This window comes from Lepidochelys olivacea (assembly GCF_965140295.1).
Source record: "Lepidochelys olivacea isolate rLepOli2 genome assembly, chromosome: 8".
NCBI lineage: Eukaryota > Metazoa > Chordata > Testudines > Cheloniidae > Lepidochelys > Lepidochelys olivacea.
Window position 1 is genome coordinate 103,546,677 of NC_140418.1, and position 70,149 is coordinate 103,616,825.

At 53.1% G+C, this 70,149-nt stretch overlaps 1 protein-coding gene across 4 annotated transcripts; it reads left to right on the forward strand.

The window, feature by feature from the left end:
- Positions 1 to 8,589: 8,589 nt before the first annotated feature.
- Positions 8,590 to 38,964, forward strand: POMGNT1 (protein O-linked mannose N-acetylglucosaminyltransferase 1 (beta 1,2-)). 4 transcript variants are annotated; one of them, XM_084635963.1, is made up of 22 exons: positions 8,590 to 8,828; positions 9,802 to 10,094; positions 14,910 to 15,018; positions 17,393 to 17,508; positions 18,024 to 18,089; positions 19,561 to 19,674; positions 20,928 to 21,045; positions 21,436 to 21,534; positions 22,860 to 22,987; positions 24,121 to 24,191; positions 25,050 to 25,125; positions 29,043 to 29,126; positions 29,752 to 29,793; positions 30,334 to 30,392; positions 31,447 to 31,519; positions 32,366 to 32,494; positions 33,054 to 33,179; positions 33,443 to 33,507; positions 33,985 to 34,029; positions 34,262 to 34,397; positions 34,977 to 35,086; positions 35,467 to 38,964. In XM_084635963.1, the coding sequence occupies exons 2-22, from the start codon at positions 9,975 to 9,977 to the stop codon at positions 35,558 to 35,560; spliced, it is 1,980 nt and encodes a 659-aa protein (XP_084492089.1). In that variant the 5' UTR covers positions 8,590 to 8,828; positions 9,802 to 9,974; the 3' UTR covers positions 35,561 to 38,964. The 4 variants fall into 4 exon arrangements, with proteins under 4 accessions (XP_084492089.1, XP_084492088.1, XP_084492091.1 ...); XM_084635962.1 differs by having other exon boundaries at positions 9,854 to 10,094; XM_084635965.1 differs by having other exon boundaries at positions 9,883 to 10,094.
- Positions 38,965 to 70,149: the final 31,185 nt, after the last annotated feature.

Below are 70,149 nucleotides of genomic sequence, written 5' to 3' on the forward strand. Positions count from 1 at the left end.
AATGCAGTACTTCTGATTATTCAGCTATCTTTCCCCTCTTGCTTAACACAGTTTAACTCCAGCCAAGGAGGAAGTTCTGGACAGCTACACAGCTTGCTTCCCATTAGCACTACCCCCCTTTTCTGGATCTGTCCAACAAAAGCAAGCTCTGCTTTCCCCAGCCGACCTACATAACCGCAACAGCTGATCAGTGTCAGGCAGGCCGGCCTGCTGTCACTTATGCCCCTGTAAAGAGATTCTGATCATCATATGTCGCACTTCTGTGGCTTCTGACATGCGCAGCTCTCCGAGTGCTGTACAACCTCACATGAATTTAGCCTTCCAACAGGGAGGGGAAATTCTGCCAGTCTTGCAGATGGGGAAACCGAGACATGGAGATTTGGGAGTGTTGAGCCTGATCCTCCAAGGCACAGAGCCGCTTCGATGCTCTTTGCTTCAGTGGAAGTTGAGGGGTCCACAGAATCAGCCTGTTTGGGAGCTGCCTGAGGTTGCGCTGAAAGTCACTGGCAGAGCTGTGAAGCAGGGTTTTCTGCAGGCCCTGAGCTTTAACCATTATCCCCTCCTTCCTCACTCCGTGTATGAAAGGCGGGTGGGAGGAAACGCAGAGATCTGACAGTAACACCGGCAAATGGGCTGCCCACCGATGACTGGTCTTTGCCCTGGTCTTTGCTCCTGCATGAGCTGTTGTATGACGACGCAATGTTCCTCTCTGCGTTCCCCAATACGAGGGGCCGGGCAGCCCACCACGGGGCACGGAGTAGACACCTTTGGGCGAGATCCACCGCTGGAGTGGCGCAGCACAGCTCCACTGACTTCAACGGGGAGCTTCAGACCAGCTCAGGATCTGGAAGGAGGGAAGTTGTCCTTAGAGGTGCCTCCATTTCTGAAACGACTCTGCACTAACAAGCTCCCGCCAGGCAGGCAGAGATGTGTGTGGCCCAGGGATCTCTGGAGATGTTAACAGCCACAGCAGTACCCATAATGCTAGTGCGGGTACCCCAGGGATTAGCCGGTCCGCCCCCTGCCAGGGTGTCGACCGCAGCTGGCAGCTCCAGGTCAAAAGAGAACCCTTCCTTCCTTTTCCCTTCCCCCAGAGCGCTGGAGATTTCACAGCCTGCCTGGCCACGAGCATCGTCTTTGGAGGTCAGGGACATACTTGTCCAACCTCGGGTCACTTTCTCAGCTGTTGATCTCCGAGGCACTGAGCACCCATGAAGCCAATGGGAGCTGGTGGTTGCTCTGCACTTTTGAAAACAGGGCCACTGATTTAGGAGCCTTGCTCCAACTCTGCATAGAATAAGCTAAACACTCTAGTAGGGGGTCCCGTCAGACTGCTGAGTCTGGGAAGAATCCGGAGATGCAGTTCTCAGGAGCTGTCTCTGTTTCAGTTACTCCAGAGTCCTGGTAAGGAATGTGGAGGGGACCGCTCCAAGGCATGACAGATATAACAAAGCCATCATAGTAGTTAATTAGGCCTAGCACTCATATAGCATGCTTTATATATCATTCTCGTTCCACGTCACTTTTTGGGAAACTGAGGCATGGGTACAACAGGAGTCAGATTTCTTGTTCAGTGACCGAAGTGCAGAGCTCTTCTGAATATCTGGTCACTTATTGTAGTGCCAGCGTGGGAGCTGGGCTGTTTTGAAAATCTGGGCCTAAGTGACTCACCCAGGGCCACACAGTGAGTCAGTGGCAGAGGAAAGAATACTTTGCTGTTATGTGTATTATGGTAGCACATGAAGGCCCAGCCAAGGTTATTTATCCAAAGAGTTTACAAGTATCAGGGGGGTAGCCGTATTAGTCTGTATCCACAAAACAACGAGGAGTCCGGTGGCACCTTAAAGACTAACAGATTTATTTGGGCATAAGCTTTTGTGGGTAAAAAACCCACTTCTTCAGATGCACGGAGTGAAAATTCAGTCAGGGTGGATGTGGTCCACTCCCAATAATTTATGAAGAGGTGTCAATACCAAGAGAGGGAAAATCCTCTGACATTATAATCAAAGGGGCTGACCAAGGAGGTGCTGAGGCTGCCAGGCAGCTCTCCAACACCGCATTCTACAGGCCACTATCCTCCGATCCCACTGAGGAGTACCAAAAGAAACTACACCATCTGCTCAACAAAATCCCTGCTATAGCATGGGAACAAATCTACACGGACACATCCCTAGAGCCCCGAGCAGGGGTATTCTATCTGCTACCCAAGATCCATAAACCTGGAAATCCTGGATGCCCCATCATCTCAGGCATTGGCACCCTGACAGCAGGATTGTCTGGCTATTTGGACTCTCTCCTCAGACCCTACGCTACCAGCACTCCCAGCTATCTTTGAGACACCACCAACTTCCTGAGGAAACTACAATACACTGGTGATCTTCCAGAAAACACCATTCTGGCCACCATGGACGTAGAAACTCTTCACCCCAGTAGTCCACACGAGGATGGGCTACAAGCCGTCAGGAACAGTATCCCTGATGAGGCCACGGCACACCTGGTAGCTGAGCTTTGTGACTTTGTCCTCACCCACAACCGTTTCAGATTTGGGGACAACTTGCACCTTCAAGTCACGGGCCCTGCCTCTGGCTCCTAGACTGTATTTCATTCAGAGCACTTCACTCCAGCACAGGCTGGAGCCGCCGTTTGATCCCAGGTGCCTGCGAGAGCTCACAGCTGGACTTGCAGGGCTGAGTGGATAACGGCTGGGAACCCACAGCCGGCTTCCCCCTCGGTGTGACATTTACATCAATAGCCACGACACTTAATTAGCACAGCAGCCTAGACGCAGCAAGGTTCCCCCTGCGGCTGTTCGGTGGAGTCAGCCTGCTGCTAATCTAGCTAGAGTCCTCAACCGGCGCTGGTTCAGCTAGGCTGCTGAAGGGGGCCCAGCTTGACTTTGGGCCAGCTCTGAGCAGAGACGGGAATCGAAGGGGGACCCTGCCCAGCTCTGCCCTGCCACTCCTCTACTGCCTGACGCCGTGAAAAGGTGGGCTCAGCCGGACGGCTGCTGCCAAGGATCCTGTGTGTGGCCTCTGTCTTGATATGGGTGAAGGCTGGGCTGCCCTGAGGAGAGGAGGATGAGAGATGGGGATGGGCAAAAAGAGAGGATGGGTCTCCCATTGACACCCACTCTCCAGCTCCTGGGGTGGCACACAAAGTGCTGTAGGTGTAACACTGGCTGAGCGTGCGCCCACTAGAGGATAACAGCCTACTACCACCAGCCGGGCTAATGGAGCTCTTCCTTTAGCTCAAGTGGGAGAAGCCCGTCCTGGGTGGAGGCCCTGCTGGTGGCTCTCTTAGAGAGGTTGTTATCAAGGCAGCTGTAAAAACCAAGGCAGGTGGTGTCCCAGGTGCTCCTGTCTCGCTATTTAATTGTGCAGAATCCTAGAAGTTATCAATGGGAGAAGGCCCCTTAGGGCCGATCTAATTCAGGCCCAGCTGGTGCAGGATCCTCCCTCGCAGCACGTTAGCTCCTGTAGCTTGCAGTGGCCCAACCGATGGGGTTGCCAGTGCAGTGGGCAGGGTGCTAGCATGGGACTGGGAGACTTTGATCCTGTTCCCTGCTCTGCCACAGACTTTCCTGGGTGACCCTGGGCAAGACCCTAAGTCTCTCTGTGCCTCAGTTTCCCCTCTCTAACATGGGGAGAACAGCTCCACCGTGCCTCGCTGGGGTGCTGTGTGAGAATAAATCTCTTATGAGCTGCTCAGATATGCAAGTTGGGTCGGGGGGGGGGGGTGTGACAGCTGAGTCCCTCAGGCAGACGGCTGTACCTGTACTGTTCACACAGGGCATAGAAGAGAAACAGGAGCCCACTGGGAACCCAAAGGTCACTCTGGGCCCATCCTGAAATCTTAGCATTGCTTTCGAACTCGCAGACCAGCCTATGTTGTCCCGAACTGAGCTCCCGCAAAGCCAAAATGCATTAGCCCCCTGCAGCGCGAAGGGCCCAGTGTCTCTCACTGAAATGGGAAAGCCTGTCCCCTCACCCCCACCCCAGCTCTGGGACAGGCAGAGCAAGCACCAGCCTCTCCAGGGGACAGCCCGTGAACGAGGGAGTAGTGGCTCCAGGACAAATGGGTTAGAGCAGAGACTGTCAGGATGGACGCGATGAAAGTCTAACGATGTCCTGTATTTAACTCCCCCATGTCCCAGGGCTGTGCCACTGTGATCCAAACCCCAGGCAAGCATGGGACCCAGGGCTGTGGGAAAGTCCTGGCAAACTTTAGAAGCCTGTAAACTGTGAGAAAGCCTGCACTGGCCCCTAGTGGTGCGGCGATACAATCAGTCTTTCCGGCCAAGCAGCCATCACTGCTGCTAGTGACAGGTCCCTGCTCTTCTTTCCCTGCAGTTCAGAGGTCTTGACCATCTTGATTCACCATGCAGCCTGGTGGAAGGGATCTGGGCCAGAGGAGAAAGACATCCCCCCTCCAGCAGCAGCCTTAGGCTCTCCAAGGTCCCAAGTAAGGGAAGCTGCTGGAAATGAGTGGCACTTCCCGTCTGGCCCCACTGGGGCAGGAGGAGATCAGGCAGAGCTTGGATGGCCCACGGGCAATGTTCCCTCTAATTTCTGACAGGCCGTGTGCACAAAAAATTTCTTCTGTGCAACTTTTTGACAGGCCATGTGCACAAAAAGTTTCTTCTGTGCAAATTGTCATCCCTCTGAGCACCGCAGGAGCTGAATGATTTAGAAACATCTGTGGGCCATAACTCTCCTGCTGCCAGATCTTCCAGCTGCTGCCACGTTGCGGATGCAAGGATCTGGCACACACAGCTGTGCTCTGCCTGGTCCATTCAGCAGCCCAGCGGGTCAGCTCTATGGGGGAGGTGCAAGCATACTCAGCAACCCTGCCTGTGCCAGGTTGTTCAGTAGCACTGGAGACATTTGATGGGCAATGGGGGATCATAAAAGTCTGTGGTCTAGATATTCGAGCCAATGGGCCGGTCGTGGGTTCAAGTCTCAACCCAGGCACTGAATGATTTGTGCCGATAAAGGGTTTAACATGCAGATTGTTGTCTAGATATACCATTCAGTGGCACCTCAGAGAGAATATCTAGCACTCTTCATCCACAGATCCCCAAGCACTTTGCAAACAAGGCCAGTATCATTATCCCCATTTTAAAGGTGGGGAAACTGAGGCACTGAAACGGGAAGTAGTCTGTGGTAGAATTCCACAGTCCCAGGGATAATCTACTAGGCTGCACTGCCTCCCTGGAACTATGCCATCCACCGTGACGTGGCTGCAGGGGATTGGAAACCAGTGATCTCCTGCCTTTTAGGCCAGGGTGATATCTCTGGTCAATGCCATTTCTATAGAGCCCTTCCATGGGAAGGATTTTCCTTGCTCCCTCCATAGCACACCCTCTCCTTTCAAGAAAAAAGAAAAGGAGGACTTGTGGCACCTTAGAGACTAACCAATTTATTTGAGCATAAGCTTTCGTGAGCTACAGCTCACTTCATCGGATGCATTTCAAGTATCTGCTACCTGGTGCTGATGAATAGCTGCAGCAATGTTGCAGTCATGATCAGGGCCCCAATCCTGCAAACTGCTCTCTGGGGGTCCACCGGGATCCCCCGTTCAGGAGCAGGGCTTGGGATGGCTGTGGCTTGGGAATAACAGCCCCTCACAAAGGCAGCGGGGTGGGGGGGATGTCAGCCCACAGAACGCTTTTGATGCCAGCAGAGCGAGTTTTCACGCACGTCTAATTTCATTTTCCTTCCTCCGCTCCTGTGCAAAGTTTGACACTTCAGAGTTCAGAGGAGAGCGAATTACCGGCAAGAAAAAAAAAGTGAGCCCGCAAGTTGTCCTGGGCGAGCGTGCCCACAGTAGGAGGATCTGGGCCTGAGTCAGTCCCTTGAATGGAAAAGAACATGGATCCCCTAATCCTCCCCGGCCCCAGTGCTGGTTTCATACATGCCAGTGCTACCCTCCCATTAAAGGGCTGAGGGCTGGGGGGAGGGGAGGCAGTCTTTATGTTGTGACCTTCACCTTCCCAACGTCTGGCTTCCCCCATGAGACTGGATACCCCGTCCTGCAGTCGCCCAAAATAAAGGTAGCAATCACCCTCCTAAACATAGCAGCTGAGCGCACCACCCGATCTGGCATGGCTCACTGGTACAGACAGAGCACAGATCTCGGTGAGCTCCCAAAGCCTCCGAGCATCTGTTATTTAAAGTGCCTGCGTCCAGTTGGCAGCTCTCTCTTACCACCAGGTATCTGATGACAACATCGCTATGATCTATATCAAGGAGACATGGCCTCAGGGTATCTCTTAACCCCAGAGTAATCATCCACTCCTCAGGCAAGAACAGAGAAAGATCAGGCGTGTACCACTGCTAGTGAAGTACTCCTCCATAATCCAGCCTCTCTCTTAAACAGCCATTTTACCATAGCCACTTTGCTACGACAATTTTGTTTGACCTCTGGTTGCAGACTCTGCACTGTTCGGGGGGTAGTTCTTTTCCTGGTCTGTCAAGACTGGTTTAGCAAGGAAGGAAGGTTTGTGGTTAAGGATCCGATTTGGGATTCAGGGGATCTAGGTACAGTTCCTGGCTCTGCAACAGACTCCCTGTGTGACCGTCAGCAAATCACTGCATCGCTCTGTGCCTCAGTTTCCCCAGCTGTGCAATGGGGATAATAATTCTGTCTTATCCATTTAGACTGCAAGCTCTTTGGGGAAGAGACTGTCTCATAAGAACGGCCATACTGGGTCAGGCCAATGGTCCATCTAGCCCAGTGTCCTGTCTTCCGACAGCGGCCAGTGCCAGACACTTCAGAGGGAATGAACAGAACAGGGCAATTTTGGGTGAGCCATCCCATCATCCAGTCTCAGATTTTGGCAGTTGGAGGTTTAGGGACACCCAAAGTGTGGGGGTGGGGCCCTGACCATCTTGCTAATAGCTGTTGATGGACCTATCCTCCATGAACTTATCTAGTTCTTTTTTGAACCCAGTTAGACTTTTGGCCTTCACAACATCCCCTGGCGAGGAGTTCCACAGGTTGACTGTGCGTTGCGTGAAGAAGTACTGCCTTTTCTTTGCCTTTTAAACATGCTGCCTCATCATTTCATTGGATAACCCCTGGTTCTTGTGTTATGTGAAGGGGGTAAATAACGCTTCCCTATTTACTTTCGCCACACCACTCATCGTTTTACAGACCTCTGTCCTATCCCCCCCCAGTCATCTCTTTTCTAAAGGGAACAATCCCACTCTTTTTAATCTCTCCTCATATGGAAGCTGTTCCATACCCCTCATCTTTTTCATTGCTCTTCTCTGTACCTTTTCCAATATCTTTTTTGAGACGGGGTGACCAGAACAGCACACAGTATTCAAGGAGCGGGCGTGGGCATGCCGTGGATTTGTATAGTGGTGTTATGATATTTTCTGTTTTATTCTCTATCCCTTTCCTCTTAGTTCCTAACCTATGTGAATATACAGCACCTAATGCAATGGGGCTCTGATCTCAGTTGGGGGCCTCTAGTGATACAAATAATTACTTGCAGTCAATCTCACTGTGCTTTGTTACCACATACGTGGGCACTGCAGAAAAATCTAAAATAGATTTGACTTTCCTGCTTGAGAGAGAAGACGGAAGAGGACGTGGGAACACTGCAAGCCGCAATCATTCAAAAATCGTGAGTCAAACCCTCCCCCCCCCAAAAAAATCCTAATATTTGCTTTAAAATCATGTTTATTTAAAAGGTTGGGTACTTTTTGCCTTGTGGTTTCCGAGCCCTTAGCATGCCCTCAGTTCACTTTTTCCAGCTTTATTCTGCAACCACAAGAGACAGAAACTTTATTTTCTTAAATGAAAACTGAGCTGGCTCACTAACTCACATGACTCCAGAGCTGGGGCTTCAAGAACCCCTCCTCCCAATATCTCCAGATTCATGGGGAAAAAAACCAACAACAACATCCCAAGACTTAGCAACACTGCTGAAGGCCTCCTCTGACTTGCTGGGTGAGCTTCGGGGGATCACTCGCTACCTCTGCCCTTCAGTTTGCCTCATCTGCTAATAAAACAATAAAGAGGGTTATCATGCGACTTCCGTACCGGCGGGGCCTTGGACGATGGCTGTGGCCGGAACGCAAAGCATTCCCGACCTTCAGGGAAATCTCCGCGGGCAGTACAGGGCTCAGGACGCACCGCTCGATGAGGCCGACTGCCTCCCGGGGAGCAGCCCCAGCTGGCACCGTCCTTTTCCTCCTGGCTCGGGGGGGGTCCCGCTGGCCTCCGGGCTCAGCCACTGCGCAAGGAGAGGGGCAGAGCCGCCAGCCTCCTGGCCCCGCTCTGCGCCTCCTGGCCCCGCTCTGCGCCTCCTGGCCCGCCTGCCCTGCCCAGGGGCCCGAGCGGCGGCCTCCCAGCAGAGCACAGACCCCCCGTCCCCCCGGGGCGCTGCAAAGCCCTCCCCAGAGAGTGGGTGTGTGTGGACGGGGGGCACCTGACGCCACGTGGGAAGCTGCCGCCGGCTCCGGAGTGGACCCTCCCCCCGGCCCGGCTCCCCTCCCTTGTCCGCCAGCTTTTCCCCTTTAAGAGCAGGCTGCTGGCTGCGCGGCCCGCGCCGGAAGCAGGCGGGCGCGCCGAGTCCAGCCTCCCCCGAGCCGCCGCCGCTGCTGCTCTGCGACCGGGGGCGGCGGCTGCTGCTGCTCCGCGGAGCCCAGCGCCCGCCCCCGCCAGGAGGGGGCCCCGGCTGCAAGGGGCCGCCGGCGGGGCGCTTCCCCCGGGCGCTGCAGAGCCGGGAGAGCCCGTAACCCGCCGGCCCGGCCCCGGGGCCGCCCGGCCCGCCGGCAACACTGTTGCAAAGCCGGGTGCCGCTTCCGTCGGGACAGGTGCGCCGGCGGCTGAACCAAGGGGGCGGGGGAGGAGCGATGGGGGCGGGGGAAGGCCCTCTCCAATTGCCCCCCCCCGCCCCAGCCCTCCAGCATAGGGGGGCTCTGCTAGTGGATCCCCCCCCCAGAGCTGGTCTCCTACCCCCCCCACCCCCGGCCTAACTCGCTTAGCGTTTAAAACTCCCCTTCCCTCCACCTTCTCTGGCCCCAGGCCCCACAGAGATGCTTCAGCCTGCCTGCCAGGCGCCCTGCCCCGGGCCCCCCCCTCCCCAATATTACAGCGCACGGCCGTGACCTTGCGGCTGGAGCACTCCCGTTGGGCGTGCGGGGCAAGTCGTGGGAAGGGGAGCTGGGATTTGGGGGTTTCTGTGCCCCCCTCCCCCCGATCCTGTCTAGTGTGCATGGCACCCCGGTGGGTTTACAGACTCCCCTGGCTTAGTGTGGCTGCTTCCCTGGCGTTCTCAGGGAGCCCCTGGAACAGCGCGGGGCGGGACGGCAGGAGAGTGCCCTCACCCTCTAGCTAATGAGCGGGGACCAGGGTCTGGGGCAGTGTGGGGTGAGAGCAGAGCTGGGTTTCCCGCTGCGCAGCATGCCAATGCTGCTGTCCCTGCTGCAGACACCTGTTCCATTAGGAACTGGACTGAAGCCACCAGCTCACTCCACGCAGGTCAGTAAATGGCTCTTGGTGGCTACCAGCCTCTGCCAGGTTGTAACCGGTGGCCCAGGGACAGAGCTCCTGGCAACCCCTTGAGCCAAGCGTCGCGGATCACGACACCTGCCCCTCAGCCCAGAAATAGTGGGTGGGGATGCTCACACTGCTAGCAAATTATCACTCCTGATTGTGCTAGGGGCTGATTTTTGCACTGACGTTGGCTCGGGGTGACATCTGTCTGCCCTGCAGCTAACTCCCTGCCCTAAGGGTCACTCTGATCCAGAGCACCTGCACGTCCTCTTCTTTTCCTTCCCTGCCCAGTGTCAGGCCGGGAGTGGGTGGAAGAGGTTATCCCTTCCTGGTTCAACCACAGGTCTTCTGCACCTGCTGATCCTGTCGCAGCAGGGACCCTCGAAGGAATGGGACTGGAGCCTACCAGATCCTGACAGCTGCCCCAGGCTGCTCCCCTCACCCATCCTCCTCGCCCCGTGATAATGGATGAGTGGAAACCCAACGCTCCAGCCAAACAGTTTGTCCCGCGGAAAAACCGGAGCTGGTACCTCGCCTGGAAGTACAAGCTGATGAATCAGAGAGCTATCAGGCGGCTATGCCAGGTGAGTTCTCTGGAGTAATGCGAATCCTGCCTATGGGATTAAAGAAGATAAACTTGCAAAGCCCATGGATTATGGAGTCTCTGTGTTGGTGGAAGCGGCTGCAGCCCCTGTGACCTAACATGGTGGAAGAGAATAACTTGTCCAGTCAGAAGCCACCTGAATTACATTGTACTCTTAAAATGCAGAATGGAATGAGTCTGACCCTTCTTTAGCTACAGCAAGTGCCTGCAGCCAGTTAAAGATTTTTCTTCCGCAGACAAAGGGTTTTTTTATGGACTTCACCAGTGGTTAGATGTTGTTTATTACTGGAACAAGCACAGCTCAACAACTGTTAAAGAGCATTTCCAGGAGAGGAGGGTGGGCTTGCTTGGGGCCTAGTTTTGAACTCTAGCTCTGGGTTTGGCATCCAGGGGGAAAGGGAAATCCTTGCGAGGCTTCGACTAATGGCTTCTCCGCTGTGATCTTGGCCAGGGAAACTAGAGCCAGTCCATTTTTTGTTGTGTGATCCCTGTGCGCTACCAAGAGAGATGCTCTCGTTCTCCGTGCTGCAGGGGGAGTGGGTAGCTCTTTCTTCGCTCCTAGCGGAACATGGTTTTGATTTATTTGTCAGTCTATCTCAGGAGCTGCCCCATCGCCACAGTTTCTGAGCATCTTGCAATTACTGTATATGTCCTCACGACATCCTGGTAATGCACATTGCAGGGGGGAGGGGAATCCCAAGTGTACACACAAAATGATGGGATCTAAATTAGCTGCTACTGCTCAGGAAAGAGAGCTTGGAGTCACTGTGGATAGTGTCGGAAAACATCCACTCAATGTGCAGCGGCAGTCGAAAACGGTAACCATGTTAGGAACCATTAGGAAAGGGATCGGTAATAAAACAGTAAATATCATAATGCCGCTGTATAAATCCATGGTATGCCCACATCTTTAATACTGTGTGCAGTTCCAGATGGTCCCATGTCAAAAAAGATAAGTTAGAATTAGAAAAGGTACAGAGAGAGGCAACAAAAATGATTAAGGGATGGAACAACTTCCAGATGAGGAGAGATTAAAATGACTGGGACGTCTCAGCTTGGAAAAGAGACGACTATGCGGGAGGGGATATGATAGAGGTCTATAAAATCATGACTGGTGTGGGGAACGTGAATAGGGAAGTGTTACGTGAGGGAGTGAATAATACAAGAACCAGAGGTCAGCCAATGAAATTAATAGGCAGCAGGTTTACAACACACCAAAGGAAGTATTACTTCACATAACACATAAGCAACCTGTGGAACTCCTTGCCAGGGGATGTTGTGAAGGCCAAACCTCTAAATAAAAGAATTAGATACATTCATGGAGCATAGATCCATCAATGGCTATTAGTCAAGATGGTCAGAGATGCAACCCCATGATGTGGGTGCCCCCAGTCTATGACTGGCAGATGCTGGGAGTGGACCACAGAGGATGGATGACTTGATGACTGCCTGTTCTGTTCATTCCCTCTGAAGCACCTGGCATTGGCCACTGTCGGAAGACTGGATCCTGGGCTAGGTGGACCATTGCTCTGACCCAGTCTGGCCGTTCTCGCTTTCTAAGAAAGTGCTGTGACGCCGTCTGTACAATGGGGATGTTGAAAGGCTAAGCCCAGGGTCACACAGAGAATCTGTGGCAGAGCAGGGACTCCCAAGTCCTAGGCCAGGGCTGTAACCACTAGACCATCCTGCCTCTGCGTGTGCAGAAGCAAATAGTTTAGAGGCCCTGTAATAAAGCGCTGGCAAGTGCACGTGTGTGTGTGCACTCCAGAAAGCTGAAGGTCAGATTCTCAGCTGGTGTCAGCTGGTGTTGCTCTATTGAAGCCAGTTTGACCCCAGCTGAAGATCTGGTTGAGTCTCTTTGGAAGTGACCAGCTGATGGGGATGGACATGCCGGAGGCATTGGGCGGCTGCTTCAGAAGCAGCTGTGGAAAGCCGCACAGTTCCGCAGCTTGCTGGCCAGCCTGGTGTGCGTCCTACCGAGACTCGGAACCTAGCTGTGGGAGAGTGGTGGGCGAGGGGTGAAGGGAATGAGCCTGTGCCAGGGTGGGAAAATTTAAAGGGGGTATTAACCTGTTACTCAAGAATTAAGTCACTTGACTTGCCTGTCAGCTTCCATTTGAGGATCTCAAAGCAAAACTGTAACTCTGATGAACTAAAACTTGGTGAGAGGTGAAGAGAAGAATCTGTTATGATCTATGCTTTGTACATTGACGTGGCCTGATCGGGGCTTGAGTACTGCTGTGATGGGCGCTGCTGAAAAACCTCCATAGACAATTAAGCTTTGCCAGCCCTTAGTGCTGTTGGCGTGGCCCCATTTTTCAGATGGTGAAACAGGAAGAGAGAAAAGAAGTGACTTGTCTGAGATCACCCAGTGAGTCAGTGGTGGAGTGAGGGACAGAACCCAGATCTCCTGAGTCGATGCCTTAGCTGCTCCTACTGCCACCACCAGCTAAGGATATTTATAGCTTCTATTGATAAGCCCTGGCTAATAAACAACCCAAACAGGGGGCCTGGGAGTCTAATAGCTCCTCAGTATATGGGATGTGGCAAGCTTTACAGCTGCTTCAGTTTGTAGATAAAGCAAATGGCCAGGTGTGAACCAGTCGGGTTCTGATTTGTATTGGACAAGGATGGGACCTTTTTAAGAAGCACTTTCGCAGTGGGGTGCGTGGAAACTGATGGTATTGCTCCCATGTCAGAGAGCCACGGAGCCTGTGCTGGCTGCTCGCTCTGCATCCCCTTCCCCATCCTGTTACCTGTGCATTGTTGACCTTGATTTGGTGGCACTGCTCTTCTGTTAAACAAGCCCTTTACCCCTGTGTCGGGCAGGATCTGCTCCTGTGTCTGTCCCTCCTGTCCAAAAGCAGCACACCTTTAGGCTGTCCTGATGAATGTAATCAGCAGCCCGTAGCCCTTGGGATTGATATTCTAGCTCGATGGGCATTGCAATGGAAATCCAGTCATTCAAACCCATGGATGCGCCTTCTATCTTGCTGCATGGCCGCTAGTCTAGGTAGCCTCGCAGCTGCTCCGCAGGAGAGTGGCATCCTCCCAGCCCATGTGGCCTATATCAGAGCCCGCTCTGTGCTCTGTGCTGTGTGTGCATGTGAGCCTTCACAAGAAGGGAACGTGTTTCTGTGCAGAGCTGTATAAGACCCTGGTGCTATCTGAAGGCTCTTCAGTACCAATGTAACGACGCTGTTGGCGTCAGTAACAAAATCTGGGCTGGCACACTGTGCAGCGAGCTCCCTGGAACCAGCCTGCTCTTGCCTACTCTGGCTACCACCAGCGAGAGGAAAAACTCTGGGTGCTTCAATGACAAGCTGGAGCAGAAGGGGTAGCTGGGAGGGTGGCTTTCTCTTGCTGGATTGCTCCTCTCCAACAGGCTTAACCAACTAATCGGCTCTTGTTTTTTATCTGCTGTCTTTCCCCATAGCCTGGCTCCTAGACACAGCTCCACTGGTATAATGAGGCAGTTGCTAATAGAAGTCAAGTGGCGGTAGACAATAACAAAACTTCAGGCTGGTCTGAGGCCATGTGGCTCAGTGGACTTGCCCCCCCATCTGCTGAGTGTGTGATAGACGTATTCGGTGCCCAGTGAGCAAGTGGCATTCTCCATTGGTCAGTTTCCAACCTTGCAGTCATAAATAATCTGGTGCCGGCTGCTTTGGTGGAAGGCTCTCTGAGTATTAACTAGAGCTAAAGCCGGCAGGCCGGGCACCAGAGTATGTAGCAGAGTAAAGGAGCCTTGTCTCTTGTTTGTTGTTCTTTCCCATGGCTTTGAGGATGGGAGTATTGCTTCCAGTGGGAATGTGATCAGCTACTTTAGTGACTTCCAGCTTTTGTGACTCAAACTATGTGTATAGCCCCCCTGGCATCTAAACCCATCCCTACCCCAAATGAGGGGTATCCGCCTCCTTTTACAGACGGGAGGGACACTAACATGGTGAGAGTCGTTCTACGACTTGTCCGAGGTCACGCAGGGAGCATGGCAACACCAGGATTTGAACTCAGATCGCCAGAGCCCCAGTCCCTGTGGTTAGGGGACTGGTCACCCTTTCTGTCTCAGTTTCAGCCCTGAAAGGTCATTTCTGTCTCCTGCTGTGTCCTCAGCCCAAAGGTCACTGGGGGAGGATTGCATTGGAGTAGGGAAGGCAATTGATACAGGAAGCTCACCCCTGAAGTTCCAGGAGAGACCTCTGTCTCCTCGTAGGTCTGCCTTACGATGGGCTCTTTCATTACGATAGCATCACAGGCAGCTGGGCCATGTGACGTTCTCTGCAGCGTTCAGTGTCATGGAGGTGACTGCATTGCTGTCTCCAGGCAGGCAGAGGAAATAAAATACTGCTCTTCTCTCTTTCCCCTAGACCTCTGACTGCGCTCATCTCTGCAGCGATTCATGCGCCCAGATCGTAATGCAGGGGGAGTTAAGGTTTCTGTCAGAGGTGTAATTCTGAATCTCCTGACGTTTGCACTATTCTAATGTGGTTGATTTTTCCCCTCCTCACGCACCCCTGTGAGGCAGGGGTGTTATCCCCATGGTACAGGTGGGGAAACTGAGACACGGCAAGGCTAAGTGACTAGCCCAAATCATACAGGAAGAGTGTGGCAGAACTGGGAATTGAACCTGGGTGTTTCAAGTTCTACACAAACACCCTAGCCACTGGACCACCCTTTCTTCTGTGTGCTAGGGAAAACTATGGCTATCTGAGATCCTCTGTGAGGATCATATTGTGGTTTATCCTAACACGTTGTTGTGCGGCGTGTAACTGACCCAGAACTTTTTGCCTTACAGATGGGTGCCATCCTCTTTCTGCTTGTGACTGTGATTGTGAATATTAAGCTGATCTTGGACACTAGAAGAGCTGCCAGCGAGGGGGAGGAGGAGTCTGCCCAAGACTATGGTGAGTCTGAGGGGCCTGGGTCAAGGCGGCAGCAGTTGACGCATTCCCATGTTACCTTGCCAATGCGTGCGGCCGTACCGTAACCAGAGCTGGTTAGAAAACAGGCTTTGTCAAAACTTTCCATGGGGGGAAAAATGTCCACTTTGTTTGGCAAACAAAATCTAAACCAAAAATATTTTTAGTTGGAAATGCTGCCGTGGTGCCTTATGGGAGTTGTATTTCAGGTGCCATGTGCGCTTACTCTTCTACTGTATAGGCTAGGCTTCTTGTGGGACTACATCTCCCATGGTGCACCATGGCCGTACCTCATGGTGAAGGGCAGCGATTGCATCATGGGGAGTCCCCTGACCTGGTACATCCTGGGAGATGTAGTTTCATAGAATCAAAGAAGATTAGGGTTGGAAGAGACCTCAGAAGGTCATCTCGTCCAACCCCCTGCTCAAAGCAGGACCAATCCCCAACTAAATCATCCCAGCCAGGGCTTTGTCAGGCCAGGCCTTCAAAACCTCTAAGGATGGTGATTCCACCACCTCCCTAGGCAACCCATTCCAGTGCTTCACCACCCTCCTAGTGAAATAGTTTTTCCTAATATCCAACCTAGACCTCCCCCATTGCAACTTGAGACCCTTACTGCTTGATCTGGCATCTGCCACCACTGAGAACAGTCAAGCTCCATCCTCTTTGGAAACCCCCTCCAGGTAGTTGAAGGCTGCTATCAAATCCCCCCTCACTCTTCTCTTCTGCAGACTAAAGAATCTAGTTCCCTCAGCCTCTCCTCGTAAGTCCTGTGCCCCAGACCCCTAATTATTTTCAATGCCCTCTGCTGGACTCTCTCCAATTTGTCCACATCCTTTCTGTAGTAGGGGGCCCAGAACCGGATGCAACACTCCAGATGTGGCCTCACCAGTGCCGAATAGAGGGGAATAATCACTTCCCTCGATCTGATGGCACTGCTCCTACTAATGCAGCTAACTACTGTTAGCCTTATTGGGAACAAGGGCACACTGCTGACTCATATTCAGCTTCATCCATTGTAATCCCCAGGTCCTTTTCTGCCGAACTGCTGCCGAGCCATTCGGTCCCTAGTCTGTAGCGGTGCATGGGATTCTTCCGTCCTAAGTGCAGGACTCTGCACTTGTCTTTGTTGAACCTCATCAGATTTCTTTTGACCCAATCCGCCAGTTTGGGAATCCCTACCCTCCAGCCTATCTACCCCACCCACCCACCCACCCCCTGCAGTTTAGTGTCATCCGTGAACTTGCTGAGGGTGTGATCCATCCCATCAGCCAGATCATTAATGAAGATGTTGAACAAAACCAGCCCCAGGACTGACCCCTGGGGCACTCTGCTTGATACCGGCTGCCAACTAGACATCAAGTTTGTCTAGAAAGCCCAGCCCATAGAAGAGAATGGGGATGAGAGGAAACAGGACTACAACTCCCATGAGGTACTAGGGCGATATGTCAAAACTGAAATATTTCAGCTTTCAGGATTTTGGTGGTTTTGAGGGAAGCATTGAAATCTTTTCCAGAAAGCAACCCTTTTTGTGAGGGGAGGAGGAGGGAAATTGTGTAACCGAAACCCCCGTTTATCTGCTGGAAAGACAATTTTTGATGGAAAACTTTTGACCAGGCCTAGCCATGACGTTGAATGAACCCTCTGCATGCTGCTAGAGATAATAGGTCATTCTAGGTCTGCTCCATCCTTTGCTAGGCCGTTCATCCGGCTTTAGACCAGATAGCCCTCTCTTTTGGGTGGTTTGTCCCCCATCCAGTGTTGAAACTAAACCAGATAGAGGGTGGAGTGGGGTGCTGTTCCAAATTGCATTCTCTGTGCAGTGTGACATTGTACGCACCACACAAGCAAGGTCATGCCAGCAGGGGTGGGCCCACGCTATTCCCAGAAGTACTGGAAAGTCTGGCATTCTGGGAATGCGTCCATGGCCACCTTATCCGGCCTTGACTGCTCTGTTCAGACTGCCAGCCACAGTGGTTCTGGAGACATGGACTTCTGTCCACCCAGGGCTGGACTGACACCCCAACTGGGAAAGGCCAGGTGGTAGGTGAGGCTGGCACTTCCTCCCCTTCTCCCTCATCAGGAGTAATTAAAGAGCTGGAGGTCCTCAAGCTTTGCCACCTGGTCCCTCAAGCACCAGGGGCCATGTCAGCTGGGCTTGGTGGAAGGATGTTTTGGAACATCCCACCAGATCTGTAAAGAGAGATGCTGCAGCCAGCTGGGAGTGGCAAGAAAGCACGTGTTGTGGTGATAGGTTGGGAATCTCCCCCATCCACTGAGGGGAACCCGCTGGTCCTCGTTGCACTGAGCCACAACTAGGCAGGTAGGGCTGAGTCTTCGGGCACCCCTCTCTCCTTAGATGAAGGTGTGCAGCATCTGGAGAGCCTGCGCCGCCCCACCAGCACCAGGAAGGTCTTGGACATCGAGGTGTACTCCAGCCGGTCGAAGGTCTACGTGGCTGTGGACGGGACGACGGTGAGTGGCTGGTACAGGAGGCTGCAGGTTACCCACGTGAGCCAAGGGCGGGAGAACTGGCTTGGGTGGAACCAGAACAGACCTGATCTCCGTCACCCAGACCTTGAGCTCCAGGAAGAGCTTCAGTTCCTCGTCCGAGCAGAATGCAGCTCATGCCTTTGCCATGCTCAACAATTGAATGGCTTGAGTGTAAGCCTACTTCTGCTGCCATTGAAGTCAACGGTAAAGCTCCTATTGACTCAATGAGCTAGGATCAGACTTAGGCTTAGCGTCTAATTCTCCACCCTCTCTTTCTTTCTTCTGAGGATGGCTTGTGCTGAGTACAGTGGTAGCAGGTGGCCCACTGCCGCGAATTGGAGAAACCAGCGAAGGGGCTGGAATTTGAAGTTTAGTGAATTCTCCCGCTGTAGGAGCAGCTGTGTGACAAACCCAGCTGCCACCACTGGGGTGGAGGAGTTCCTGGGAAAGAATTGGGGAGGCCTGGTGGATTGTAACAATGTTTCTCCCTCCCGCAGGTCTTGGAAGATGACGCTCGAGAGCAGGGCAGAGGGATCCACATCATTGTGTTAAATCAGGCTACGGTAAATCGCACCGATTGTCCCTGCATGTGTTCGGGCAGGGCTGTCTGGCATTCCTGCCCAGTGACACTGTTCCTCGATGAGGGCTAGCTACATGCGTAAGCCAGTCTTGCATTTCTCCAGGCCAAAGAGAAATCTCTGAACCCCTTCTCTTACAATGGTACAAAAGCACTGGGTGGGTTTCTCCCTTGCTAACCCAGCTCACAAAAGTGGAGCTGCCTTGGAATATCTGGCAACAGATGAACCCGTGTGTGAGCCGGATGCTTCAGCCCCGGGAGCTGGGTGCCTTGGCCTGGGGAAGTTGCAGCCTCAAAGGAAATGCCTTGGGAAAGCCCTGGTTGGAAGTAGTTGGAGGTGGGGCCACGGACTTCAGTGGGAGTCATTCCATTGGCGTTGATGGGCTTTGGCTCATGTAGTGCAGACTTAACTCTAGTTTTGGCTTTCCAGAGCCCCAGGATGCAGGGGCAATGGAAGGTTCCTAAAAGGGGGGGGGGCTACCTGCACCCAAACCATGGCCCCATCCCCCCTCTTCCCCTGAGGCTCCACCCCCAAACTCACTCCTCCCCCATCCCCTGTCGCTCACCCTTACAGCTGGTGAAAGGTTGGTGAATCGTAGGACAGAAAGGGACCTCGAGAGGTCATCTAGTCCGGTCCCCTGCGCTCAAAGCAGGACAAACATAATAACTAGCCCATCCCTGACAGGTGTTTGTCCAACCTGTTCTTAAAAATCTCCAATGATGGAGATTCCACAACCTCCCTAGGCAATTTGTTCTACTGCTTAACTACCCTGACAGGAAGTTTTTCCTAATGTCCAACCTGCACCGCCCTTGCTGCAATTTAAACCCACTTCTTGTCCTAGCCTCAGAGGTTGATAAGAAATTTTTTTCTCTCCTCCTTGTAATAACCTTTTATGTACTTGAAAACTGTTATCATGTCCCCTCTCAGTCTTCTCTTCTCCAGACTAAACAAATCCAGTTTTATCAATCTTCCCTCATAGGTCGTTTTCTAGACCTTTTATCATTTTTGTTGCTCTTCTCTGGACGTTCTCCAGTTTGTCCACATCTTTCCTGAAATGTGGCCCCCAGAACTGGACACAATACTCCTGGTGAAGCCTAATCAGCATGGAGTAGAACGGAAGAATTACTTCTCTTGTCTTGCTTACAACACTCCTGCTAATACATCCCAGAATGATGTTTGCGCTTTTTTTTTTTTTTTGGCAATAGGGTTACACTGTTGACTCATATATTTAGCTTGTGATCCACTACAACCCCCAGATCCCTTTCTACAGTACTCTTTCCTAGGCAGTCATTTTCCCAGTTCGTACATGTGCAATTGATTGGGCCTTCCTAAGTGGAATACTTGGCATTTGTCCTTCCTGAATTTCCTCCAGTGAGGAGTTTTGGGTGGTGCTCGTGTCCGGGGGCCTGGTGTACGTGCATCATGCAGGGTGTGCCATGTGTTTGAACATCTGCAGGGTCACGTGATGGCCAAGAGGGTGTTTGACACCTACTCACCCCATGAAGACGAAGCCATGGTCCTCTTCCTCAACATGATCGCTCGTGGCCGCATCCTGATCTTCTCTATTAAGGTAGGTGGGTCTGACGCCGAGGGAGACTGCAGATCACGTCACTGACGCGGATCAAGCTCTAGCAAGGCCCAGGCTGGTTCTGCTTCCCTGTTGTCTCATGAACGTTCTAACACATGTGTCAGACAGTGAGCCCCATTCTCCTCCAGCTCATTATTTATATGATGGGAATGCCAGGGAATCCGTACCTTATTTATTACAGTAACACCTAGGAGCCCCAATCACAGGCCAGGACCCCACTCTGCTGTGCGCGATACAAACGCAGAAAAAAATGAGTGCCTGCCCCCAAGGAGTTTACAATCTAAGTATAAGACGAGGCATCAAATGAATATAGACGGACAGGGAAGCCCAAGGAAACTGTGGCCGTATTGGTCAGCCTGACCGGCAGTGGTCTCAGCACACCAGCAGTCGAACCGTTGTCAAGTTTTTTTGTAGGCATCCTGGCAAAGGGGAATTTTGAAGGAGGATCGTGCACAAGTTTTCAGATAGCCCCGTCTTTCCCCCCCGCCCACCCTTTGAAAAAGCAAAAGGGTGTTTGTTTGAAAACACTTAAATGTGACCGCAGGGTACCGCTGTTGAGCAGAATGGGGTTACTCCTGTCTCCCACCAGCATGAGTGGGAAGAGCATCTGGATGGGTGTCTTCCTCCCCCATTGTTTTCTGTCACTCTTGGGGGTTTGTGCATTTTCTGTCCTATAAAGCGTCCTTCAGCTACAGCTTCTCTGAAACGCTCTACGTCCAAAACTCCCTGTGCCTTTCTATTTAAACTTTTCCATTTCCTGATTTCTGACTGACACTTGCATGCGGCATTGCCTGTCTCAGGTGGGAAATAGCTTGGAAGATACGTTCCCCAGAGGAATTAAGATAAACTTTTTTTTAATCCTCATGCAACTTACTATCCGTTGTGACCAAGAGGCAACGTCTTTCTTTCTGTCTGATCTTTGCAAGGGCAGCGATCCTGAGTCGGAAACGCATGGCTGCTCTGACCTTCCCTGTGGGTCTGCTTAGCGCCCTCAATTCGCAGGGGTGTGAATCGCCCTGCAGCCGGTGCGCATCAGCGAGCTCTGCTGGGGGGAGTGAGTGGAAGAGGCCTTCCAACCGCCAGCTCCGAAACGTGGCTCTCTGGGGCTGAGCCTCCAGTGGGATTTAGAGGGGGGACGATGGGAAGACCACCCTGCTGGCTGCAGTGGGAGATGGATGCTGCCGGTTCAGAGCAGGGGAAGATGCCACCTCACGATGTGTTTTGCTCCGTTCCAGGACGAAGGCTCCTTCCACCTTAAAGACTCGGCAAAGAGCCTCCTGAAGAGCTTGGGAAGCCAGGTCGCCTCGTCCCTCAGCTGGAGGGACACGTGGAGCTTTGTGGGGAAGAAAGGAGGTGAGAGCCCTGCTCCGGCCGGGGCCAGACGGGAGGGGAGACAGAAGGGATGGACTCTGGCTAACTGGATGGAAATGGCATCCCCTCAGTGAGTGGGGGCACGGGGGGTAATCCCACAAACCCCGTCCTTACCCTGCGGTGTCCGAGCAGAGTTGACGTCTTTTGGCCATGGGGGCCTGCGCCCTGGGTGCAGGTTGAGTGTTGGGGGGAGGGAGACACGTCTCCTTCTCAAGCACCTGTCATTGTTGGAGGGTAGGAGGTACCAGCTGGTCTCTCGGTGATGACGTGGGTTCTGGCTGGCTCTGTACAGCGGCCAGGGGGACGGGCATGGTTGGGTATCTGAGTGCCGTTCGGCAGCACCCTGGGTCTGACTGCACGTCCACCCCTCAGGCGAGGTGTATGGCGAGAAGCATTCCAAGTCTCCGGCGCTCTCCACATGGGGGGACCCCGTCTTGCTGAAGACCGAAGTCCAGCTGACCTCCGTGGAAGGTAGGTGAATCGGGGGGGGGGGGCTCCTCCAGACCGGGGCAGAGAGCCGCTGGGTGGGTGGGCGCCCCATCGCACGCCTCGCTTGGATAAGAGGTGAGGGCTGCAGGAGAGAGACGGACGCTGCGGGGAGACCCTGGCTCTGCCTCAGCACCTGCAGCTGGAGAACCCCTCTCAAGAAGAGATCAACCCCCATTCTCAGTGGGGGCGGGTGGGAGGGCGGGGTTGAGAGGGGTTGGCGGGGGGTGGGAAACCAGATTCTGCTGTAAATCTGGCCCCATGGAGATGAGAAATGATTGGGGAGGAGGGGCAGTGTGGCCTAGTGGATGGGGCTCTCGGCTCAGATCTCGATTCTGTTCCTGGCTCTGATACTGTGTACGTCCACTCGCCCTTCTGTGCCCCCCACTTTGTAAGCTCTGTGGGGCAGGTGCTGGCTCTCACGATGGCCGTACAGCGCCTAGCGCAATGGAGTTCTGAGCTCAGCTGTGGCCTGGAGGTGCTGCTGGCCTACAAGTAATCAGATGCCAGCACTGTGAGGCCTTGTGGAGGGCATGGGGAGGTTTGGGTTCTCTCTCTCAAACCTGTGCTGCCATATCTCAGGGATGGTATTCTTCTGGGAGGGTGAGGCAGAGCTGTGTGCAAGCCCCTCGGTGAGGAATTTGCACTGGGAGGTGATGGGAGCTGACTTCAGGCTGCATTGTTCTGACAGGGCCGTTTCTGGGGGCTAGGAAGTGGTGGTTTGTTTGGGGTTGGGTTTTTTTTTTTCTTCCTTTTTAAAGCCGCCGACCTCATTAATACAGGACTGGGCGTTAAAACGGAATTGGTGCTTCTGTTGTAAATCCGTTGCTTGCTCTTTTATTTTCTTAGCAACCCTACAATAACAAACCAGCATGCTTCTGCCAGGAGGAGGGGAGGAGATAAAGGAGTGGGTTTCCTTTTCCTGCTTCCAAGGGATTGTTTGTGAATGCCTAGGGTGGGTCTTAAAATAGAAGTTGGAAGAAATCTCTCTGGACCATGCCGTTCAGAGCTCCCATTCCTTCTGCGCTCATCCAGCTGCCAGGGCTTTCTGTGCCCCTGTAGGGTTTGAGCCTGGGTGCCCACCCAGGGCAGCGGACAGAGGCTGGCTGCACTTCTGCGAAGGCATCCGCTCAGCCCAGGTGGCCACCAACGGCAGTAAGCCATGGCACGACAGCTGAGGCTGCAGGCGGGGGCAGTGATATGCCAGGGCAGCAGGGCTGTGCCCTGGCACAAAGGGGTGAGCTGCCGGCTTTCTCCCCTCCCGCCCCGAGCAGTGGTCTGAACTCGGCTAGTCTCCCGTTCCCCCGCAGATGCCGAGTGCCGCTGGCCCGACACGGAGCTGAACCGCCGCCGGTGGAGGTTCTGCACCAAGGTGGAAGGTTACGGCAGCGTCTGCAGCTGCAAAGACCCCACGCCCATCGAGTTCAACCCTGATCCCGTGAGTGCGCAACGGCCAGCGGTCGTCTTCCCCTCCAAGCGCGAGCGGAGGAAGGGGAGCGGGAAGCCCTTGCCGCCAGCTGAGCATGGAGCGGTGCGTGGCCCTCCCCTGGCATAACGTCTGCAGGAGGCTTCGGGATAGACGGAGCACAGAGGGCTCCCGCTGAAATCACGTCGGCCTGCTTCTGCGCGGCATGCCACCTCCAGCGGGCTCCCCGAATGCACCTGGCTGTGGGAAGGGAAGGGAAGGATGCTGCAGTGTCTCTCTGAAACGGCCAGGGACGACTGTGGTAGAGTAGCTAGGGCACGAGGGTTCGTACACACCAGGGTAGATCTCGCTACGTCCATTCCCTGCCGTGGCAGGGGCCTGGAGCATTCCTGACACTGCCGTCTCTTCTGTTCCCTGCCCGTGGCACACCTCAGTCCAGCCTCCTGAGGGCTGTAACTGTCGGGCTTGGTGTGGGGTGGCCAGGTGGTGGTCAGTGATGACCTCCTGGTCTGGCACTCCCTTCTGGACTAGGGCTCTGTTACGGTCTAGCAAAAAGTGCTCTTGGGTCCGAATGGCAGCAAGCGGGCAGGACCCCTGTGGCATCTCTTACCTGACAGCTGGCATCTCCAGTCACCTGGCATTCCTCTCAGGCCGAGGCCTGGGATCAGTCCTGAAGAGAGAACCTTGCCGAAACAATCACCATGCGATTTTTTTTTTTTTTTCCTCCCCCCTGCAGCCCCAGGATTCTTTAGCTGTCCCGCAGCCAAGTACTGACCGGGCCCAGCCCTGCCCTGCCTGGATCCCAGCCTGCCGTGGTGGGGCAGGAGGGCATCTGAAGGTGTCTAAGATGGACTGAATGAGGCCATCATCCTTGCACCAGGGTTCTCCTTGTGGGCAAAGGGTCTCTGCTCTGTTTCAAGGCTGGATGAGAACAGTGCTGTCCCCTCTCTTGAAATAAAGCCCGGCCCCTAAGGGGAGGGAAGCTGGGTGGTGAATTGACTCCCATGAGATCCCCTCGCTGTGGGCAGGGCTCGTAAACCTTGCAGACGTCACTGGTTCCTCTCAGGGCTGTCGGGGCCCGGGGCTGGGCGGATGGCTCCTAGTGGCTTCCCAAAGCCCTTATCACAAACATTTTTCTCTTCCAGCTCAAGGACAATAAAGTCTTTAATGTGCCTGTGGCTGTCATTGCAGGGAACAGACCCAATTACCTGTACAGGTGAGTGCTTGGCGGGACGTTGCATGGGCTGTGGAGGGATGTCCCGGGGAAAGCATTGGATCTCTCTTGCAGGGTCCATAGAAAGCCAAGCTGGGGAAGCCCCATGAGATCACTCCATCTCCAGCCAGTGCAGATGGAGCACTGGGAACAGCCCTGCTTCTGTACCCAGTCCTGGCTCTGAATAACCCGGGCAATGCAGGCACTCCTGTTCTTCTTGGGGATCCCGCTCTCTGATGTCATTAGCCGGAGGAGTCGCCCGCTAGTCTCCTTTGCTTTCCCAGAATGCTTCAAGGGTGTCTTCCTAGTGGCCAACTCGTGAGTAGCCCAGCCACAAAATGCTGCGGGAGCAGGAATGCCCCACGGGTGGGTGGCTTTGCCCTGGGGGCAGGTTAGTGTGTTGTGTAGTCCTCAAGGGATTTTTCTCCATCCCTGCTGGCCAACTCTGAGTGATGATAGGCGTTACCCTCCCAGCTTCGCCATGGGAAGGGAGTATGGGGCAATGTCTGGGTTTGCAAGGACCTCACCACCCCCCACCCAAGGGATCTAGGCCTCACTTGAGTGTTGAACCGTCTCCTTCCTCTGTTGCACAAGTTTCAGCAGTGGCTCAGCATGTCGCCAGGTGCCCGTCTCTCACCCGGTGCCCCTCTGCAGGAGGGCTGGACACTCCCAGGAAAGAGAGCAGGGGCCTGACCCTGGGGTCTGAGAGGGCCCGCTTCCCCCTCCATCTGAGCGAGAAGACACTTGTGCAAGGCTCTTGCATGGCACCCCCCCTCCCCGTTACCATGGCGTTCAGTCTGTTAAAGAGACTCCAGACTTTCAAGCAAACCCATTTTCACTCTCTCCTCTCCTGGCCCCCAGGATGCTGCGGTCCCTGCTGTCAGCTCAAGGGGTCAACCCCCAGATGATCACGGTCTTTATTGATGGATATTATGAGGTAAGATCTCCCCCTGCGGTGGGGAAGGGGGGCTTCTCACACCGTCTCTGAACATGCGGGAGGGGGCAGCTGCTGTTGTCCTTGTCCCCTCTCTGCCCACCCGCCAGGGCAGCTCCTGGGGCAGGCTCCTCACTAGGCTCTGAAATTCCCGCTCGGCTCACTGGGACAGAGCAATTTCGTTGGTCTGTTTCCCATTGGGCGTCTTCGTTTTGACGACGGTTAGGCTGCTGGCGTGTTGAGACGGCTGTGTGTCACGCTGGCCATCATCTCTTGTCTCAGGCTTAGATCAGAAGCTCTCTGGGGAATGGGCCACATATTTGTTCTGGGTTTTGTACAGCACCTAGCGCGGCAGGGTCTTAGTCAGTGATTGGGGCTCTTGATGCTCTTGAGTTATTTTCTGCATCTTTAAAATGCCCTGAGGCTGTGGGGCTAGACCAGAGGGGGCAAGAGGTGTCGGTACCCGCTGGAGTCCACATTCTGACCGACCCCTGTCTGCAGCCCCCCTCCCACTCCTGCTGAAATAAACCAACTGAATGGTGCTGTCTGGCGTCAAGTGTCCAGGGGGGAGAGGGGCTGTTCAGGGGTGGACTGATGTGGGGGCGCCCCATGATTGTCGCAGAGCTTCGGGGCGTGAAAGAGAACCCAGCGTGCCCTCTAACGTGCAGATCTTTCTCCCAGTTTCCGAGTTGGGAAAACAGCGAGAAATTCCACTAGGGACTTCACCATGGCCAGTCTGTTTTACGTGGACAGCGGCCATGAGATCTTGTCCTGGGGTAGAATTTCACAGTTCTCCCACTCTTAGACCAAGACCTGGGTACGACACCCCACCTTGTACGAAAGCAAAACCTTTTTGGATGAATCCTTTATTCACTGACGAACACAAGTGTCCTTGGATGTGGAACTGTTCGCGACTTTGGGTCGAATTTGACATGAACTCACTGAACAAGTTTCAGCCCCAAACCCTGGCTCACGGTAGATTTGCGAGGACCTTTCCGTGGAGAAGGAGGTGGCAGTGCGGCAGTCCTCCCCCAGTGGGTGGGCACTCGCCTGAGAAGTGGAAGCCTAGACTCAGGTCCTTGCTCCACTGTATAGTTTGATCAGAATTTAAGAGCCCCACCTCAGGGTAGCTGATGGCTTGGTGGTTTGAACGCTTACCTGGAAAAGGGAAGATCTGGATTCAAATCCCTGTTCCCGAGGGGGAATTTGTATCTGCTCACCTCCCCCATTAATCTAACCCTTTAAAAATGCCTGAAAACTGACTGTTTTGTTTGAATCAAATTTTTTGCCAACTCTTTTTGCTTCCCTGAAAACTCTGAAAAAGTTGAGACTCAGGTCGGCCCAAACTGCCTCTTTTTTGTTTTGGGTTTTGACTGGTCAGTGACCCACAGAATCAGTTAGTCACCCAGCCCCACTGATTCCCAGGCCTGCCTGTTCCCTCGTGCTCCTTCCCTCTGAGATCCTGCGACCGGCGGTCACCTGCAGCCTTCTGAAATCAAGTGGGTTTATTTAGCAAATGGAGCGAAGCATTGGAGGCAGTGACTTTAAAACAGCAGTCAGCTGCCAGGCTCGTCTAGACCCATCTGACCTTAGGCTTCGCTACGAGTTCAGTTAGACAGGCTTCCCACCAGTTAGAGGAACCGAATGGACCCAGCATGTTCTCTTGGCAAGCCCAAAAGTTCTTGGGAGGCAGCCTGGTCTCCGTTTGCCTTCCAGAGAGTGATTCCCTCCCCAGGGAAACCCATTTCTCAAAATCCTCTCCTCCCTGCATAAGCCAGACCCCACTTACCATCTGTCCAGGTCCGTCTACGCTGCCCGCTGATCCTAGACTGACTCAGGTTTGAGCCCAAGCCCCACTTCTGTCCACGCACAGGACCCGGGGCCTAGCAACCTGCTGAGAGCGTGGGTCAGAGCCCCAGTCCCACAGAGACTTTGGTCCAAGCGCTGTCGTTTTGCAGCGTGATCACAGCTCCAGCCACTTACAGCTTGCAGCTTACACGGCCAGGGGTGCAATCTTCCATTTCTCTCCAACTGTTTTTTCCCACTTGACCGGCCAGGCCAGGTAAGGAGAAGCCCCCATGATGGCTGCTCCATTGTCTGGAAGTTAGACCTGTTTAGCCTTAATGGCTTTCAGTCACGGGCCTTGTGTTTGGAGTGCTGAAACTCTGCTCCCCCGGACCTCAGGATTCCTATACATAACCCATATTGTAGGATGCAGCTCCATGTTCCCCACCAAGCACCCCTATGTCCATCGGACCCCTTCCAGTCCAGGCTTGACCAGATGCGCCACAGCCAAAATAAACACCCCCTGCCCCACAAATCTGTCTCAAGCTTGGAACCTGGGTTAGACTCTCTGACTTGCAGCTGGATGTGACTTTTGAAGCCGTCACACTGCATAGTCCTAGCATTAGTGGGGGGAGGAGGGGGGCAGTGGTCAGACCCCCCCCCCCCCCACAGCCGCTTAAAACAACCTGCCTTCGGTTGGCCTTTCCCTGTAAACCTCATCTTCTCCCCCTGTCTGTAAGCTGAGGCCTCGCTGTGGACAGAGCCAGATGACCCGAATGCTTGTGTGGAACTTTTCACCTCTTTCGGTCTCCAAGTGCTTTGCTGGTGACTCCGCTTTGCATTATATCCCCGTGGTTCAGCTGGGCGGGGGGTGCCCGAGGTGCAGAGGTTGCCCAAAGTCACACCATGACTGAGCCTGGAGCAGAACCCAGATCCCTCCCCCGCAATTCCCAGGCTGGCACCTGGCTAGTAGTCTAAGGGGCTTAGGACATGCTGTCTAGTAGGCGTTGATTGCAAGCACCGTTACTGGGTCTGGACTGTACTGCAGGGTAAGGGTGACTATCTTTTTTTTTTTTCCCCCCCTCCATCAGACCCAGCGTTTCTGTCTCTCCTGTCCATACAGCACCACTCCATTTAGTGTCGGCGTGAGGGAATGAGATGAGCAGAGCTCTTTCTTGGCGAGGAAGAACGTGAATTAAACCAGTTGTGGTGGGGGGGGGGGGGAGGAATCCTCTTCTTTTAGACACTTGCCACAGTGACTAATGCTCTGTAAGTGAGAGCAGATAATGCTGGATGCATCCCGTTGCCATGGCAACGGGAAGCCGGCTCCCTGGCCTATGAGGGCGCAGCATGAACGTTGGGCCTGTTTTCGTGAGTGGAACGGGAGATGCTGAGCACCGTGCTGTCATTTTATTGGGGTGTCCGGGGGAGGATGAACCCTTGGTGCTTGATGCAATCCGAGTTCCCTTCCCCGGTTACAATAGGGAGCTGCGGGCGGGGGAGAGGGGGGGCCAGACTCTGGGTGCACAGAGCCTGGGATGACTAAGGGGCTCTCTAATGGGATTACTGGTCAGCTGGAGAGGTGACCTGGTTTCATGCCGGATCGTAAAGGAAGCCTCTCTCTGGTGTACGTGTATAAAACACAGCTGTTGCGTGTACCCATGGAACGTGCTACCCCCCCCCCACCTCCCCATTCTTTACAGTATGCACATGAAGAAGGATTAGACACCTGCATGAGTGAGCATGGCTAATGTGCCACTTATCATAGAATATCAGGGTTGGAAGGGACCTCAGGAGGTCATCTAGTCCAACCCCCTGCTCAAAGCAGGACTTCAGTTAAACAAGCTGGGTTAACCATTACAGGGGTTATCTATGCTCATGCTTCAGGGCACAAGCTGATTATCCACTGAGGTCAGGCAGCCCTGCTGTTTCCTTAGGTCACCATGGCGCAGTACTGCACAGTTAAGCCCACTGTGGGGTGTTTCCCACACTTGCCTGAAGCATCAGATGCCATCAGAGACTTTGCCCCATCTCTAGGCTTGCCAACCCTGCACGCTAGAGAAGGGGCTGAGCGTAGAGGTGTAGACAGATCTGGGGCCTGTGCGGTGAGTGAGTTTCGTGTCTTTCTCTTCCAGGAGCCAATGGACGTGGTGGAGTTGTTTGGCCTGAAAGGGATCCAGCACACTCCGATCAGCATTAAAAATGCCCGAGTGTCCCAGGTGAGGGACCCTTCCTACTTTTCCCTCTGGCCCCACTTGGGGAAATTCTCCCCCCTCTTCCTGGTGCACCGTGCCTCCCACACAGACCGGTAGTGGGGCTTGAATCTAGGACCTAGGGCGGGGAGGGGGGGGGGCAAATTTACTGATCCTTTGAGCCGCATACGACAACCTTCAGAAGTTTGAGAGCCAGGACGCACCTGCCAGGGCTTGGGGCTTCAGCCCTGCTCCTGCTGAAGCACCGAGACCCCCCCCCCCGCCCCACTGGGCAGAAGCCCCTACCCTACCACTCTGCTGCAAGACAGGGGTCCCAAGCTCCTCCCAAGTCTGGTAGGTGGAGAATGGGCGGGAGGGGGGAACGTGGGGGCTCCGCGAGCCACACTTCAATGGTAACCGTGGGTTTGTGAGCCACAGTTTGGCCACCCCTGACCTAGAGCAATAAAAGCAGGAGTTTCCACTGCTTGAATGAAAGGGTGGGTCATGGACCTGGCAGCAGTAGTAGACTCTTACATGGACTGGATCCATGCTTCCCCCAGGGGCGCCCTCCGATAGCGACCGTTAATCGATGTCTGGAGGGGATAGACGCCTCGGTGGTGGTGTTTGCTAACGCCCGTGTCTCTTCCCACAGCACTACAAGGCCAGTCTGACTGCAACCTTCAACCTGCACCCGGTGAGCAAGTCCCTGCTCCTCTTGACCGTCTCCGCTCTCAGTGCCGGGCACTTTCGCTCCCCATAATGAGCGCTGGGAACCCACTCGGGGACGAGCTGGGCACTTGCGCATCAGGAGAGCGACGCCCGCAGTGCCTGCTGACAGGAGCAGAAATTCTCGTCATGGCGCAGCATCCAGGAGCGTGGCGGGGGAGAAGGAGGGAAACCCACTCAGGGCAGCAGCTTGGGTGCCTTCCTGCTGGCGCTGGGAACGCCGCAGTTCCCTGGTGTCACTGAACCCACTTCCCTTATGCCCGTCTCACGGGAGCGATGGCTGCGAAATGAAGTCCTCTGAGAAGCAAAATGGCTGCCTGTGAGATAGCATCCATGGCCAAGCACCACCACTTTGGGTTTGAGTCGAGACGGGCCTGGTGCAAATCACGTCCGCGAGGCTTGTTGGGGCCGAGCGCGGAGAGTAGCGTAGACAAGGGGATGCTGTGAGATGTCTCTAGTCTGTCCTTAGTCCCCTTCATCCTGCTGATGTCTCTCGTTTCTCTCCCAGGATGCCAAGTTTGCTGTAGTGCTGGAAGAAGACTTGGACATCTCCATCGACTTCTTCAGGTGAGGCTTGTAACATGCTGACATCGGCCCTCTGCTTGGCCCTGCAGCTCCCTTGTCGTCTCGGAGGCCCAGCCACATCCGTCTGTCTTGCCAGACCAGAAATGAGTGGCTCTTCGCTCTACTGGTGCACCACGGTCTGCAGGATGGTCCCGGGAGACGTGGGAGCATCCTGCTGATGCTGGGATGGGGGTGACCCTATTATCCACAACCAAACTCTGATTACAAAGAGGGCATGTGTCAGAATCTCCATCCGTCCTAGGGTTTTAGCTGCTCGACAGCTTCCTCGATGGTGAGAGGTCAGTGCTGCTAGAACTCCTGGCTCTTCTGTTGACTTACTGGGAGTTCACGCGGGGACATCACTGGAATTTGTCATGCCTCTGTTTTGCCCGTCTGTAAAATGGGCTCGCTACTTGCAGTACCTACCTAACAGCGGGGCCCGGAAGCTTAATTAATATATGAGCATTTGAGGCTGGTTCTGGGAGCTGTCGAGGGCCGGTGCCGGCAGAGGAATTACTACAGGGACTAGAAACAACTTGGGCCAGATCCTCCGCTGATGTAAGCACGTGTAGTTCCATTGCAGTCAGCAAGGCTACACTGATTTTACAATCAGTGGAGGATCTGGCCCACTGTCGTTTTGATCTCCTTTGCTGAACCCTGATCGCTGGGTCAAAGGCTGCTTTAAGTGACTTCCCGCAGGTAGTAAAATGCTTTGAGCATCCTCTGGCCCCAGCTGACCCACATTTTGCCCTGCGCTGAGGCTGGCAACTGTCCCTCTCCCCTGGCCCCTGCCTTAACTTCTCCCCACCATCCTCTCTGGCTGTGAGGGTGGGAGCTGCCTGCCTAGTGGGTCTGAGCAAAGAGCCTCCATGACGGATGGGTGCACTGGGGGTTCCTAGGCGTCTGTTACCTCCTCTGCCCAGCTGGAGGACGGAGGGGCTTATTTAGGATCGAGGTGTTGTGTCTCATAGCAGTGGGTGGGAGAGAATCCTTTTCCAGGGTGAGCTGGGCACCCAGGAGTGCGGCCAGTCCTGTCTGTAATCTGTCTCGTTTCTAGCTTCCTGAGCCAGTCGATCTATTTACTGGAGGAGGACGACAGCCTGTACTGCATCTCGGCTTGGAACGATCAGGTAGGCTCATGGATACTCACTTCTCCTGCCTCTGTAACCCCACAGCAAGACCCGCTCCGATGCAGTCCAGCGTCTCTGTGCTCCGTCTCCTCCAGGCGCTGGTTCCTGCCGCCCGTCTGGCAGGGATTGTTGCCTCCGGCTCCGTTTGCAGCACGCTCTTCCCTCTGCAAAGGCAGCTGGGGGGGGCCCCAGAAATGCTTCACGCGGTACAGAGACGTACCATGTGAGCTGAGGAGATCCCAGATGGCCCCCGCTGCAGCTGCTGGCCCCAGCGCCGAGTCTGCGCCACGCTCCACCCCCGCTGGGTGGGAGAGCGAGACCGTCCTGTGCCCACCCTAGGCATTACGACCTGGCCCCTGGGGGTTTGGTTCATCCGTCCCGCCACAGATGGAGACGGAAGAGCAGATGGGCCAAACCTGAGTGGGGCTGCGACATCCCCCTCCCCCCCGCCCCCTTCACCCAGGCACCAGGCCACAACGCCGCTCGGTTTGGGGGCCAATGTGCACTGGCTGCATGCACCGCTAGAGAAGACCCTCTCAGCTCGCCCAGTCGGCCCCCTGATATTGAGGGGCCTGGAACTGACCCTGGGGAGCTCAGGGCAGGGGTGGGAGATGTATGTGAAGGTGGGAGGGGAAGTGAAGGGCTTCAGGGCGGGTGGGGCAGGCAGGTGCTAATCCCTTCCAGAGGCTGGTGAGGAAACCCCCACCCAAAGGAAGGGGCGAGGCACTGGCCTTCCTGTGCTGGGAATAACGCCTCCTCCTGGCGTACCTGCTCTCCCGGGGTCCCCGTGGCCCCCTTTCGGCATCCTGGCGAGGGCGCGCTGAACGCTGCCCTCTGGCCCCGCAGGGCTACGAACACACAGCCGAGGACCCCTCGCTCCTGTACCGCGTCGAGACCATGCCCGGCCTGGGCTGGGTGCTGAGCAAAAGCCTCTACAAGGACGAACTAGAGCCGAAATGGCCAACCCCAGAGAAGGTCAGTGCCCTCCACTCTGCCTGGTAGGAGCCCTGGCACCCCTATTGCTGCGGGTATGGGGGGAGCAGGGGCTGTGAATCTTGGTGGGCAGCTAGCAGAGGAGCCGCCGTGAAGCATCCGGGCTGTGGGCGCCCGCAAGCGACGCATGTTGCTCTTAGGTTTTTAGATACAGGGACGGCGTCCACGTTCCGAGCCCCCAGCTCCGAGGGGTTACCGACCCCGCTGTCTGCAGAGCCTGGGTAAAGCCAGTGCTCTGTCTAAAAACACGTCCATCTCTGCCAGAAATCTGTCTGAGAAGCCCTACAATAACCAACACCAGGGGGTGCCGTGTGGGCTCTGGCCATAACCAATGGCTGCCTGCGTACAGCATCCAGTGTCCACGAGCAACCTGCAATAACATGCCCGGAGGCATGGAGGTCCAGGGAGGGAGTCTTTGGCACAGAAGTATTTCCATCTCCAGGGGCTAAGGGGCTTTTTTAAGGAACAGCGTGATCAGCGACAAGCACCCAGTGCAGCAGCCAGATTCCCACTCTAAAGCAGCATCCTCTCCCCTCTCCAGCTGTGGGACTGGGACATGTGGATGCGGATGCCGGAGCAGCGGAAAGGCCGGGAATGCATCATCCCCGACGTCTCGCGCTCCTACCACTTCGGCATCGTGGGGCTCAACATGAACGGCTACTTCCACGTGAGTGATGCCGAGTGCTGTCTCCCGCGGGGGTGGGGAGGGGGCGGGCAGGTAGACAGGCTCTCCTCCCTGCTCCGAGGTGCAGAGGCTGCCCGTTGGGCATTGCCTTGGGCTGTTATCTGACCTCTGCGCTGGGCTCGCGAGGCGCATCAGTCGGGGAAGGGGCGTGAGCCAGAGCGTTGCCTTGGCTCCGAAGGATGGAGCCGGGTGAGCTGGATGAGCGGTGATCCTCTGACAAGTCCCTTTTTGCGCTTGGTTCCCAGGAAGCCTATTTCAAGAAGCACAAATTCAACACCATCCCGAATGTGCAGCTCAAAAACGTGGAGAGGTGAGTGCCAGCCCACTGCGAAGGAACGACTGGAGGTCACCCAGAGCCTGCTGCACCATAAAGGGCTTGGTCTCTTGTACCTCTTAATTCTATCCCACCCCACCGCAGCTTCCCTATTCCAGCTCCGAGCTCCCCCTTCCCCACTGCGCGTAGCTCTGCCAGGGCCCTTCCGTTCTGAACGGACGTGCCCCACAGCTGCTCCAGTAGCTTTCCATCCTGCCGAGCAGAGAGTGACACAAGGTGCATTGGATCAGATGCCCACTGGCATATGTCACTTAAGCCAAAGCACCAGGGGGCTGAACGCTTGGTGCAGGAACCACGTCACCGGCACCCGCTGTTCTCCCCTGTTGCGACGCTGGGGACGTTGGACCTGGCTGGGAGAGGAAGTGTGTGGCCGTCCATCCGTGGCATGTGGCCCATCTCACAGAACCTCCCTCCTCATTCGCTGGCCCTTTACGCTCTGTCTTTCCCATGCAGCTTAAAGAAGGACGCCTACGAGATTGAAATTCACCGGCTCCTGGGGTAAGTGTGTTCTGCGTCCCATGCCCTGAAAGATCAGGGCTGTAACAGGGCCTGCCAGTGCTTTGGGATTCACAGGGGTATATCTAATGCCTCCTATTGGAGGGACAGATGGGTCCTAATGTGGTCCTAGCCTTTCCTCTCCGGCATTGGCTGGGACCCTATGTGTATCGCATGCCAGGGGGTGGGTGGGCGCCCTTGGTTGCCCACTCACCAGCCCTGCGCCCCATTTCAGCGAGGCTGCGGTTCTGGATCACAGCAAGAACCCGTGCGAGGACTCCTTCCTGCCCGACACTGAGGGCAAGACCTACGTGATGTACATCAGGATGGAGCAGGAAGCCGACTTCACCACCTGGACTCAACTCGCCAAGGTGATTCCCTGCCTGGTCCCCGTGTGACTGCAGCCCCCTCCCCAACATTCTTAGCTGTGGCTTCCATGGCGGCGGAGATTCAAGCTACGATGCCCAACTTTTGTCTGGCGCTCAGCTGGCCCCTAGCACCAACTCCCATTGGCCGATTCACTTGCCCCCGAGCCTTAAACGGGGGCTCCAGCCTGCACGGTGACTCCAGGGTTGACTGTGCACCAAAGGTACCAGAGCACGTGTGGTCAGGTCCCCGGGAGAAGGAGGCAGCTTTCTGCTCCCCGGCCCTGCAGTCTCCCCTCGACCTGTGAATCGGGCTGGCTAGCGCATCAGGAGCCAAGAGCCTGCCCTGCCGTGGGGTTACTGGCTGGCTGCTGAGGCGAAGGGGAGGGAGCATTGGGCTCTCCCCAAGCAGCCGTGGGAGAAGGAGTGGGATTTGCAGCGCTTTGAGCCCAGGGCGTGGTCAGTGTTTCCATCGCTCCGCCGAGCAAATCTGCAGCCCGGACCAGCCCAGAGCCGCAGGCGGAGCGTGGCAGGGTGGGCCGTGGTACATGTCCTCAGCTCTCTGTCCACTGCTCCCCCTCCTAGTGCCTTCACGTCTGGGACCTGGACGTCCGCGGGAACCACAAAGGCTTGTGGCGTCTCTTCCGCAAGAAGAACCACATCCTGGTGGTGGGCGTGCCCGCCTCCCCTTACTCGTGAGTATGGCCACGCCCCCCGGGGAGGGGCCCGGAGGAGGAGGTGCAAGATCCCTGCAGCGCCCCATGAAATCGCAGGGCTAGCGGGCTCCCCTCCTGCACCCGGCACGAGTCGGGGCTTGTGCCCGCGGCTGGGTCCTCTTGCAAAGGAAACTCTGGTGGGCCCCTGCCTGGGGAGAGGGGAAAACCCCCTCCAACCTCTTAGAGCCGAAGGCTCCGTATTAACCCAGTAAATACCACTCTTGAGCAGAATCCCAGCTGCTCCCTGTGGTTACAGGGATCTGCCCCTTTCGCCCGGGCCTGTACAGCACCCAGCGCGGGAGTTGCAGCCCCTCAAGTGCTCCCGCGTCTGACCAGCTGCTCCTGGCTGGTCCCTGCAGGTCGAAGAAGCCCGCTGCGGTGACCCCGATCTTCATGGAGCCCCCCGCCAAGGAGGAGGTGGCCGGGCAGGTGGCAGCAGCAGAGCAGACGTGAGCCGGAGAGATCTCCACGGCACCACCACACGCAGAGAGGAGAGGGGGCAGCGCTTGGTAGAGGCTGGGTACTCCCAGTGGGGATGGGGTAGGGACTTCAGCTGTGCCCCATGTGCTCCCCGGACGGAAACCGGGGCACAGGACCCCGCCCCTGCCTGGGGACTGGCTGCTGTTGCTGTGGGACCTCGCAGCATTGCCCTGTAGGATGTGACGCCCGCCCGTGCACACGGGCTCTCTTTTTAACACTGACTCTTTACTAACTTTGCCCCCCTCCTTAGGAGGAGGCATTTTAAATGCACCGGCTCCTTTAAGGCTCTCTCTGCCCCACGGTGGGGTGGGAGGGGATTTTGTAGCCCAGTAAGTGCCCATGCCCTCAGGCCAGACTTTATTTATTAACTCTTGTGTGGCTGGCTCGCCCTGTGCCTGGCTTTTCCATCGGGGCCTGTGCCCCTCTGACGGCTCTGCCCTGGGCCGGTGGTACCCTGGGCGTCTGATCCAAGGTGGGTGAAATGCCCTGTCCTCTGCCTGGTTTGTGGGGCAGAGAAGGGACCTGGTACAGCCCAGCTTGAGAGAGGTTTGGGGATGTCACTGGTGGAAGACGGCAGCAAGGGGGTTGGGAGCCCAGCAACTCCATCACAGGCAGCTGCTGCGGCAGGCCCCGTGTGCCGGAGGGGGCCATGTCCTGCTGTGATCACTACTGGTTCCCGGTGGTACTCGCCCACCCTGCCGGGCACTCTCAGCCCCCCTTGCGCTGAGCGAGGTTGGGCTGGCTCTGAAGAGCGGCCATGGGATGCTGCTCTCGGGCTGGGGGTGGCTGTCCCCTCTGACCCTGAGCCCTGCCAGCCTGACTGAAGCTACGGAAAGGGAAGACATTCAGGGACGAGGCGGGTTTGGGTTTCCACTCCCCTCTGCGTGTGCCTTAGTGGAGGTCGCACAGGGCGGGGTGGGATGAGTGAACCCGGCCTGTAGATTTCCCCCCTAGCTGTAGCCAGCGGGAGCTGGGAGTGGCCCAGCAAGTGATGCCACCGCGTTCCAGTTTGATCTGAGTCCAATAAGTCTCCGTCCTGTGGTCGATGCCTATATAGAGATGATTCTCTTTTTTCCCCACCCACCACCACCTTCCTGCCAATCAGATTTGCAGGAGCAGCTCTTCGAGCTGCCTCCTCTTTGAGGCGGAGGAGCAGGGGAAGGCCCCCACCCCGGGAGCTCTCCTTTGAATTGGTTCGAGCTCTGGCTCTGAGTGTGGGAGAGACGGCGCCTGGATCAGGCACTCCCCCGCACCTCTGCTCCATGGAATCAGACTCTCAGCACTTCAGTTCCCCGGGCTGGCTTCCAGCCCCAAAGCTAACCAGACAGTGCATTTACTGGCAGCAGACCTGGAGGCAGATGGCAGTGAGCAGAGCACCAATGCACTATAATTTGGGATGAGGAGAGCTGGGGGCTCAGGAACGAGACCTGTAGGATTATGGTTTGATTGCAGCCCAGGCATGCAGGGATAAGGGTCAAGACCAAGTGCCTAACTTCCATTGGTTTCAATGGGAGTTAGGCATCTAAATAATCTTGAGGTCTGGACCACAGTCCTTGCCAGCTGCTGGCTGTTTTGGCCCATGCTATGCAAGCTGGCTGGCTGGCAGATCTGGCGTCCACATCACTCACAACTGGCCATCTTGGCTGCAAGGTCAAGGGTCAAATGGGGCAAACCCGTGGGGCATTTGGACTGCCGCTGCCCATGGTGTTTGTAGAAGATTCTGCTCTCTTCGCTGGCCTGATGATCACCGCGCATCCCCCTCTCTGCTGCCATGGTTTCCAGGTACGTTGGGACGGTCCCTGGCTGAGTGGCTGGGGCCATCCGCATTTTGTGGCAACGGGGAAGGGGGAGGAGCGTCAAAGGGGCCTGATGATTTTAAAGGCGTGTGTGATGAAAACCAAGTGATCATTAGAAGCAGCTTGGCTGTACTGCGGATCGAAACCCACCTCAGATGAGCCTCCGATCCCCAGGGAGTCTCCTGCATATAACGCTACATTAACTTATTTATTTATTCGACCGTAGGGATGAGGTTTTGAACCAGGAAGGCACCTGGGGTTCTCTTTTGGGATTGCTGTCAGAGTGGGGTTTCCCACTTAGCAGATGTTGGGGTGTTGCATTGTTCCATTCCGTTCTCCCTTGGCCAGTTGACTTTGGCAGGGTTATGATGGCCTCTGGTGCTTTTTTTTCCTCTTCTCACCCCCAAAATGTACAGCAGTACCTCACTGGGTTAAACTGGGAAGCCCAAGCACAGGTGATGGGGGATTTTTGCAAACGCTTAAGGAAACGCGCACACAAAATCGACCCAGCGTATGTACCGTGAGTGCTAACTGTGCTCTGCCACAGCGAATGCTCTGTAGCGTACTTTGCCGAGACCCGGAAAGTCCCCCTAGTGCTGTGTCCGCCGCTGCGTCTCCAAGAAGTGGAGAGAGACCTGTGTCTGGGGGGCAGGTTGCTGGGGATGAAGTGTGGGCTGCTGCAGATCTCCTGTACTGGTGGTGTGCAGTGACCGTTCTGAACCCCGGAGTGATGCTCGAAGGCTGGAGGTATCCTACTCCTTTTCTCTTGAAGAACCCCATTTCCCCCCGCCCCGGCTGCCTTTTGCAGACAAACTTTGAAATAAAGCCCCTCCCTTGTTTTACAATCGCTTGTGGGTTTTGGCCCTGAACTGCTGCTAATTCCACTCTTGTTCTGTAATCGGTTTAAACTTGTGGAGCAGAGAAGCTGGAAGAAGGCAACCCAAGCTGGTTCTTTGCACACTGAAATAGTGTGATTTGATTGCTGGTGTCTCCTGGCTTTTTTTCTTACTACCTGGCCTCGTCCTGCAAAGGCCACAGCTGCGGGAATCCTCCTCTAATCAATCTTTCTCAAGCCGGCTCCCCCTCTGCTCTAACCAATGGCATTGCAATGCACAGAAAAAAATGGAAGGGCCCGATTGACTTCACTGGATAGTGTCTGGGTCCTGCCCCATAGAAGCCAATGTCCTGTTGCCTTCAGTTGTAACAGGATTTGACTCTGGAAAGGGGTCACACTGTGTCTGGCTCTGCAGCGCCTCGATGGGTCAAACTTTTCTTACCCTCCTTCCTTGAAAACTACCAGCTTCGTGCTGTCAGCCTCTTTTGTTGTGTGCCTCTCTCTCTCCCCTGACTGCCCCAGTCCATCCGGCTTGGTCCGCGGGGCTGGCCAGCCCTGGCTTGCCCAGCTGCAGGGTCCTGTGTGTAATGGGGTGGCAGGACAGGGGCTGTGTGAGGGACGGGCTGGCTTGCCCAGCTGCAGGGTCCTGTGTGCGATGGGGCGGCGGGATGGGGGCTGTGTGAGGGATTGGTGCTTTCTGAATCCGGTTTATCTTTTTGTCAAAATAAACATTGCAGTCCTGTTTACCCTTGTGTCTTTCGCCTCCATCTCCATGTGGGTGCTTGTCGGGTTCTCTGTATGACACCGGTCCCAACCTATCACTGATCTGGAGGCCACCGGGAGAGAAAAGTGGATGGGGGTAGCTGCGGGCGCGTGCCCTTGGTGGTCAGGGCCTTCCTAGGCTCTGAGCCCCTTCCTAGGCAGCGGGAGGGAAGAGAAGTGGATCCAGACTGGCAAAGAAGATAGCTCTTTTGGATGAACGGATGGATCAAGCCCACCAGGGTTGGTCCGGGGGGGAAGAGTGAATAGACATTCCAGCCTAACTTCTGGTTTTTGTTGTTTGGGGGTGGGGGGTGTTTTGTTTTCTAAGATGCTACCCTTATTGTTACTGGTCCAGGATGTGGGTGCATTGAAAGAGGACGATGGGACACTCTGGTGGGCCTGGGGAAAGGGCTGAGAGGATTCCTTATAAGAGAAGAGCCTCACTCCCCTTTTAGGTAGTCTCTTCTGTAATCACCCCACACACACACTTGCAAGGGGGGGGTGTCCTTATACCCTTCCTTTAACTTCTCCTCCTAGCATCTCTGTGAAGTAGGGCAGCGTTGTCTCCATTTTATGGCTGTGGAGCGGAGATGCAGCGAGAGCCAGTGACTTGCCTGAGGTTCACATGCAGCAGGGCTCAGACGTGGATCGTCCAAGTCCTAGTTGAGGCACTGAACCCAAAGGCCATCTTTCCTCCTTCAGAAACATCTTATATCAGTAATTCCTAGGTGTGTGACAAAATGAATCCCGTGTATAGCTGACTGCCATAGGAGGAGATCCTGAATGGATCTCCAAGGCATGCCATACTAATCTGAAGGGGTCAGCGAACAGTCTATACGAACAGTCTACATCCATGCAGCTTCAGTAAACGGCATGTGATCCACATAGGTGGAACACGTCGGGGGCAGGAGAGGAAGGATTGGGGCCTGGTCATGGCAGCTCTTGCATGGGGTTGGGGGAAGGGAGGGGTACACCTTCTCCTCTGTTCCAAGGGGGTGTCTCCACCTGAAGAGGTCCTGCTGCCGGTAGTTGTTAGCGTCTCATCTGTTGGCTTGGCTTTTCTCTTTCGGCTCTCTGCAGGCCGGACAGCCCGCTCTGAGACTTTACAGCGGCAGAATTGCTTAAGGAAGAACTTGAAGGAGAGCTTCCCCCTGGGGAATTTCTGGGCAGCTCTGAGGAACGTCTACTGCAGGGCTTCCCAGGAACCGCCACGCACAGCAGCGCCAAGCCAGAAAGTGCTGCAGTGTCCGGATATCCGCTTCCCCATGCACATGGGCACTTGGAAGGGAGCTCAGCGGGGCAGTGAGTTTCAACAGACTCTTGAAAACAATGCGATTCTTCTTGAGAGCCTCAGACCACCTTCCTGGTTAATCCCCTTGAAATCTAGTGAGGGAGGGATGGCGTGTAGATTCTGCTCTTTTAAAGGCAGGAGAGTAACTGAGCTCTCAGGATCGTTGCCTCATTGTGGGTCTTGGCCACTGCTGGGGGCCTCTGGACTTTGGCTGTGAACCAAGAGATGCCCTAGAAATGTCTGTCTGTCCTAACCAGAGGAAGCCACCAGAGGTCCTCAGAGCCCTGTCGAGTCTAGGTGGGGCCCTCAGCGTGATTTTTGTGTGGGGGGGGTTTTGCTCTGTTGGTCCTGGAGGCTGGTTCTTCTTTTCTCCCCCTACGTGGTTTGTTTTCCCTCATGGTGAAATGGACCACTCAGCCCCACGGTCACAGGTTTGTCACAGGGCTACGGAGTGAGGTCATCTCTCCCGCTGCCCCCGCACCAGCTGAGGCAAATCCGTGTCCCCAAGAGCTGGAAACCACAAAGTACATATGCAGGAGGCCGCCTCTGAGGCAGGGCCCTGCTCCGGCTGCTGCTGAATGCTGAGTTTCTCCATTGTGCAGGTCTCTGGTTGTAATGTGCCGAAGGTGTGGCCTCCCCGGCAGCTACGTTACACAAAGTGGGGAGGAGGATTGTGGATCCTGCTACTACAAATACACAGACCGTGCTGCTTGGTGTGACGAGGACTCTCCATGAGCTGCTAGGGTCTAGGCCTAGGGCACAGTCAAAACAGTCCTGAGCCCTTCCAGCAGGGGGCAGGCGTCCACCAACCAGCCCCCTGCTGGTGCTTGGGAACCCAGCGCAGTAAGAGGCAGGTGCAGGCTTCTAATCTAACCCTTTCGTCGCAAGTCTCCGGGGTGGTTTTCGGTGACTGATTTTCTTCCACCTGCAGCTCCTCCATGAGAATCCTAGCGCTCTTCTCTCTGTTGCTGTTTTTCTTTTTAAAGTGTCCAGCCCTAGCCTCGGTGCTTGCAGCAGGAGAGGGAGGCCTTGTCTACACTGAAGCCTTGACCAAGCCGTGGGCAGGAGACCAAGTTACAAGAGACTTGTCCCTGACGTATTACAATACAGCTACCCTGGGGGGGGGGGTGAGGGTGAACCCCTGCAGCCAGGCACTGATTGGGCCGGGCCAAAGCTTTAGCCTGGGTTTGGAAACAACTTAGCTCCTGACTTGGTGTGTACGCGTTTAAATGTATTGTAACCACGTCCCCTGGTGCGCAGAGGAGACCTTAGCCCATGAGCTCCGCTTTGCCCCATTGCGTGCGGCAGTAGCTGGGGGGCCTGGTTGGCTGTGCCATGGGTGTGTACGCAGCAGGGTTAGCAGGTGGTTAGCCTCTGCCGTTACCCCAAAATTCAGCTGCTCAGAAGCTGCCAGTCCTGGTCTGGGGGAAGTGCCAACATTTCAGGGGAAAGTTAGTTCCTGGCGGCCCGCCAGGCAGGCGGCCCAAGAGCCGAGCAGGCGTGGGGGCGCCAGGCAGGTTTCCATCAGAAACGGGCCGGGCCCCCAGAGCTCCGTCCGAAACGTGTCCGATTCCGTGGGCTGGTTGTTGCAGGCGGCCCGCTCCCGCTCCAGGCTTTGATTGCAGGGAACCCTCATTTTCCGGCAAGGAAAACCATTCCCCTGGGGACCTTCCAGTCGAGTCTGCTTCTCCGGCCTGGCCCAGGGCCCGCAGCCTCTGCTGCCATTGTGTTAGCTGCCATCCAGCTACCAGCTCTTATTTTGCTGTTTGGACCCAACTCCCTGATGGAGCCCGGGTCGCTCCTCGCCCAATTCCCGTTGTGGTGGGACAAACTGGGGCACCGCCCTCAGCCCCGCGCTTCGGGGGGATGCGGGGGAAAACCAGAGCGGCTATCGCCCCGCGCGTCTGCAGAAGGACACCGTGGGGCCCAGGGCAGCCTGGGAGGCGAATGGGGGGGCTGGCGACAGCCCCAGCAAGTGCCCCCGCTCTAGCCCTCCCCGCTCCGCTCTGCCCCGCCACCTCCCAGCAGCACTCGGGGGAGAGGGGCGGAAGCCAGAAAGCGGCGGGGTGGGGGCTTGGAAGGGGTGGAATCGGGGTGGGGGCTTGGGGGAAGGGGTGGGGCCTGAGGCGGAAAGCGGGGCTGTCCCGGGCCCCGCACTCCCCCCAAGGACGGCCCTGGCGGTAGGTCATCCCAGGATAAGCTGCCCTCCATGCAGCAGCTGCCCCGTGGGTTGTGTGCGCTGGGAGTGCAGTATCCTTCTGCCCCCTGGGCTCTGCGATAGCCCCTCTGGTTTTCCCCCACCCTGCACGACTGCCCGCACAGCTGCCCAGCGGAGTCGGGGGGGTGACGCACGTTTGCCTTCTGAAAAAGCTGCATCAGGGAGGCCTGAAGCCAGCTGTGTTTGTAACCCGAGGTGTGAGCGGCCCTTTTAGGATGGGGGCTGGGGGGGAGGGGCTGGCTGTTTCCTTGTCCTCCACCCCCGCACCCCTCTTCACATCCTGTTCTCCCTGTGTGGTGACTTACCACACAGCAAAGGTGTGAATCTTGGGGGGAAAATGTCTCCGGCTGAGCACCAGCCCCTGCTGAGGTGTGAACTCACTTTCCCAGGTGACCCCCGCCTCCCCTCCACGCCAGGGGTGAGCGCTGCTTCCTGCATCCTGCTCCTTTCTGGGGAGCTCCGAGCCAAGCAGGGCCCCTGTTAAATGCTGACCTTAGGGAGAGACAGGACATTAAATGCAACCCCCCTCCACCCCCCCCCCAAATCGTTGTGACGCATACCACCGTGCAGGCTGACGCCTCGCCTGGCAAAACCCAGTGGCATTTGCCCTTGATTTCAGTGGGAGGCCTTGAATTTGCATCATCAAAGCACCAATTAAACTGATTTAGCAGTGGCCTTTAAACCCCTTTACAACCCATTTCATTCTGCTTCGTCCCTCCTGGCCCTCAGATGTGGTTCTATGTAACCCATTGCTTCACCCAGTGGTGACATGCAGCCAGCTCTGGGGAGGAGAGTGGTGGCTGCATGGCAGCTTCATGCAGCATGATAAAGAAGCGCATCAAGAGCTGAAGTGTAGATGCCTGGATCCCGGGAGCCCCCACAGGGCTTGTTGCCTCTTTTGCTTCCTGTGCCTCCGATGAGATAGTGTTGAGTGCACCAGGTCTCGTCTACTCAAGGACTTTAGCCAGTGGTAACTGCAAGCAGTGCTGAAAATGCCTGTAGAGCCAGGTCCTCCCAGGCAGCATCTGCCTCCTGGTGGAGTCTCCACAAAACATCTGGGCCGGGTATCAGCATGGACGTGGTATAATCTGGCCAGTCTGAGGAGGGTTGGGTTTAAGGACTTGCTATCTGGTCTTTACCATCTCCTAGAAGCTGCTCTGGCAGCTGCTGCTGCTTCCCCGGCAGCTCCTGGCCCCATCCGCACAGTGCAGCGGGAAAGATGGTGGCTTTGTCTCTGGGGAGGGCTGGCAAATGTATGTTTTGGTTTTGGCCATGTTTAAAACGGCAGCCAAAGCTTTTTGGGTGCTCTCCAACCAGTTCTTCTCTCTCAGCCCCTGGCTTCCCCTTGGGACCACACGGCTCTCTGCTGGGCCAGCCCTTTGGGGCAGAAGCTGTGGAGAACAATCGGACCTGGGAATCCATGCAAGGTACAAACCAGACGTGCTTTTGCAAGCAAATCCAAGGACAGTTGCGGGGGCCAGAGCTCATTGCCTCTGAGAGGAGGCGAGTCCAGGAAACCTGTCCTGCTTTTGGCCCCTTTCTCCATGGAACAGTTTTGGCCCTTGTGTAAGACCCACAATAGCCCAAGAGCAATCCTGCCCGGCCCTCGGGCAATACACATGCAGCTTAACGGCTCTTCGTCAGGGCTAGCTTCTGCGGGGTCTAGCAAAAGCATTTGTAGGGCCACCATCCCTGCAGCATCTGGTCATTCCTCTGCCGGTGCAAGCAGCATGGGTTCTGCCTGTCCGGGCACTTGGAGTTTGGAGTTTGACTTGCCCCGTCCCACACGGCTTGGAGCACAGCAGGAGCGTGGCCCGGGCAGCGTGGGGGGCAGGGTCCTAGAGTTCTCCAGACGACGCATCGCCTAGGGCTGGCCTCTCTAACGCTGGCGCAAGAGAGCTGTGCAGGGCCAGGCAGGGGCGGGAGAATGGGCAGCCGTAGCTCTTGGCCATCCATCTCTGCTAGGAAAAGGGACTCAGCTCTGCGTCAGTGCCCAGGGCCAGTCGCTCTGCTTGTAGCTTTGTCGCTGCTTGTTTCAGGTGCTTGCACGGGAGAGCCTCACAGTCGAGGCTGGGAGCAGACGATAGGCTCTCGGGGGACTGCGGGTGTCTGCCATCGCTCCCTGGGGACTTCAGAAAGTAACGGGTCCGGCCCCACTGTGAGAGCATTTCCCTCAGTCACAGAGGATTTCCCCATGTCTTTAAATGTTTCCAGCACGCTCTCTCCCCCTGCTTTAAATTTTAAATCCCTTGGTCAGATCATGGGAACCGGGGGCAGCCCTGAACCCTGTTCTTAGACCTTCAGCTGGGCCTGTCTTTCAGTACGAGGCAGGAAATATTGGTTAACAACTCCCTAACCTTGCAGCCTTTCAAAAACCACCCACCAGCTGGGCCACCTTCCTGTCTGAGACATGCTTTCTGCTCCCAGCCCCTCAAGCTGCTGCTGAGCGTTCTGGCCCTAGCCCCTGGGAATGCACCAGCCCTGGCCTGGGGTACAATTCTCCCGCTAGCCTCCGGCCTTGGTCCCGGCTGCCCCGCCGTTGCACTGATTCTGGCGTGCTGTTGTGCGAGTCAGCCGCTCAAGCGGGGCGGGGAGGTGGGGCGGCCCCGGCAATGAAAGGGCTAAAGGCACCACCCAGCTGGCCGCGTAACCAGCACTGGAGTCTGGTCTCTGCTGTGAGATTGTGACTGATTTATCTGCAGGACAGTAGCACCCAGGAACCCCAATCAGGGCCCCAGTGTGGAAGGCGCTGTACGGGCAACTAACGGAGGGGATGCTCCCTGCTCCCGAGAGCTCACCAGCTCGCTGACTGGAGAGAGGAGAATGCCCCAGCCTACCAGCACCTGTGACAATTTGTAGCTACAAAAACAGTGCCCTTCCTGCTCTCTGCATGGAGGACTGGCAACACACAACGGGGCTGGGAGTGGATCCTGGTGGATGGGAGTGGTTTCTGGATGCCTTGAGGACCACTGTCCTCGTCCCTTTGGGAGTCACAAAATCCCCTTTTCTCCTTGCCCTCCATGGCAGCTCGTGGGTATGGCCAGGGTTGGGATGCACTGGTCGGACCTCTGGGGCACTGCCCGGTGCAAGGTTCTGCATAGGGGATTTCCCACCATCCATCCTTCAACAAGGAAATAAGACTCCCTTGGCTGGATTTGCTGGGTTGCTTTCATGTGGGAATGAAGACGCTGAGGGCGAGCTGGTGGTTTTTTTTTCCCCACACTCAGATATTTTTTCCCTTTGGAAGCGAGCGCTTATCATGCACGCATTAACCAGTAACTACTGCAAACAGCCATTAGGGCGAAGAGAGAGATAAGGGCAGAAATCCAGTGACATATAAAGGGCTGCAGCGCAAGAGTCAGGGACTCCGCACCATTTCCCACCCAAGCTGCGATAAGATTGTGGGCAGGGGCGGCGGGTGAAGGACACAGCAGCTGCGTTGGGTCGCGTTCTGCACCGCGCAAATATTACGCTGCGGTTCTGGCCGCAGAGGGAATGCTTGTCATGGGCTGAGCCGCCGTCTGCGCCCACCGGGGGGCGGTGTAATGAGAATCCGTGCCCCCATGCAGACAGGCCTCTCCCCAGTGGGACGTCCACGCCTGTTGCAGGCATCTCCCACTAGAGGGCGACAGTCACACACCCCTTGATGCTGATGTTCTATCCAGCAGGGGGCAGCGGTGCCCATTTGTCCCAGCATGGGGCACTGGATGGATGCTTGTCCCACCCTGCGCTGTTGAAGGAGTATAGCCAAAACGGGGTACATTTGAGAGCTGACCGCAACACTGTTGGAATGGCTGGAGCCCAGAGACCCCAGGCAGGTCCCATGCATCCATTCGGCCATGCAAAGAAAGGGGAGGAAAACTGCTGAAAAAGGGAAAACTGCCCTCCTCCCAAAAACTGCCATCGTTCCTGGATGCTCCTGTCACCGGCATCCAGGGTTGGGTCAGCCATAGGGACTGAACTCCCCATTTATGGCCTCGCTAGAAGAGGAGCAGGTTGCACTGGAGGGGGAAGGATGCAGCCCACATTATACTTGTTCTTGGAATAAATAGGGCTTGCGGATCATAGAACAGTAGGGCTGGAAGAGACCTTCGGAGGTCGTCAAGTCCAGCACTCTGCACTGAAATGTTGGTCCTGCTTTGAGCAGGGGGTTGGACTAGATGACCTCCTGAGGTCTCTTCCAACGCTGATATTCTATGACCAAATAAACCTAAACCATCCCTGGCAGGTGTTTGTCCAACCTGTTCCTAAATCCGCCAATGACGAGGATTCCACAATCTCCACCAATGACGAGGATTCCACAACCTCCCCAGTGACCCATTCCAGCGCTTAACTAGCCTGGAATCAGAAAGTTTTTTCTATTATCTGAGGCTAAATCTCCCTTGCCACAAACTAAGGTGCCTCCTTCTTGTCTGACTCGTGGTGGACATGGCAATCAATGTCTCACCATCCTCTTTATAACACTTGTCAGCCTGGCCCTAAATTCACTGAGAGAGAAAACGCTAATGGAGAAGGTGCTGGAAAAGTTCCGCTACCTGGAGGACATTAGTTCTGATGGCTCGGAGCAAAAGGCACCAAGTACTTGCGTTTTGCAAGACACGCTTTGTAACAAGGACGCATGACCTGCCTCTGTGGCACCTTGTTAATTACCTGGCATGATGTCAAGACTATGTGTCTAGATCATTGACCGAGGGCTCCTTCAACCCAAAGCAAATGTATCTTTCTGCGCCTCGTATAATTGAAGCTTCCCGCAAGCCAGGCAGTGTTCCTGGTTCTGGTTTCCACAAAAGGGGTGTGGTTTTCCATTGTCTAATGTAATAGAGGAGACTCTGCTCCTGCTAAACAACTGATCATGCCAAATTCCTGTCTTCAGCCAAACTGGAAAACATTGATTTCTTTCTCTTCCTATAAGGCTGTTTGTGGGAGAAATGTTTCAGAGTAGCAGCCGTGTTCGTCTGTATTCGCAAAAAGAAAAGGAGGACTTGTGGCACCTTAGAGACTAACCAGTTTATTTGAGCATAAGCTTTCGTGAGCTACAGCTCACTTCATCGGATGCTCACGAAAGCACTCTCCCATCAACGCCACCTCTGTGGCTGTGGGTACCGGCTACCAGAGCACCAGGAAATGTCCGGCAAGGCGCCGCGACAGATAAAGATTGTGGAAAATACCACTCCATCGTGCCACAAAGGTCTAGAACACCCGCCTTGTCACCCACTAAAATCAAGAAAACCCCACCGGTCTCAAGGCACAGCCCGCCTTGCGGACGGTAAGGACGTTCGCCGCAGATGGGCTGAAGCCCGGGCAGCTGCCAGCCCACCAAACAAAAATCTCATCGACGTCCCAACTGTGCAAGTGCCGGGTTTCTGCTCTCCACGGCGCATGTGGACCTGTATCCGCCCCCAACGGGGGAGAGGAATGTACTTACTTGTATAAGTAGGGGCATTGCAAGCAGATCGAGGGACGTGATCGTCCCCCTCTATTCAACATTGGTGAGGCCTCATCTGGACTACTGTGTCCAGTTTTGGGCCCCACACTACAAGAAGGATGTGGATAAATTGGAGAGAGTCCAGCGAAGGGCAACAAAAATGATTGGGGTCTGGAACACATGACTTATGAGGAGAGGCTGAGGGAACTGGGATTGTTTAGTCTGCGGAAGAGAAGAATGAGGGGGGATTTGATAGCTGCTTTCAACTACCTGAGAGGTGGTTCCAGAGAGGATGGTTCTAGACTATTCTCAGTGGTAGAAGAGGACAGGACAAGGAGTAATGGTCTCAAGTTGCAGTGGGGGAGGTTTAGGTTGGATATTAGGAAAAACTTTTTCACTAGGAGGGTGGTGAAACACTGGAATGCGTTACCTAGGGAGGTGGTGGAATCTCCTTCCTTAGAAGTTTTTAAGATCAGGCTTGACAAAGCCCTGGCTGGGATGATTTAATTGGGGATTGGTCCTGCTTTGAGCAGGGGGTTGGACTAGATGACCTCCTGAGGTTCCTTCCAACCCTGATATTCTGTGATTCTATGATTCTATGATTACTGCACAGAGGAAATTGCCGAACTGCGACTGTGGTGTGGTGCAAACTGTCGGACGCATCACGGCCGATTGCCCACTCTATGCTCCTCCTGGAGGTATTGCGGCCATTCACATGGCTACCCCTCTGCTCGGGACTGGATAAGAGGCCTTAAAATCCTTAAAATCCAACTGTAGTCACACCGTTGTTTTCACTGTTCCACTGTCTCCCCATGAAAGAAGATTATACTGGTACAACCCCTAGAGTGGATGCAGTTATATGAGTATAAAGATGCTTTATACTGGTATAATTTATTTGTCTTTCCATCAAGAAATAAACTGTACTGGATTAATCCTCTTTATACCAGTACAACTGCCTCCACGTGGGGGTGGTGACTTGCACCGCTTTATATAGTCTGGTGCAGTTAAAGTTGTACCGCTTGGGTGTGTAGACAAGCTCTGAGTCACTTTGAGTAGGACATGGGTGCCTAAATCTGTTCGGCACTGTTGACGTGTTGCCGTAGCTCAGTGGCTCTCAACCTTTCCAGACTACCCCCTTCTGGACTCTGATTTGTCTTGTGTACCCCCAAGTTTCACCTCACTTAAAAACGACTTGTTTACAAAATCAGACATCATCAAACTACAGAAGTGTCCCAGCACCCTGTTCCTGAAAAGTTGCCGACTTTCTCCTTTTTACCATATAATTATAAAATCAATTAATTGGAATATAAATATTGTACTTACATTTCAGTGTGATACTTGAGCCTGTTTTTCACTTGTGAGCCTTGTCTGAAGCCTGACACCCAGGCAGGAGGGCTGAAGCGTGTAACTTAGCTTTGTGGGGCCCCCCTGTGGCATGTGACCTTGGGCAATTGCCCTGCTTGCCACCCCTAATGCCCGCCTTGAATTTGTGATCCCCCTAAACTCATCCCATGACCTCCCTGGGGGCTGCAACCCGCAGATTGAGAAACCCTGATCTAGATGAGTTGAGTACCCCACTGGAAGACGTCTGCATACCCCGAGGGGTACGCATACCCCTGGTTGAGAACCACTGCCCTAGGTCACCAGCCCAGCTCCTTGGGACATTGATGGGAGTTTAATCTCAGGTGCTAATTTCAATAGTTGTGATCATATTAAAGTTAGTCTTAGTCTTTTCCATTAACTTTTTGGTGAAGAATGGACTTTTCTTCCCCAGACAAGGGGCCATGTGATGACTGATAAGTCAAGGTCAGTAAGGCATCATTGCATTTCTCCATTTGAAGCCTTCCAAGGCCCCGAATATCTAGAGGGTGAACAAGGTTTCCTCCATTATCCATGGGTAAACCCAGAGTGGTTTCATATCAACGATGCCATGTTGTCTGATGCCTGTATCTTGTGCAGCTAGGGAGAGAGGCTGCATTGCCGTGTTACATCAGGCTGTTGGTTTGATGAGTTCATCATTTCCAGGAGGCCCTCATCCCCTGCTGTCTAGTCTGTTGGGTTTTCATTGTGCAACGTTACTAAGGAGCACCTGACTGGCCCAATGAGTTTTCATGCCAAGTTCTTGGAGTTTGTTGATATCCAAACAAAGAGTGGGAGAGAAACTTTTGCTTAAAACTTTCTTCAACCTGACCGTGACCTTTGCTGAGGAGAGGAAAATGTTTCACAACCGTCTTGGTTCTTTAGTTGTTTGGTGGCGGCTTTTGCGCTTCCTGGCTCTGGAGAAGACCGTTGATTCCCAAGGGAGAAGAAGGGCTCGTTGATAAGGCACTGTGTCAGGACACAGGCGATTTGGGTTTAATTCCTGTCTCTGCCACAAACACCTTGGGAAGTTGCTCTATCTGTCTCATCTGTTAGGTGGGGATGGCAGTCCTTCCTTTTTCTGTGTTGCCTACTTAGGGCTCTTCGTGGGAGGAACTGCCTCTTAGAAGTGAGCTGTAGCTCACGAAAGCTTATGCTCAAATAAATTGGTTAGTCTCTAAGGTGCCACAAGTCCTCCTTTTCTTTTTGTGGATACAGACTAACACGGCTGCTACTCTGAAACCTGTTACTATGTCTATGTACAGCACCTAGCACAATGAGGCCCCATCTCATCTGAGGACCCTAGATGCTACTGTGCTACAAAAAATAAGGTGGAAAGACCTACTTTGACTATCCACTCCACCCTGCCTGTAGCCAGTTCAAGATTGTTCCTTACAACCCATTCTCTAGTGCAGCGGTTCTCAAACTGTGGGTCGAGACACCAAAGTGGGTTGTGACCCGCCCGGGCTGGCTTAGACTTGCTGGGGCCCAGGGCCAAAGCCCAAGCCCTTGGGCTCGGCTTTGGAGCCCCATCCTGGGGCAATGGGGCTTCGGCTCCCCCTCCCTCCAGGGTGGCGGGGTTCGGGCCAGCTCAGGCTTCAGCCCCCTGTCCTGGTGTCCTGTAGTAATTTTTGTTGTCAGAAGAGGGTCATGGTGCAATGAAGTTTGAGAACCATATCTAGTGATTCATCCCAGGTCATTTGTAATATCCCAAATGGTATGATTTCTGCTGCTTACTTTGGGGAGACCATTGCATGGATTTATCCATCTCGCTGCTGGGAAGTTATAGCTGACTTCCTCGATGACGTCTTCATTCCATCCCATGGCTCCTACCACAGGAACCGCACGAGATAATTCCTCTTTCCCTGAGGTGTTCACAGCTTCCAGTTCTTTGCAGACCATTATCACGTCTTCTGTCCTGCGTAGCCCTTTTCATCCTTCTCCATCCATCAGTGAGCCTAGGCCTCCGGTCCTTTTTGTTCTTCCTCTCTGAGCTTGTGTGAGCCACACATCTCCTGGGTGTGGTGCTGTCCCCTGTCTAGTGACAACTGGGGTCTGTCGGTGTTACACTCGCTCCAGTTTATCTCTATCTTTCTGTTACAGTGGATGTACCAAAACGCTATGAAAAGTACCAGGAATCTCTCTACAAAAGTTGGCCGTTGTGGGTTTTCCAGCATGATTTTTAGCTTCAAGAGGTTCGTAGCAGATTTGCTGATTTTAAGGGACCATTACGATCATCTCCTCTGACCTCCCTCGAACAGGCCGCACACCCTCACCCGATAACTCCCACCTCAAACCCATCACTTCTGAGTGAGCGAGAGCAGAGCTCTTAGCAAGGCATCCGATCTCAAAAACTGCACCTGATGGAGAATCTGCCCCCTCCCTCTGTACTTTCACACCTAGCGATGATCCTTCTTATACCCACTGTCACTACTTTGCTTTCCGAGTGCTGACCGTGTGCTTGGCGCTGTACGGCAATGGAGAAGACCTGCTCCTTGATCCAAAGAGTACATCAGCTAAGAACTTTCCATCCAAGGCTTTGTCTATATGGGAGAGTTTGTTTTCAGTATATCCTAAGGTGTGAATTTAAACAGATATAGTTATATTGATAGGACCCCTGTGTGGACACTCTTACTCCAGTATAAAGCTTTTTTTGTTTGGCTTCTGTCACTTGGGAAAAGAGTTTTAAGCTAAACTTTAAAAAAGTCACTCTTATACTAGCATAAAAGTGGGGTGTGGGTGGTAACCCTCCCAGGATTGTCCTGAAGTCTCCAGGAATTAAAGATTCTGTTATGTGCTGAAACCTCCAGGAAAACATCCAACCAAAAGTGGCAACCCTAGGGTGGGGTGTTACCCAGATCCAAATTCCAAAGCAAGAGGGATTTCTGGAGGCGTCACTCAAACTTGATCAATACTTTGTAAATTAACATGGCTGTGACTGTCAACCTAAGAGACGTCTGAGTCGAAGATCAAATGTAGATTATGGGCCTGAGCGACAGGCAGGGTGCTGGTATTGTCTGAAGTGATCAAGAAAGGAGGTAGCGAGGAGCATTCGGGGGGACAATTAGGAGCTCTGTTTGAACCATATTTAGCTTGAGCTGACGGCTAGGCAGCCACAAGGAGATGTCAGAGAGACGGGTGGAGATTTTAGCTCGGGCAGAAGGAGGCAGGTCTGGAGCAGAGAGGTAGAACTGTGAGTTGTCAGCACAGCGATGGTAGTTAAATGGTGTGGCGGTGGAGGAGCTTGCCCAGCGATAACTGTCCTCCTTTTGCGAGTATTACATGAAGAAAAGACGAATTAAATGACATTGGTTCCATAGCTCTGCATACACAGCTCGGCTTGTTGTCATGACATCTTGCTTTCCTGCCTCGGTAGAAGAAATGAATCCGTTTGTACTCCCTTGTGCAGCACAGAGCAGGCATGAATTAATGTAAAATCTAATTAATCCAGATCGGTCATGTTTATAGCTGTTGCATTTTGCTATTGTAATATACAACATGGGTTGCTTTAATAAGTAACTTTCCCGGTTTAAATATAAACCTAGTGCACGAAACACTACCTCATGTGTGAGGCGTGTGGAAAAACAATCATAGGCAGGACGTTACACTATCACCACAGAAAATCACACAAGGCTTATGAAGCCCAACAGAAAGTTTCCGTGCAGTTATGTTTAATGTGTCATTGTGTAAGATCTTCAGGGGAAAGTGACCCTGCAGAGCTCTGGGTTAGTGATGATAGGCGTGAGCCTTAGCTAACAGGGAGCCAAGTGGAGCAATGGATGAGACGGTTAAATAGCTTGTGATGGGGCACTAGTGAAATGCCTTGCACGGATGAGATGGGCTTGGCTTTCACCTGGAGAGCTCGGAGTTCCTTGCTGACTTAGACTCAGGTGGAAATGGGGCTGATCTGCACTCAGGCCCCCGTGGGGTTGATGGGCAGCCTGGGCGGAAGAAAGACCTAGGGTGGAACAGCGAGAGCTACTGCAGATTGGAATCGAAGTGCATCGTGAGAACTACAGGGGACTCTGTGGGAGCGGAGGGCTGAGCTGCATCGGCACAGATGTGGGCGGGGGGGTCAAGAAATGGATTAAAGGGGGTGAAGCGGATCAGGATCGAGGTGCAACGTCAAAGGGTGTGGAGCTCAGGATGGGAGTGGCCCAGGGAGACGGATTGGCAGAGCTGAGCGGGGGCAACACCCACCGAAGTCAACGGGAATCTTGCTGCTGACGTCAATAGGAGCTGGCTGTTTACAAGCTATGTGACGCCAGCCCAGGTCTCTCAGCAGCCGCCCCTTTCCCCACGCCTCCCTTCCAGGAACGAAGAGATGGGGAAAGAACAGAAGCACCCAGGGTAACGCTAGTGCAACATGTGCCCGGTTGTCATTCGACCTTAGAGCCTAGTTCTGCCTGGGTTTTCTCCAAAGCCCTGTCTTCACACATTGGAGGCAATGGGCATTTTGCCTGGCTGAAGCAAGACGGAGACCAAAGGGAGCAAGATGTTTTCTTACACATACGCAGGGCAAAAATCCTGAGAAATGCCCCTTGCTGTTAACTGAACGTTAAGGCTGAGAATTTAAGTGCCCCACAGTCAGGAAGTCCCAATCTATGGGTCTTACATTGAGCATCACGTGAGTGCATATCTGTAGCATCCTGTACTTCCTGGCTAGATGGTGGTAGATGTTCACAGCTGTTGTTTTTGTGTAATGTTAGGACTTAGTTAAGGGGACTGAGAGAGGAAGGATGGGTTAGGGGTTAGGGCAGTATTGCTCTGTTCCAGACTTCCTGTGTGGCTCAGGTATGTCTACACGAAAAACGTAAGTCCACCTATATTAGGCTCCCAGCCAGGAGCGGGGTCCAGCCATCCAGCTCTCCGGAGGAGTGCGGGGCAGCTGGGCTCTAGCTGGCCAGCTTTCTGGTCAATTTCGGAGCCATGCAATTGACCACAGAGCTAACAGCTGATGTAAGTAACACCCTGTCTACACAGCCACTGTGTCACACTAACTACACGGACGGAGGCCTTACGCCTCTGGGGGAGGTGGAGTTATGTCGGTGTAGTAGGGCACTTACCTCGGCGGGACAAGGCTGTAGTGTGTACACTGATGTAAGTAGGTTGATGTAAGATGCCTTACGTTGACCTGTGTAGTGTAGACCTAAGCTCCCTGTAAAGAGCGCAGCTGTGCGGCCCACAGGAGGCCACCAAGGGCCACGCACCTAAATCCCCCAGCCCCAGAGCCGCTGTGGCATGAGAGAGAGCTGGGAGGAGTCCTCTCTCTGCACCGCAGTCCCAGGGCAGCGTGCACCCCAAGTCCCTCATCCCTGGCCCCACCCCAGAGCCCACACCCCGAGATGGAGCCCTCACCCCCGCTCCCTGAACCCCTCATCCCCGGCCCCACCCCACAGCCTGCACCCCCAGCCGGAGCCCTCCCCCTCCCCCCCGGCACTCCAACACTGTGCCCCAGCCCTGAGCCCCCGCCCGCACCCTGAACCCATCAGCCCCACCCCCACCACACATCACCTCCATATTGGGGCACTGTCAAGGTTCCTTCCCCACTCTGAACGCTAGGGTACAGATGTGGGGACCTGCATGAAAAACCTCCTAAGCTTATCTTTACCAGGTTAGGTCAAAACTTCCCCAAGGTACAAAATATTACACCCGTTGTCCTTGGACTGGCCGCTACCACCACCAAACAAATACTGGTTACTGGGGAAGAGCTGTTTGGAAACGTCTTTCCCCCCAAAATACTTCCCAAAACCTTGCACCCCACTTCCTGGACAAGGTTTGGTAAAAAGCCTCACCAATTTGCCTCGGTGACTACAGACCCAGACCCTTGGATCTTAAGAACAACGAACAATCCTCCCAACACTTGCACCCCCCCTTTCCTGGGAAATGTTGGATAAAAAGCCTCACCAATTTGCATAGGTGACCACAGACCCAAACCCTTGGATCTGAGAACAATGAAAAAGCATTCAGTTTTCTTACAAGAAGACTTTTAATAGAAATAGAAGTAAAGAAATCCCCCCTGTAAAATCAGGATGGTAGATACCTTACAGGGTAATTAGATTCAAAACATAGAGAATCCCTCTAGGCAAAAACTTAAGTTACAAAAAAGATACATAGACAGGAATAGTCATTCTATTCAGCACAGTTCTTTCCTCAGCCATTTAAAGAAATTATAATCTAACACGTACCTAGCTAGATTACTTACTAAAAGTTCTAAGACTCCAATCCTGGTCTATCCCCGGCAGAAACAGCATATAGACAGAGACCCTTTGCCTCTCCCCCCCAGCCTCCGAAAGCATCCCATCTCCCCACTGGCCATCCCGGTCAGGTGCCAGCGAGGTCACCCCCAGCCTCCCAACCCTTCACAGGCGAGAGGAGCCTTCCCCTGGCCAGGAGGGATCTCAAAGGGGTTTACCCTTCCCCCTATACTCACGACAGGCACATAACAAAATTCATTCTGCACATGGTGGGAAAAATTAGAGGGAACATTGGTGTGGACCAGGCCTTAGTCTCTCTGTGCTTGAGTTCCCTAGCTGGACAGTGGGGACAATAGCACTGCCCTCCTCACAAGGGTGTTGTGAGGATAAATACATTAAAGACAAGGAGTTGCTCAAACACTAGGTATGTCCCTAAGCGGGATGGATGGTAGTGGGGAAGCAAATCACACTTGGCACTTCTTGACTTCGTTGTGTTTTTGAATTCTCTGCCTTAATGTCGTTTCTTTGCATTTCATTGCCTGGTGTTATTTATAGGGATGCCAATGATCTCGCTTAGCATTTATGGAAAGCTTTTTCATCTGTAGGTCACAAAAGTCCTTTTCAAAGGGGGGGTCAAATGTTATTATCCCCAGTCGCAGATGGGGCCCAAGATTTTAAAAAGGGACTAGTGAGTCTGCATGCCTCCATTTTAGGGGTGCTTAAAACAACTTAAAGGGGCTGATTGTCAGAAAGGGCCGAGCACCCATCCTCTGGAAATCAGACCCCTTTAAAGGGGCTTAAGTAGGGCACCCACAGTCAGTTTGGGGTTAGAAGGTCTTTGGGATGTTTTACTAGGGGGGAGGTTTTCAAAAGCACTTGAGTCCCATTGAAAAGTGAAGGGGCTTGTGGTCTTAAACGCCTTAAGTACTTTTGAAAATCTTCTCCTAAGTGTGCGTACAGCACCTGACACAATGGGAGCCCAATCGGGCAGGCCTTTAAGGTGCTACTGAATTCTAAGTGTTCACTGCTAATTGAAAATCTTGGCCTGGGAAAATGAGCCAAAGCAAAACTATTAGCTTTGCATAGCACTATCCCTGCTCGGCGCCAAAGCACTCAATAAAGGTAGGTCTCACCCCATTTCAGAGGCTGAACCTAGGATACGTAGGTGTTAAGTGACTTGTTCAAGGTCACACTATGAGTCAGCAGAAGAGCTTATAAATAGCACCTCGGTCTGCTGACGGTCCGTCCCACTGGACCCTGCTGCCGTCAATGTCAGTATGAACTCCTTACTGCAGCACCCCTGAAAACAGTCTATAAATGGCCAGCAGTATCACCTGTTGCCGTTACAGAGCTATTAGACAGGGCTTTATCAGATTGCAAACATTTGCTAAGCCGTACCTTTCTTGGGCACGGCACCACTCTCTCTGCTGATTTCCAGAGAAACGCTGATAAGCGCATGATACCCGGGGTATAACAACATCTTCAAAAGCCAGGCTTTTCTACAGAGAGTAACGCGGTGGGAGGCTAGGCCTTGATCAAACAGGCCCCGTGGTCTGAAAGGGGCTGCAGAAGGGCCTTAAGGTAAATGCTCCATACCCCCGAAATAGAAGTGGATGAAAGATGTGGACAAATTGAAGAGAGTCCAGAGGAGAGCCACAAAAATGATCAAAGAGATAGAAAACCTGACCTGTGAGGAAAGGTTAAACAACTGGGAATGTTTAGTCTTGAGAACAGAAGTCTGATCGGGGAATCTGCTAACAGTCTTCAAGTATGTTACTTATGTTACTACAGGTTCTTATAAAGAGATGGGGAACAGTTGTTCCCCAGGTCCACTGAAAGTAGCACAAAGAGCAGTGGGCTTAATCTGCAGCTAGGGAGATTTAGGTTAGATGTTAGGGAAATCTTTCTAACTCGAAGGCTAGTTAAGCTCTGGAACAGGCTTCCAAGGGAGGTTGTGGAATTCCCATCACAGGAGGTTTTTAAGAACAGGTTGGACAAACACCTGTCCAGGATGGTCTAGGTTTACTTGGTCCTGCCTCGGCACAGGGGGCTGGCCTTGTTGACTTCTCAAGGCTCCTTCCAGCCCTACATTTTGATGATTTGATTATGCTATTCCCGTAGGACAGTGGTAGGATTTTCCATACTGGGATGCCTTTACTCATATCACGGTTCCTTTCCCCAACTAACTGGGACCCTATAAAAATACAGGAAGGGCAGATTAGTCATGACCCCCAGGTCCTTGTTCTTGACTCCCTGTGGGTCATGACACCCACGCTGACGCATGACACCTTAGGTTATGTACATGGAGGATGTTGACATGTGACTAATGCTGTTTGGAAATACCATTGGTATGATGTTTGTAGTGGTTGGGTTGAATGAAAAAAGGAGCTCTAAGAATGTTAAATGTGCGAAGGCTGTTTTGACAATGAATGCTAATGGATTTGTCACCAACCCTGGGTCAGACTGGAAGGGGTAGCAGTTTGTGGGGACTTATTCTGGGGCTTGATTAATAATAATCTGAGCACTTCTGTTCCCTGCAGTGGGGCTGTGATGCCGAGGACTTCAAGAATCAAACCCTTTTGCTAGTAAGATGTCTTCAGTGTCAAGGGGAAGTCCGTTTTTTCTCTGAGAATAGCAATTTTCAGCCACAGATCTCCAAGCACCCAGCGAAGGCTGGTTGAAAAATGTGAATTCTTTTCACTGGAAAACTTTGAAAGGTTTTCGCTTCATTGGGAATTGCCCCTTAAATTATCTGAATTCTTGCCCCCCCCCCCCGTAAAATAATTCACAATGAAAAATTTCATTCTGAACCCATTTGGAAACAAAAAATGTTCCATTCCAGCTAGAGGGTGAAAGGTGGAGGGGTAACTCTTCCCCCCCCCCCGAATATTTTTGTCTTGATCCCATTTGGTTCAAATCAAAATGAAAATGCGGCATTTCAAATTCTTTCCCTGAACCCTGGAGAATTTTGAAGGATGAAAACAGTGTTCACAAAACATTTTGTATAGTTTGAAAAGATGGTTTTATTTAGTCAAACTTTTTTGGGGACCAGTTTTATTATAAACATGCTTCTCCCCATCTCACAGATGGCTAAACTGCCTTCTTGTCCCTGCCTTCTAGTCATGAGGATGGTGTGAGGAATTCTCTCCCCAGAGGGTTTACCAAAGCATTTCCTTCCTGCACGCAGATCACAATTAGCTGCCAAAGTCCATGCAGTCTTTGTTGCTAAATTGTGGAAAATCCCCAGCTCAGCCTCTTGCAGAAAAGAATTGCCCTGTCTCCAAACAGATGAATAAAACCTGGTTTTGCCAACAGCTGGGGAAGCTCAGATGCCTTGTTTATACAAAAGGAAAAGGAGGACTTGTGGCACCTTAGAGACTAACAAGTTTATTTGAGCATAAGCTTTCATGAGCTACAGCTCACTTCATCGGATGCATGCAGTAGAAAATACAGTGGGGAGATTTTATATACACAGAGAACCTGAACCAATGGGTGTTACCTACACACTGTAACGAGAGTGATCAGGTAAGATGAGCTATTACCGGGGTGGGGGGAATTACCATTACCCTCTCCCTCTGATCCCACTGAGGGTTACCAAAAGAAACTACACCATCTGCTCAAGAAACTCCCTGAAAAAGCACAAGAACAAATCCGCACAGACACACCCCTGGAACCCCAACCTGGGGTATTCTATCTACTACCCAAGATCCATAAACCTGGAAATCCTAGATGCCCCATCATCTCAGGCATTGGCACCCTGACAGCAGGATTGTCTGGCTATGTAGACTCCCTCCTCAGGCCCTACGCTACCAGCACTCCCAGCTACCTTCGAGACACCACTGACTTCCTGAGGAAACTACAATCCATCGGTGATCTTCCTGAAAACACCATCCTGGCCACTATGGATGTAGAAGCCCTCTACACCAACATTCCACACAAAGATGGACTACAAGCCGTCAGGAACAGTATCCCCGATAATGTCACGGCTAACCTGGTGACTGAACTTTGTGACTTTGTCCTCACCCATAACTATTTTACATTTGGGGACAATGTATACCTTCAGATCAGCGGCACTGCTATGGGTACCCGCATGGCCCCACAGTATGCCAACATTTTTATGGCTGATTTAGAACAACGCTTCCTCAGCTCTCATCCCCTAACGCCCCTACTCTACTTGCACTATACTGATGACATCTTCATCATCTGGACCCATGGAAAAGAAGCCCTTGAGGAATTCCACCATGATTTCAACAATTTCCATCCCACCATCAACCTCGGCCTGGACCAGTCCACACAAGAGATCCACTTCCTGGACACTATGGTGCTAATAAGCGACGGTCACATAAACACCACCCTATACCGGAAACCTACTGACCGCTATACCTGCATGCCTCCAGCTTTCATCCAGACCACACCACACGATCCAACACGATCTACAGCCAAGCTCTACGATACAACCGCATTTGCTCCAACCCCTCAGACAGAGACAAACGCCTACAAGATCTCTATCAAGCATTCTTACAACTACAATACCCACCTGCTGAAGTGATGAAACAGATTGACAGAGCCAGAAGAGTACCCAGAAGTCACCTACTACAGGACAGGCCCAACAAAGAAAATAACAGAACACCACTAGCCATCGCCTTCAGCCCCCAACTAAAACCTCTCCAGCACATCATCAAGGATCTACAACCTATCCTGAAGGACGACCCATCACTCTCCCAAATCTTGGGAGACAGGCCAGTCCTTGCTTACAGACAGCCCCCCAACCTGAAGTGAATACTCACCAGCAACCACACACCACACAACAGAACCACTAACCCAGGAACCTATCCTTGCGACAAAGCCCGTTGCCGACTGTGTCCACATATGTATTCAGGGGACACTATCATGGGGCCTAATCACATCAGCCACACTATCAGAGGCTTGTTCACCTGCACATCTACCAATGTGATATATGCCATCATGTGCCAACAATGCCCCTCTGCCATGTACATTGGCCAAACTGGACAGTCTCTATGTAAATGAATAAATGGACACAAATCGGACGTCAAGAATTATAACATTCAAAAACCAGTCCGAGGACACTTCAATCTCTCTGGTCACTTGATTACAGACCTAAAAGTGGCAATTCTTCAACAAAAAAACTTCAGGAACAGACTCCAACGAGAGACTGCTGAATTGGAATTAATTTGCAAACTGGACACAATTAACTTAGGCTTGAATAAAGACTGGGAGTGGATGTGTCATTACACAAAGTAAAACTATTTCACCGTGTTTATTCCCCCCCCTCCCCCTCCCCCCCCGGCCACTGTTCCTCACACGTTCTTGTCAACTGCTGGAAATGGCCCACCTTGATTATCACTACAAAAGGTTTTTATTTGTTTTTTCCTCCCCTACCCCGACCCCTTGCTGGTAATAGCTCACCTTAGCTGATCACTCTCCTTACAGTGTGTATGGTAACACCCAGTGGTTCATGTTCTCTGTGTATATAAAATCCCCCTACTGTATTTTCCACGGCATGCATCCGATGAAGTGAGCTGTAGCTCACGAAAGCTCACGCTCAAATAAATTGGTTCGTCTCTAAGGTGCCACAAGTCCTCCTGTTCTTTTTGCGGATACAGACTGACACGGCTGCTGCTCTGAAACTTGTTTATACAGTAAGAGGACAAGACAGGCCTAAATTGCAGTCTGACCATCTCTGTAGTTCTAAGGCTGTAAAGAGCATTGGAAATGAAGCACCTCCAGTGGCTTGATGGCAGGTCAGATAGGTTTGTGTAGCTAATGTGAGGGAGATGGGGGTTTGTTATTATTGGTATGTTACAGCCGGGGCCCCGTGGTGCTGTACAGACATGGTAGGAAACAGATCCTGCCTCCAAGAAGTCAGGGCTAGATCCACAAAGGGGACGTAGCCACAGCATTGTAGCAGCAGCTGTCTGGGTGCCCCGCCACTGAGTGGAACCTGCAGCCATGAGGGAGACACCTCGGCTCCCTATATAATGCGTAGGGAGAGTTAGGGGCCTATGAATGGGACCTATGAAAAGCCAGCCCATTGAGTGGGGAGCCACCTAAGCTAGCCAGTTGAAAATGCAGAGAAGAGGGAAAGGAGCTCACAAGGGAGATTCCCAAATGGAGGGAGACGCCTCCCTCTGCCCCAGAGTCTGGTGCCAAAGGCAGGCCAGTCCTTTCTTGCAAAAAAACCCAGATGCAGTGGTGGTTTTATCCCCTCTAGCCCAGTAGTTAGAGCACTCAGCTGGGACTGAGATGAGTTCAGATCCTCACACTGCCTGATCTGGTGCAGGGACTTGAGACAGACCCACCCCAGAATACCGAGCGGCATGGCTGCTCAGCTGGGAGAACTTGGGTTCAGGTCCCTGCTCTGAGTCAGGGAAGGTGGGCATTTGAGCGGGGCTCCCGCACATCCTAGGAGAGTGCTCTACCTGAGGGGCTAGGGGGTATGAAGCTGGATATTATGCGTGGACCCTGAGCTGGCAGGCAGCCGCTGAGCATGCCCACTGGCTTGGGCCCTGGATTGGCGCTGGGTGGGGGGGCCACTGGCTTTTCAGGATTCTGCCCGGGCTCAGGGGACTGCGGTGGTTTTGCACATGCCCAGCAGCAGCAGAAATGTAAATGCTTTGGCTTCTTCACTGCTGGAAGCTTAGGCATCAAGAGAATTTAGGTGGCAGCTGAGGAGGGAGGGTTGAGGATCTCAGTTTTGGACGTAGGCACCTAATGGGGCAATTAAATGGCCAAATCCCTCTGCAGATCTAGATCTTGCAGTCTAAAGGCAGTAACGGGTGAGAGAAGGGAAAGATTCTGAGCCCCATTTTACAGATGGGAAACTGAGGCATAGAGATTAAATGACTTGCCCAAGGTCATGCAGGAATGTGAGAGTCTCGCATTTAAAAGGCACAGTAGGCAGTGTGTGTGTCAGAGAGAGAAATTTCATCTCTCTCCCTCTTCCCACTCCAACTCCATTGCTTGAATTTCTTGCTAAGATGCTGGTGAAACAAAGCAAACCGGCTGAGTGGCACAAAGAACCTGCTGATCACCAGCCCTAGCAAGTTGTTTTACCAACGCAGGGAATTTAATGAGCGCTGGGAGGACCTGCTCTGATCTCCACCTAGCTTGTGTATGGTTTCTTCCTTGTTGTTGGGAGGTGATTGAAGTTTCGATTGCCGCCTCTGATGCTTTCCTGGCTCATGAAAGGGCCAGTAACCCAATACCTTAGCCTCACCCACACACTGTGGTTATGAAATAAAGAGCTGGAGCATTACTGAGTTCTTTTTTGTGTATATAACTCTAGCAAAACATTTAGTTAATCTTTTTCTTCTTTCAATTTCCCAGGCATATTTGATGTTTGATTTGTATCATGTAACAGCAGTATTTCATTCTCACCTATTAAATCAAAGGCAATATTAAAATCACACTCAATTAGGACTAAAGTCAAACATTTCCCCCTAGTCTATTGACTCATATTAGAACATAGTTCATGTTTCTGTTGGCATTGGCTTGGCCAGGATCTCTGCCTGCCGTTTTTAGTCTAGGGTGACTAGTTTTGGTTAGTCACAAATTAGTTCAAAATTTGCTCTCTAACTCAGTTTCACTCCAGGTAATTCATTTACAAAATATTCTAATTTACAGTCATTGACGCAAACACTGGAGCAGCAATTGCTACCACAGGTATGTTTCAAAGTAACAGCCGTGTTCGTCTGTATTTGCAAAAAGAAAAAGAGTATTAGTGGCACCTTAGAGACTAACCCATTTATTTGAGCATGAGCTTTCGTGAGCTACAGCTCACTTCATCGGATGCATACTGTGGAAACTGCAGAAGACATTATATACACACAGAGACCATGAAACAATACCTCCTCCCGCCCCACTGTCCTGCTGGTAATAGCTTATCTAAAGTGATCATCAAGTTGGGCCATTTCCAGCACAAATCCAGGTTTTCTCACCCTCCGCCTCCCCCCCCCCCCCCAAACTCACTCTCCTGCTGGTAATAGCCCATCCAAAGTGAGCTATTACCAGCAGGAGAGTGAGTTTGTGTGTGTATGGGGGTGGGGGGGGGGTGAGAAAACCTGTATTTGTGCTGGAAATGGTCCACCTTGATTATCATACACATTTTAAAGAGAGTGGTCACTTTGGATGGGCTATTACCAGCAGGAGAGGGAGTTTGTGGGGCGGAGGGTGAGAAAACCTGGATTTGTGCTGGAAATGGCCCAACTTGATGATCACTTTAGATAAGCTATTACCAGCAGGAGAGTGGGGCGGGAGGAGGTATTGTTTCATGGTCTCTGTGTATATAATGTCTTCTGCAGTTTCCACAGTATTCATCTGATGAAGTGAGCTGTAGCTCACGAAAGCTCATGCTCAAATAAATTGGTTAATCTCTAAGGTGCCACAAGTCCTCCTTTTCTTTTTACCACAGGTATGTATCTTTTTCCTATTGAAAGGCACAGCCTCTGGTGAGTATTTGCATATACAAACATCTCCGCAACGAGGTCAATTCTCCCTTTTCACCTGTAGGTGGCACCTCTGATTTTTTTCATTGGCTCTCTTAAGGATAAAACCTGTTGAGTGGGTTCAAATATCCCCTTACTTGGTGGCTTATTTGCACATCAGTAACCAGCATGCTCCTGAATCACACTGTTACTACAAACTAGTGCAGGTGTCTGATTTCTAACATCCAACAGAAAAGCTAGAGTAGTCAGGTCATTGTGTAGTGAGTTGTTTTGAATTTTGCCGAGTGATGGGAAGATTGTAAATTGGGCTAATAGTTTTAAGTTCCCTGAGGGTAGGTGAAAAGTCCATTAGAAAACGCTGCCAAGTTAGGCAGGGTGGCCCTAACATATGAAATCAGGAGGGGGTTCAGCTATTCCACCGGTGAAATCCAGAGGGGCTTCTAGGTTTATGGCTCCAGCACCATAGAATCATAGAATCATGGTATGGTAAGGCAAATTTATGGTGTTTTATCGGGGTTTGCTTTGGTCACTGCTTGGATGGGGAAATGAGCGGAAGGGGTGAATAATAAGCACCATTCCGTCCATGTGTCAGGGTTGAATCTACACCCCAGGGGGTGCCGTGGAGCTGGAGGAAGGAGAAGGGGTAAAGTACAGGCCTTGAGCCTGAGATTGCAGTGTCCATGTGGCATTAAGTGACCCTGTCCCATTCCCATGCTAACCCCTCTCTCTCTCTGTCTCTCTCCCCCCTGGGGCAGGGAATTGCTGGCTGCAGTATGATGAAACAACCAACCTTCCCTTCCCCCGCATCTTATCTCCCATCCACGGACCAGGAAATCTCTACACAAATAAGCCAGCATTCGTTTCCTCCGCCTTTGACCCACAGCAATAAGGAAGAGATTCTGTTTGCTGTCACGCGCCCCGGCCACTACCATTACCATTACCCTTTCGCCCCTGCCCCAGCGATGCACCCGTGACCCGCCCCGCGGAGGCCAATACACCGCGCTTCTAAAAATAACCATCCCAGCTACGGCTGTCACTTCCACTCACCACCCGGCCGCTCTTCTCCTGGTGGTGCAACCCGCAGATCTGGGGCTGCCCTCTGACCCTGTGGCATGAGTCAGCAGCCGGAGATCTGGGGCTGCCCTCTGGCCCTGTGGCATGAGTCAGCAGCCGGAGGTTGCAGCCACATATTGGGGGATGGGCTCGTGGCTCGCCAGGCCAATGGACTCGGGATTCAGCATCTGAGCGATGAGCTTCCATTTCCATGTGTCTCTTTGGCCAGTGCAGCTGCTGTGGGTTGTGATGGATGGCCAGGCATAAAGAGATCACTGAGGTCATTGATCGGCGAGTCTGTGTCATGCAGCAGTGTGTGTGTAGGGGGGTTGAGTGGGGTGCTGTGGGTCAGATGTTGGCCACTCTGAGGTGAGGAGGGCCAGCGAGGAGGCCGAGCCTCACCTTCCCCCCCACCACCACCACTGGCGGTCCCCGGAAAGCTGCAGCCAGCTCTGCAGTGGGGCGCTGCCCCCAAAAGGAGCACATCAAAGGAGGCTGGAGCAGGACTTGTGCCCAACTTTCTCCCTGCACATGAGAGGCCATGGCTGGGGGGGAGTGGAAGCAGTGCTGTAAGGTAGCGGAATCGGGCAGCATCTCTTTAAATAGCTTGTGAGCGCTCGAGTGGAGCTCACCGTGTTCTGTAGTTTAGAGACCTGCCAGATTTGCAGCATGCCTGCAGCTAGGTCTGCACGTTGTGTGTAGTTAGCAAACAGTTATTTGCACCCTCTGTGCCCATGTGGGTCCTTCCTCCTCTTACTGTCGTGTAACAGGTAAAAGACGCACCACTCTCCTTACAATGTGTATGATAATCAAGTTGGGCCATTTCCAGCACAAATCCAGTATGTGATTATCATACACATTGTAAAGAGAGTGGTCACTTTGGATGGGCTATTACCAGCAGGAGAGTGAGTTTGTGTGCGGGGGGGCGGAGGGTGAGAAAACCTGGATTTGTGCTGGAAATGGCCCAACTTGATGATCATACACATTGTAAGGAGAGTGATCACTTTAGATAAGCTATTACCAGCAGGAGAGTGGGGTGGGAGGAGGTATTGTTTCATGGTCTCTGTGTATATAATGTCTTCTGCAGTTTCCACAGTATGCATCCGATGAAGTGAGCTGTAGCTCACGAAAGCTTATGCTCAAATAAATTGGTTAGTCTCTAAGGTGCCACAAGTCCTCCTTTTCATTTTAAGGGTAGCGGCCCTGACAACAAACTTCCTTCTTTGTGCACGCTGTTGCAGCTGGCAGGGCGCTGCTGGGCAAGCCAGGACGAGGGAAGGCAGAAGGGAGAAGAGTGGCACGGGGGGCTCTGGCAGATTTGACCCTGAATTATAGGACGTGCTGGGGTCTCTCTCTGCTTCCGGTGACTGACTGGCTAGGTAGGCCTTGTCAGTTACACCTGTGCAACTCCAGCCCTGTCTGTGGGGGCTGACAAGAGGGGAATATGCCCCATGGAAAAGCTGGCAGGCAGAAACCCTTTCCTGGGCAGGGTTCACAGACATCCCCACCTGGGCCGTGCCCTTCAGCAGAAGGCCAATAAAAAGCAAGAGGAGGGCTTTGCAGTCCGATCGTCTCTTGGATCTGATGAAGTGAGCTGTAGCCCACGAAAGCTTATGCTCAAATAAATTGGTTAGTCTCTAAGGTGCCACAAGTCCTCCTTTTCTTTTTGTATCTCTTCTGTCACTCAGCCCCCCTGTGTCTCTCTGTTTGATCTTTCCCTGATGTGTTTCTCTCCTGCTTCTCACTGCTCCCATGTCACAGAGCCGGGCACAAAACCAGGTTTCTATTGTCTTTGTCTCAGTCTCCTTCGCTGATTATGACATCCGGCCCAAGACACTATGGGAACCACGATCCTCATCAGCCTATTCCCAGAGAACTCTCTGGGGTATGGCTGGGGCAGCTGCCAGAGGGTGGGGAAAGCCTGCAGTGACTGTGCTAAAGTCGGCTGCACGCTGTGCTGAGAATTGTCTGGGGTACCTTGGCATTCACAGGGGCCGCTAGCAGGTGTGGTTAACCAGCTGTGCGCCAGCCATTCAAAAGAAAAGTCACCTGGCTCTTCATAAAGAGCCTATCAGGGCCTTGCTGTCCCCACCTTTGATCTGCTACTTCTGGGGTGTGTCTGTGATGCTCATGCGGGGCGAAGAAGCAAAGCAAGGCTTCGTGTAGCGAGGAGGTGGAGACCTGGGCAGGTAGGCCCACGCGTTAGAAAATGCACACACAAAAGCGTGCATGTGATTTTTGCAGAGATCTGAGTTACATGCACAAAACACCCATGGACATGCGCAACAGTGGGAGTTGCACAAACCCACACACACACCACTCCTACTCCAAAGGGGACACATGCAAAAGTGCATATGTCATCCGGTGGGAGGAGGCTGTAGATCTTCCTCTGTGCCTGATCTGCAGGGGATATGAGTCTCTTACTGCCCTTCCTTGCTTAAGCTGTAGCAGCTCATGCTTCTACCTTGGAGGTCCCTGGTTCAAGGTGTTGGCCAAGGTGGTGGCTGTTTAGGCCTGGCACTGTTCATTTGACTTTCTTACAAGCCCTTGGCACAGTAGTCGGCTGTCTCTCTTTGATGGGGTTAGGAGTGTGACAGGTTCAGTCATAGAGACCCCCTTGGGACTGTCACCTGATGTGCTGAATTTACCTCTGAGCCCGTTTTCCCCGCCAGCTTGGGACTCCAGAACCCTGCCTTGTTGAGACAGACATGCCAGCCTGCTGCCACACAGACCCAGGTCTGGACCACGCCCCCAAAGCTGCAGACATTAACCAAAAACTGCTCAGCAAGTACTCCTGTCTCCAGCGCCCAGACACCCAGTTCCCAATGGGATCCAAACCCCAAATAAATCCGTTTTCCTCTGTATAAAGCTTATACAGCATAAACTCCTAAATTGTCCACTCTCTATAACACTTACTCTGGGTCAATTAATAAACAAAAGTGATTTTATTAAGTATAAAAAGTAGGATTTAAGTGGTTTCAAGTAATAACAGACAGAACAAAGTAAGTTACCAAGCAAAATAAAACAAAACACACAAGTCTAAGCCTAATACATTAAGAACTGAATACAAGTAAATCTCACACTTAGAGATGTTCCAATAAGCTTCTTTCACAGATTATAGAGTAGCAGCCGTGTTAGTCTGTATTCGCAGAAAGAAAAGGAGGACTTGTGGCACCTTAGAGACTAACCAATTTATTTGAGCATGAGCTTTTGTGAGCTACAGCTCACTTGTAACACCCATTGTTTCATGTTCTCTATGTATATAAATCTCCCCACTGTATTTTCCACTGAATGCATCCGATGAAGTGAGCTGTAGCTCGCGAAAGCTCATGCTCAAATAAATGGGTTCGTCTCTAAGGTGCCACAAGTCCTCCTTTTCTTTTCACAGACTAGACTTCTTCCTAGTCTGGGCCCAATCCTTTCCCCTGGTGCAATCCTTGTTAGTTCCAGCTCAGGTGGTAACTCTGGGATTTCTCAAGACTGGCAGCCCCCTTTGTTCTGTTCCACCCCCTTTTATATCTTTGGCACAGGGTGGGAATCCTTTGTCTCTCTCTCTGGGTTCCCACCTCTTCTTCTAAATGGAAAAGCACCAAGTTAAAGATGAATTCCTGTTCAGGTGACATGTTCACATGTCACTGTAAAACTTCATTACCCACTTGCTGGCACACAGGGATACAGGAAGGCTTACAAGTAAACAGAGCCATTTACAACCAACTGTCCTGGTTAATGGGAGCCATCAAGATTCCAAACCACCATTAATGGCCCACACTTTGCATAAGTACAATAGGGCCTCAGAATTATATTTCTAGTTTCAGATACAAGAATTATACATTTATACAAATGGGATGACCACACTGAGTAGATTATAAGCTTTGTAATGATACCTTACAAGAGACCTTTTGCACAAAACGTATTTCAGTTAAGTTATATTTATACTCATTAGCATATTTCCATGAAACATATGGAGCACAACATCATGAGTCCCATGTAATCTCTTGCCTCCAGAAGCTGGGGCTTTAAGAACAAAACACCAACTATCTTGAGACTTGTGATGAAATCACAAGAGTTGGGCACATCTGGGGGGGCTCCTGAAAGATCCTCCATGATGAGCTACCTCCTAGCAAATCTGTTTCATGCAGTCATAGATGGTAGGGTTAGGAAACACCTATTTGGATCCATTCGTATATCCGTTGTTGTCTACAGTCCATTCTCCAGGACTTTGGCTAGTTCCGCTTTGAATGGACTGTGGTCTTTTAGGGAGGGAGAACTGAGGCAGAGACCCAGAGCCTCAAAGCTATTTGAAATCACCATGAGTTAGGTGCTTAAATATCTTTGACCACCTGGACCAGAGTGAGCAAGTGATGAGACTTGAACGCAGCTCAGCAGAGGTGTGGTCCAGCGCCGTAGCCACAAGACCCAGCTCTTTATGAGTCAACAATGCGAAGCAGTTGCGAAAAAGGCTAATATCACTCTGGGGTGTATTAACAGTTGTGTTGTGTGTAAAACACGGGGGGTAATTGTCCCAATCTACTTGGCACTGGCGAGGCCTCAGCTGGAGTTCTGTGTGCAATTTTTGGGGGCCCCACACAGGAAAGATGCAGGCAAATTGGACAGAGTCCACAGGAGCGCAACAAAAGTGATCAAAGATTTAGAAAAGCTGACCTATGGGGAAAGGTTGAAAAGACTGGACACATGTCGTCTTGAGAACAGAAGACTGAGGGGGGACCTGAAAACAGTCTTCAAATATGTTAAGGGCTGTTATAAAGAGGCAGGTGATCAATATTTCTCCATGTCCACTGAAGGCAGGACAAGAAGCAATGGGCTTCTGCACCTAGGGAGATTTGGGTTAGATGTTAGGAAAACTTTCTAACTCTCAGGGTGGTTAAGCTCTGGAACAGGCTACCAAGGGAGGTTGGAATCCCCGTCACTGGAGGTTTTTAAGAAGAGGTTGGACAAACACCTCTCAGGGACGGTCTAGGTTTCCGCGTTCCTGTCACAGTGCAGGGAGCTGGACTGGATGACGTCTCAAGGTCCCTTCCAGTCCGACGCTTCTATGGTTTGCTCTTTTAAAATGGAGACGATGATTCCTACATCAGATGGGTGTTAGCGTTGGGTGCTTTGAGACCCTTGGATAAAGGCCCTGGAGAACACATGCCATTAT

What these genes read in the sequence shown, in the direction of transcription:
- POMGNT1 (XM_084635963.1), top strand. Translation starts at nt 9,975, where the DNA reads ATGGATGAGTGGAAACCCAACGCTCCAGCCAAACAGTTTGTCCCGCGG. An exon ending in TCGAGTTCAACCCTGATCCC is followed by an intron (nt 22,988 to 24,120) that starts GTGAGTGCGCAA and finishes TTTCTCTTCCAG; the next exon opens with CTCAAGGACAATAAAGTCTT. An exon ending in AAAATGCCCGAGTGTCCCAG is followed by an intron (nt 29,127 to 29,751) that starts GTGAGGGACCCT and finishes CTCTTCCCACAG; the next exon opens with CACTACAAGGCCAGTCTGAC.